The 63,448-nt window shown below is 38.7% G+C and overlaps 1 protein-coding gene across 1 annotated transcript; it reads left to right on the top strand.

The window, feature by feature from the left end:
* The first annotated feature begins 24,607 nt into the window (after positions 1-24,607).
* Positions 24,608-25,612, top strand: LOC126938006 (phosducin-like protein 3). The gene has a single exon (XM_050762029.1). It carries the CDS (start codon positions 24,640-24,642, stop codon positions 25,357-25,359), a length of 720 nt encoding a protein of 239 aa, XP_050617986.1. The 5' UTR covers positions 24,608-24,639; the 3' UTR covers positions 25,360-25,612.
* The last annotated feature ends 37,836 nt before the right edge of the window (positions 25,613-63,448 follow it).

Raw genomic sequence — 63,448 nt, 5'->3', positions numbered from 1 at the left:
CAGGCTGATCTAAACATTCACACCTTAGCCACCACGTAGTGTTTCCTCCTGTATTCCTGAAACTGTGGCGTAGACCACTGATTCTCCTGTCTGACTGCATACCAGAAACCCCAAAAAGCTTATTAAAAATAGAGATTCCTGAACATTCTTTCTTCAGATATTTTGCTTTAGTAAATCTGGAGTAGAGCCCTGGAATCTGATCTATTTTTAAGTGGCTCCAGGTGATTCTGATGGATATTCAAGATCATGAACTGCTAATATTGATCAGTACAATAAGCAGGAAACTCAAATTGGTTTGCTTATTGTTTCTTTCAACAATTATTTGTTGAATTTTTACTGTAAACCAGGTGATATGGTTTGGCTCTGTGTCCCCACCCAAATCTTATCTTAAATTGTAATCCTCACATATGAGGGGAGAAGCCTGGTGGGAAGTGATTGGATCATGGGGGCAGCCGTCCCCCTTGCTGTTCTCATGATAGAGTTCTCACAAGATCTGGTGGTTTAAAAGTGTGGCACTTCCCCCTTCACTCTCTCTCTCTCCTGCTGCCATGTAAGACATGCCTTGCTTCCCCTTGCCCTTCTGCCATGCCTGTAAGTTTCCTGAGGCTTCCCTAGCCAGGCAGGACTGTGAGTCAATTAAACCTCTTTTCTTCACAAATTACTCAATCTCGGGTAGTTCTTGATAGCAGTGTGCAAACAGACTAATACAGAAAATTGGTACTGAGAGAAGTGGGCATTGCTATAAAGATACCTGAAAATGTGGAAGTGACTTTGGAATTGGGTAACAGGCAGTGGTTGGAACAGTTTGGAAGGCCCAGAAGAAGACAGAAAGATGTGGGAGAGTTTGGAACCTCCTAGAGACTTGTTGAATGCTTTTGATCAAAATGCTGATAGTGGTATGGACAATGAAGTCCAGGCTGATGTGGTCTCAGATGGAGATGAGGAACTTATTGGGAACTGGAGCAAAGGTCACTCTTGCTATGCTTCAGCAAAGAGACTGGTGGCATTTTGCCCTTGCCCTAGAGATCTGTGAAACTTTGAAGATAAGAGATGATTTAGGGTATCTGGCAGAAGAAATTTCTAAACAGCAAAACATTCAAGATGTGACCTGGCTTTTTCTAAAAGAGTACACTTATATGCATGAAGAAAGAGATGGTCTGAAATTGGAACTTATGTTTAAAAGGGAAGCAGAGCATAAAAGTTTGGAAAATTTACAGCCTGATCATGCAGTAGAAAAGAAAAACCCATTTTCTGGGGAGAAATTCAAGCCAGCAGCAGAAATTTACACAAGTGAGGAGGAACTGAATGTTAATAGCCAAGACAATGGGGAAAATGTCTCTAGGGTATGTTAGAGATCTCCAAGGCAGCTGCTCCCATCACAGGCCCGGAGGCCTAGGAGAAAAAAAGTGGTTTTCTTGGCCAGGCCCAGGGCCCTGCTGCTTTGTGCAGCCTGAGGACATGGCACCCTGAGTCTCAGCCTTCTAGCTCTAGCCATGGCTAAAGGGGCCAAGGTACAGCCTGGGCTGTGGCTTCACAGAGAGTGAAAGCTCCAAGGCTTCCACATGGTGTTGGGCCTGCGGGTATGCAGAAGGCAAGAGTTGAGTTTTGGGACCCTCTGCCTAGATTTCAGAGGATGTATGGAGATGCCTGAATATCCAGGCAGAAGTCTACTGCAGTGGCAGAGCCCTCATGGAAAACCTCTGCTAGGGCAGTGCAGTAGGAAAATGTGGGCTTGGAGTCCCCACACAGAGTTCCTACTGGGGCATTGCTTAGTGGAGCTATGAAAGGAGGGCCACCATCCTCCACATCCCAGAATGGTAGATCCACTGACAGCTTGCACTGGGCACCTGGAAAAGCAATAGGTACTCAATACCAGCCTGTGAAAGCAGCTGCAGGGGCTGTTTCCTGCCAAACCACAGGGGTGGACCAGCCCAAGGCCTTGGGAGCCCACCCCTTGCATCAGTGTCGCCTGGCTATAAGACATGGAGTCAAAGGAGATTTTGGAACTTTAAGATTTAATGGCTGCCCTGCTGGGTTTTCGACTTGCATAGGGCCGATAGCCTCTTTGTTTTTGCCAATTTCTCCCATTTGGAATCAGTGCATTTATCCAATGCCTGTACGCCCATTGTATCTTAGAAGTGACTAACTTGTTTTTACAGGCTGATAGGTAGAAGAGATTTGCCTTGTCTCAGATGAGACTTTGGACTTGGACTTTTGAGTTACTGCTGAAATGAATTAAAACTTTGTGGAACTGCTGGGAAGGGATGATTGCGTTTTGCAATGTGAGAAGAACATGAGATTTGGGAGGGGTCAGAAGTGTAATCATATGGTTTGGTTCTGTGTCCCCACCTAAATATCATTTCAAATTGTAATCCCTATGTGTCAGGGGAGGGCCTGGTGGGAATGATCAGATCATAGGGGAGACCTTCTGCCTTGCTGTTCTTGTCATAGAGTTCTCACAAGATCTGATGGTTTAAAAGTGTGGCACTTCCCCCTTCACTCGTCTTCTCTCCTGCCACCATGTAAGACATGCCTTGCTTCCCTTTCATTTTCCACCATGATTATAAGTTTCCTGAGGCCTTTCTAGCCTTGTGGAACTGTGAGTCAATTAACCCACTTTTCTTCATAAATAACCCAGTTTCAGTTAGTTCTTTATAGCAGTGTGAAAATGGTCTAATATACCAGGTATAGTTCTAGGTGCTTGAGTTACAGCTGGAAATAAATAAAATTCCTGCTCTCATGAAAGTTATATTCTAGTTAGAGGAGTCAGACAGTGAAAAAACTGGTGACACATGCTATGCAGAAAAAGAAAACATGGGAAATAGAGAAGGATGAGGCAGTGTGTATGGAATTTCAGGTGGGATGGTCAGTGAAGGCTTCTTCATGATGTCACATTTCAGCAAAAGCCTGGATAAGGTGAGAGAGTAATTCACAGGGTACCTGAGCACCTTTCCAGAGAGAACCACAAGGGCAACAATCCTGAGGTGGGAGCACACTGGCATCTATAGGTGATATTAACAATGTGGCCATAATCAGGTGAGCAAGACTGGAGGAAAAACGATGAGAAATTAATCTGGAAAGGAGAAAGAATGTCCTCTCTGACTGAAGAAGTCAGTAGATTCATAGACAGATTCCAAAGAAGTTGCTACAAAAACCCCTTCTGGAAGTGAAACAAGGCTGTTCTATTTTTTTCCCTCTAGCTGTTGTGGTGACTATAAGATGACAATGCAATCTGCCCTTTTTCTGCAAGTAGGCATCCTGAAATGTGGAATTCCAGAGCCCACTGGCTCATCTATGCCTGTTTGGGCTGCAAGAGTGAATTAGCTCAGCAGTACTGATAAAGGAACACCCCCTAGAATCATAGATAATGTTTATTGCCCAACTAAAGATTCTGAGGGTGCTTAAAATACCATTGTAAATACCATTTGATTCTAGGTAGTGCTGAGAATCTTTGAGGGTTCTACGCAGCAGTGAAAGAACATCAACAGAGCAATTCACAAATAGATCCTGGGGGGTGCTCTTCTTCCTCAGGGCAATATCTATAGCCACATACACCCAGTCAGCATCTTCTGTCAGCTAGGACCCCCCCTCCCCGAGTTCAAGTTTAATGCTTCCACATGGCGTCTGCTAGGGGTGTACCCACAGTGAGCTTGATGCTTTAAATTTCCACTCAAATTCTTTCAGACATCTTGGGGACTTTAATCACCACATATTACTAGAAGGATTTTGTAAAGTGTGCTTCCTCAAAACAATACAGGTTGAGATAAAAAATAAACAGATTATTTTAGTCCATGCTTATTCAAGGCTGTGGTAGGTACAAAGGCAGCTTCTCAGAGGTACTCTCAGAATTTAAGGGAAGGCTCAGGAAAAGTTAGCCTTGAAGAGTGGGATAGCATGCATGAGAGTGCATTTTTACTCACAAAAGTGCCTCACCCTTACAGGATTTCTATCTATTTTGCTGAGGAGACTCTACAGATTAAGATGGCCACACCTTGTCCTGGGACTAAGTTGGAATTCCAGAAGGAATTTACCTAAGTACTAACATTACTCTCTGCCTGCTTGAAGAGGCAATGCTTTGGTGGCTACAGGATGGTAGAATTCATGAAAGCTGGAAAAAGGGAAGAGGACAGGAAGAATAAATCTCTGTGTATCCAGTCCTGTCCAGAGAAAAGGTATCTAGCCAACTAGCATGAGTGCTCACTTATTCTTTACCTATCTAGAATGGAAATGAGTGTGTCCAGCCTTCAGGTCTTGAAAAGACTTTAAAATCATCCCACTCCGTCGACTCTGGCTCTCAGCCAAGCATGCAACAAATTCACAGAGGTTGGATATCACTGAGAATACACTGAGCAGTTAACCTTGATATTTCAGACTTTTTGAGGGTTTTCTTATTTTTAATTTTTGTGTGTACATAATAGATGTATATATTTACAGGGTACATGAAATACTTTGATATAGGCATGAATTGGAATAATCACATCATGGTAAATGGGGTATATCCATCTTCTCAAGCATTCATCCTTTGTATTACACACCATCCAGTTATACTCGTTTAGTTATTTAAAAATGTACACTGAAATTATAATTGACTGTAGTCACCATGTTGTGTAATCAAATACTAGATCTTATTTATTCTATTTTTGTTTGTACCCATTAACTATCCCCCTTTCTCACCCACTCCCGCCTGCCTTCCCAGCATCTGGTAGCCATCCTTTTGCGTGCTCTCTCCATCAACTCAACTGCTTTGATTTTTAGCTTCCAGAAATAAGTGAGAAAATGCAAAGTTGTCTTTCTGTGCTTGTCTTATTTCACTTAACATAGTGGCCTCCGGTTCCATCCATGTTGCTGCAGATGGCATGATCTCATTCTTTGTTATGGCTGAAAGTACTCCATTGTGTAGATGTACCACATTTTCTTCATCCATTCATCTGTTGTCAAACACTTAGGTTGCGTCCAAATCTTGGCTATTGTGAATAGTGCTGAAATAAACATGGGAGTGTGGATATCTCTTCAATATACAAATTTCCTTTCTTTTGGGTATATACCCAGCAGTGGGATTTCTGGATTGTATGGTAGCTCTACTTTTCATTTTTTGAGGAAGCTTCAAACTGTTCTCCACAGTGGTTGTATCAATTTACATTCTGATCAACAATGTATAAGGATTCTCTTTACTCCATGTTCTTGCCAGTTTTTTTTGTTTGTTTTTTTGTTTTTGTTTTTGTTTTGAGACGGAGTTTTGCTCTTGTTGCCCAGGCTGGAGTGCAATGGCTCAATCTCGACTCACTGCAACCTCTGCCTCCCAGGTTCAAGCAATTCTTCTGCCTCAGCCTCTCAAGTAGCTGAGATTACAGGCATGCGCCACCACGCCCAGCTAATTTTGTATTTTTAGTAAAGATGGAGTTTCACCATGTCACTCAGGCTAGCTGGTCTTGAACTCCTGACCTCGGGTGATCCACCCACCTTGGCCTCCCACAGTGCTGGGATTACAGGCATGGGCCACTGTGCACGGTCTCTCTCCAGTATTTGTTACTGCCTGTCTTTTGAATAAAAGCCACTTTAACTTGGGTGAGATGATATCTCATTGTAGTTTTGATTTGCATTTCTCTGATGATCAATGATGTTGAGGACATTTTCATATGCCTGTTTGCCATTTGTATGTCTTCTTTTGAGAAATATCTGTTGAAATCTTTTGCTTGTTTTTTTTCCCTTACATACTCTCCCATCCAATCTTTTGCCCATTTTAAAATAAGATTATTAGACTTTTTTTTCTTATAGAGTTGTTTGAACTTCTTATATATTGTGCCTATTAATCCTTTGGCAGATGGGTAGTTTGTAAATATTTTCTCTCATTCTGTGTGTTGTCTCTTCACTTTGTTGATTGCCTCCTTTGCTGTGCAGAAGTTTTTAAACATGATGCAATCTCATTTTTGCATTTTTGCTTTCAATGCCTGTGCTTGTACAGTATTACTTAAGAAACTTTTGCCTAAATCATTGTCTTAGAGAATTTTCCCAATATTTTCTTGTAGTGGTTTCATAGGTCAAGGTGTCAGGTTTAAGTCTTTAATCCATTTTGATTTGATTTTTGTATATGGTGAGAGATAGGGGTCAAGTTTCATTTTTCTGCATGCGGATATCCAGTTTTCCCAGCACCATTTATTGAAGAGACTGTCTTTTCCTGAAGGTATGTTCTTCATACCTTTGTTGAAAATGAGTTCACTATAGGTGTATGGATTTGTTTCTGGATTCTCTATTCTGTTCCATTTTTCTGTGTGTCTGTTTTTTATGCCAGTACTGTGTTGTTTTGGTTATTATAGCTCTGTAGTATAAATTGAAGAAATGTAATGTGATTCCTCCAGTTTTGTTCATTTTGCCAATGATAGTTTTGGTTATTCCAGGTCTTTTATGGTTCCATATAAATTTGAGGATTGTGTTTTCTGTTTCTGTGAAGAATGTCATTGGTATTTTCATAGGTATTGCATTGAACCTGTAGATTGCTTTCAGTAGTGTGGGCATTTTAACAATATTGATTCTTTCAATCCATGAATGTGGAATATCTTTCTATTTTTTGGTGTCCTTTTCAATGTCTTTCATCAGTGCTCTATAGTTTTCATTGTAGAGATCTTTCAATTCTTTGGTTAATTCCTAAGTATTTACTTTCATTTGTGGCTATTGTAAATGGGATTACTTTTAAAATTTCATTTTCAGATTCTTCTCTGTTGGCATATAGAAATGCTACTTATTTTTGTATGTTGATTTTGTGTACTGCAACTTAACTGAATTTGTTTATCACTTATAATAGTTTCTCTAGATTTCATTTTCTCTAGATTTTCCGATTTATTGGCATACAGTAGCTCATAGTAGCAACTAATGATTCTTTGAATTTCTGCAGTATTAGTTGTGGTGTCTAATTTTCATCTCTGATATTATTTATTTAGATATTCTTTCTTACTGTCTTAGTCTGTGTGAAGATTTGCCCATTATTTTATCTTTTAAAAAAATCAAATTTTTATTTCATTATTCTTTTCTATTATTCATTTCAATTTCATTTATTTCTGCTCTGATATTTATTCTTTTCCTCTACTAATTTTGGATTTGGTTTGCTGTTGCTTTTATAGTTCTTTAAGATGCATCATTAGATTCTTTATTTGTAGTTTTTCTTCTTTGACGTGGGCATGTATAGCTATATATTTCCCTTTTAGTACTGCTTTCGCTATATCCCATAGATTTTGGTATGTTGTGTTTCCATTATCTTTTGTTTCAAGAAATTTTTAAATTTTCTTCTTAATTTCTTCATTGTCCCACTAATTATTCAGGAGCCTATTTTTAAATTTTCATGTGTTTGTATAGTTTCCAAAATTCCTCTTGTTATGGATTTTTAGTTTTATTCCATTGTGGTCAGAAAAGATGTTTGATTTATTTCAATTTTTGTGAATGTTTTAAGACTCGTTTTGTGACCTAACATATGGCCTATCCTTGAGATGATCCATATGCTGAGGAGAAAAGTGTGTGCACTGTAGTCATTGGATAAAATGTTCTGTGCATATCTATCGGGTTCATTTTTTCTATAGGGCAGATTAAGTCCAATGTTTTTTTGTTGATTTTCTGCCTGGAAGATTTCTCCAATGCTGAGAGTGGGATGTGGTAGTCTTTAGCTATTATTGTATTGTCTCCCTCCTTAGCTCTAATAATATTTGTTTTGTATATCTGGATGCTCCACTGTTGGGTGCATATATATTTACAATTTTTATATCCTCTTGCTAAATTGACCCATTTATCATTATATAATTAGACTTTTTGTCCGTTTTTACAGTTTTTGTCTTGAAATCTATTTTGTTTGATGATGTAAGTATAGCTACCCCCACTCTTTTGTGGTTTCCATTAGCATGGCATACTTTTTCTATCCCTTTGTTTTCCTCTGTGTGTGTCTTTATAGGTGAAGTGTGTTTCTGATAGGCAACAGATCACTGGGTACTTTTTCTTTTTTTTTTTAAATCAGTTCAGCCACTCTATCTTTTCTGTTTCTGTGAAGAATGTCATTGGTATTTTGATAGGTATTGCATTGAGCCTGCAGATTGCTTTGGGTAGTGTGGGCATTTTAACAATATTGGTTCTTCCAATCCATAAATATGGAATGTCTTTCCATTTTTTGGTGTCCTTTTCAATGTCTTTCATCAGAGAGTTTAGTCTATTTATACTCATTGTTATTATTAATAAGTCAGGATTTACTCCTGCCATTTTGTTATTTGTTTTCTGGTTATTTTGTGGTCTTCTCTTCCTTCTTTCCTCCCTTTCTGTCTTCCATTTAGTGAAGATGGTTTTTTCTGGTGGTATAATTTAATTTCTTGGTTTTTGTGTGTGTGTATCCACTGAATGTTTTTCAATTTGAGGTTACCATGAGGCTTGCCAAATACTATTCTATAACCCATTATTTTAAGCTGATGACAACTTAACACTTGTTTGCATAAACAAAGAAGCAAAAATAAAATTAATAAAAACTCTACACTTTAACTTCATCCCCCCTTTAACTTTTTATTGTTTCTCTTTATGACTTATTGTACTATCTATGTTGTGAACAGTTATTGTTATTTTTGATTGGTTCATTGCGTAATCTTTTTACTTAAAATAAGAGTAGTGGCTGGGTGCTGTGGCTCACGCCTGTAATCCCACCACTTTGGGAGGCTGAGGCAGGTGGATCACAAAGTCAGGAGTTCGAGACCAGCCTGGGTAAGATGATGAAACCCTGTCTCTACTAAAAAAAAAAAAAAAAATACAAAAATTAGCTGGGTGTGGTGACAGGTGCCTGTAATCCCAGCTACACAGGATGCTGAGGCAGAAGAATCGCTTGAACCTGGGAGGTGGAGGTTGCAGTGAGCTGAGATCATGCCACTGCACTCTAGCCTGGGTGACAGAGCAAGACTCAAGACTCTGTCAAAAAAAAAAGTAGTTTACACACCACAATTACAATGTTATAATATTATATGTGCTATTACCAGTGAGTTTTGTTACTTCAGCTAATTTTTTATTGCTCATTAATGTCCTTTTGTTTCAGATTGAAGAACTCCCTTAGCACTTACTATAGAACAGGTCTAATGTTGATGAAATCCCTCAGCTTTTGTTTGTCTGAGAAGGTCTTTCTTTCTCCTTCATGCTTGAAGGATATATTCACTGGATATACTATTCTAAGGTAAACGTTTTTTCCTTCAGCACTTTAAATATGTTATGCCACTCTCTCCTGGCCTGTAAGGTTTCCACTGAAAAGTCTGCCACAAAATGTATTGAAGCAGCATTTTATGTTATTTGTTTCTTTTCCCTTGCTCCTTTTAGGATCCTTTCTTTATCCTTGACCTTGGGAAGTTTGATATTAAAAGACTTCAGGTAGTCTTCTTTGGGTTAAATCTGCTTGGTGTTCTATAACCTTCTTGTAATTGGATATTGATATCTCTCTCTAGGTTTAGGAAGTTCTCTTATATTATTGCTTTGGATATATATTCTATCCTTATCTCTTTATCTACCTCCTCTTTAAGGTCAATAACTCTTAGATTTGCCTTTCAAGGCTAGTTCCTAGATCTTGTAGGCATGCTTCATGGTTTTTTATTATTTATTCCTTTGTCTCCTCTGACTGTGTATTTTCAAATAACCCTTCTTCAAGCTCACAAATTCTTTCTTCTGCTTGATAAATTCTGCTATTAAGAGAATCTGATGCATTCTTCATTGCCTATTGAATTTTTCAACTCTAGAATTTTTGTTTGATTTTTTTTTTTTTTGAAATGAAGTCTCGCTATGTCGCCCAGGCTGTAGTGCAGTGGCACCATCTTGGCTCACTGCAAGCTCCGCCTCCTGGGTTCATGCCATTTTCCTGCCTCAGCCTCCTGAGTAGCTGGGACTCCAGGCAACCACCACCATGCCCTGCTAACTTTTTTTGGTACTTTTAGTAGAGACGGGGTTTCACCATGTTAGCCAGGATGGTCTTGATCTCCTGACCTTGTGATCCGCCCACCTCGGCCTCCCAAAGTGCTGGGATTACAGGTGTAAGCCACCGTGCCTGACCTTGATTATTTTTAATTATTTCAATCTCTTGGTTTAATTTATTTAATAGAATTCTGAATTCCTTATCTGCGTTATTTTGTCTTTCTTTGAGTTTCCTCAAAATAACTATTTTGAATTCTCTGTCTGAAAGTACCTATTTTTTTCTCTAGGATTGGTCCCTGGTGCCTCATTTAGTTAATATGCTGAGGTTATATTTTCTTGGATAGTCTTAATGCTTGTCAGTGTTTGTCAGTGTTTGGCCTTGAAGAGTTAGGCATTTATTGTAGTCTTTGCAGTCTGGGCTTATTTGTGCTCATCCTTCTCAGGAATGCTTTCTAGGTATTAGAAGGGACTTCTGTCCCGAGACCAATAATGCTGTGACTCTTGGAGACTCACAGAGGTACCACCTTGGTAGTCTTGGACAAGATCTGGAAGAACTCTCTGGATTACCAGGCAGAGACTCTTGTTCTTTTTCCTTACTTTCTCCCTGCAAAATGAAGTCATTCTCTGTGTTGAGCTGCCTGGAACTCGGGGTAAGGGGACATGAGCACCCCTGTGGCCACTATCATTGGGACTATGCTGGTTCTTACCTGAACCAGTACAGCACTGGGTCTTGCCGAAGGCCCGCGGTAACTAATACCTAGCTATCACCCATGTTCCCTCAAGGCCCTAGGTCTCTATAATCAGCAAGTGACAAAGCCAGCCAGGTTTTGTCCCTCTTTTCAGGGCACTGTGTTCCCCCAGGCCCCAGGTGGGTCCAGAAATGCTGTCCGTGAGCCAGGGATTGGAGTATAAAGCCATAGAAATTTACCTGATGTTGTATTCTACTGAATCTAAGCTGACACTCAAACCACAAGGCAAAAGTTTGTCCTGCTCTTCCATCTCCTTTCCACAGGCAGAGAGGAGCCTCTCCCTGTTGCCACCACTACCACCAGCCCATGAAGGGTTCTGCCAGGCCACCACCAATGTTCACTTAAATTCCAATGGCTCTTCAGTCAACTTGTGGTGAATGCTGTCAGGACTGGGACTCACTCTTCAGGGGGGTGGGCTCCCCTCCAATCCAGGACAGTTTCAGAAATACTGTCCAAGAGCCCAGACCTGAACTTGAGAAACCCGAGTTTGCTTGGTGCTTTACCTTCTGTGACTGAGCTGGTACCTCAGGTGCAAGAAAAAGTCCCCTTTACTTTCCCTCTGCTTTTCTCAAACAGAAGGTATCTTTCACCATAGCCACCATAGCTGGGAGTGTGCTGAGTCACACCTGAAGCCAGCATGACTCAGAGCCCAAGGCCCACAGTGTACTACCTGGATGTTGCTATTGGTTATTTAGGACCCAAGAGTTCTGTAGTCAGCAGGTAATATATCCTGCCAGGACTGAGTCCTTCCCTTCAAGGCAGTGGGTTCTCTTTTGGCTGAGGGTATGTCTAGAAATGTCCTTAAGCTATGGCCTAGAATGGGGGCTTCACAACTCTGCCTGGTGCCCTATTTTACCATGTCTGAGCTGGTCTCCAAGATGTAAGGCAAAGTCCTCTTTACTCTTTGCTCTCTTCTTCTCAAGCAGAAGGAACGGGTCATTTTCATTGCTCTGGGCTGCACTGACTGGGATTGGGGAGGGATGGTGTACATACTCCCTTTGCCACTGCATCTGATGTCTCATTAGGTCACGTGCCCCAACCTAAGTCCACTGGCTCTAAGCCCAGACCAGTACTAAGTAGGACTTGCCTAAGAATTGCAGTCCTTGTGTTCTAGACCACCTGTCAAGTTTACCAAAACCTCAGATCACTTTGGCCAGCAGGGAAACTCGAGTTCCACCTGCTGGGATGGGCAATTCCCCTCTGACTAGATCTGATTTAAATGCTTCTTCTGTGCAAAGGTACTGACTGAGACCAGCATAGCTTTGCTCTCCTCTGTGACAGAGTAGTCCTGAGTTCAATGTAATGTCTCCCAGTGGCTGCATTCCCCCACCTGGAAGTGCACAGGCTCTCCATCCTACACTGCTGCTGCTTGGGGGGTAGAGGAGGAGAGGTAGTGTCAATGATTCAAGACTGTCTCTCCTAGCCTCTTCAGTGCTTCTTTCAGTGATACAAAGTTGAGGCCAGGTACTGTGATTGCTTGCCTGATTTTTGGTTCTTGTGAAAGGGCTTTGTTGTGTCTAGGAGTTAAAATTTTGTCATAGTTAAAATTTGGTGTTACTGCTGGGGGAAATATAGCATATGCTTCTATTAAGCCATCTTGCTCTGCCTGCCTGAGAGGTTTTGTTTTGTTTTTAAACTTAATTTTTTGTGTGAATTAGTCACTCTGATTAACATCAGTTGATCTCAAAAGTCTTGGACTGATAAAATTGAGTTGCTGTACCCCAAGGGGGTGATTCTGTTGGAGGGCAGCTGGTCTGTCTCTTTAATATCTTTCTTCCAAAGTTAACCTTGGTAAATAGGTATGACCTACCCCAAGGAAATTTTAGACTCAGTTAGAGCGAGAGAGAGAGAGAGATTGAGAATGAATGTGTTCATAATAGTAACCTGAAGAAAAGTCAACCTCACATTAGAAACTGAAGGAACCACTGATGTAGTCAGGGCTAAAACAACTGATTCCTTGATTACCAATAGCTGTTATCCAAAGCATAGTAAGCACAAAACATATTTATAAGGATGGATATTCTTTTGCAATGTTTATGTCTCTATGTAATTAAAAATCAGAGCTCCTTTATTGGAAGAGACCTCAAGAGATAATCTGGTCTAGCTCCAGTCCTGAAGCAGGTAAGGGTAGAACTGTGTATTTGTCCGTTTCCATGCTGCTGATGAAGACATACTTGAGAGACTGGGTAGTTTATAAAAGAAAAGAGGTTTAATGGACTCACAGTTCCATATGGCTGGGGAGGCCTCACAATCATGATGGAAGGTGAAAGGCATGTCTTACATGGCAGCAGACAAGAAAGAATGAGAAACAAGTGAAAGGGATTTCCCCTTATAAAACCATAAGATCTTGTGAGACTTATTCACTACCATGAGGACAGTATGGGGGAAACCATCCCCATGATTCAATTATCTCCCACCAGCTCCCTGCCACAACACATGGGAATTGTGGGAGCTACAATTCAAGATGAGATTTGGGTGGTGTGACAGCCAGACCATATCAAGCTGAAGTAATTCTTAGGATTATCTGGTTTAATATCGTGGTTTTATCAGTGAGGAAACCAAGATCCTCAGCCAGCATATGACTTGCCCATTTCAGTACAATTAACTAATGGCAAAATTGGCGTTACAATCTAGTTCTCTGGTCATCTGGTTAAGTATCCTTTCCATTACTGCTACCTTATTGTTGCTACCGTATCATTCACTTTTACGGATAAGCCCAGTGAGTAAATAGACTCACCCAGAGAGCTATATGCTGCCTTATTACTCTCAGTAATGTAATCTGAAAGTCAGCTATAGTGCAGATTCTATACACTGAACAAAAAAGATTAATAAAGACTCATGAGATAAAGAAAATGACCACTTTTATTTTTATCTTTAGTTCAGTCTTTCTATTTTGCAGTGATTTCTTTATTTTTTTCCCTCTAATAAGCTGACTTGCCAGTCCTATCTTTTGGACAAGTTGTTTCTGCAATCTCTGCTTTTATAAGTTCTCTCAAATGTTTATTACCCTTTAGTGCAGAATTATTTGTCCCCAGATTCTTTTGGTTATGTATCTAAGTACTTGGGCTATTTTAATGACTTTCCTCTCAGTAAGTCTGTTTGGATTTATGTTAGCTGCATCTCTTTCCCAATTAAACTAAGTCACCCGAAGGTTTCTAAGACCATAAGCTCAAACTTATTGATGACTTCAATTCTTAGGAGTCAATCTTCTCTTATAGCATACAGAGCCTTAGCAAGTAACAAGGTCTTATTACAAAGGGAAAGCACAAAATGTTCATTATAATGGATATCATTGTGATAGGTTATTATTATCCACTGAGAGAACTGCAAGTGCAAAAGTTTGCTTGGAGTTCTGCCATCACTACTTTGCCTTAGAGAAGCAACTGATTTACTTGGAATCAAAATATCCAGTACATGGAAGTCACAGTGAGTTGCCCCACAAGAAATTGAAACTAAGAGTATGCCTTAAGAGTTCAATAATAAAGTCAAAACAATGAATAAGGACAAAGATGTCAGACATCACTTTGAAGCTGTGGGGTGATTTCCATGATGGAGAAAGTATTCTTATTGATAGTGTTAACACCTCTGAATAACGAATGAGTCGAAGCAAAGGGGCTTATTTAACCATAAGTGTGCAGGGAAGGGAGTGCTCAAAGACAGCAGTGCCTAGGAAGAAGTGCAGGGGTGCCTCAGGGAGTAAATGTCAAGTATAAGAGACAATATCCTGAGACCTTCAATAATCCCCAAATATCGTAGAATTCTGCCATTTTTTCATCTCTAATAGAGATTAAAACTATCAACTTCATAAAGCTGTTGTAAAGTTTAAATGAAATCCTGTGTTAAAATGAGAACAAGACCACGTGATCTGAATAATGGGATAATGGGTATAAACCAATTTCCTCGTCTGTAAAACGAGGAAAAAGTGTCAGCTTCATTAGCTGTTGTAAAGTTTAAATAAGGTCTTGTATTAAAGTATTAAAGTGAGAAACCACATGGTTTGAATAATGGGATACTGAGTGTACGTTCAGTCTTCATGTCAGCACTTTTCCATAAGTCAGTTGCAAACTTATGTTATAGTTTTTGAAATTTAAAGTACACCTGTCATACTTACTTAATATTTATCTTGAAAACAACTCACTTTTTTAAAATAAAATGGAGTTAGATGGAAATAATGCTGTTACTCTAGGTATGCCTATGTCGCTTAGATAAATAGAATGTAACTATAAAATTAAATACCATAGAAGTTTCTATCTCCAGTTCACCTGGAGGCCATTTCCACTTTGGTGGAGTGAAAGATTCTAGAACCTTCCTTGCTACCCAAGGCATGGCATTTGGATCAGTTCAATATCATCTGGAAGCTTGTTAGAAATACAGACCCTCAGCCCATCCTACATCTGCTGAATGAGAAAGTGCATTTTAACAAAACCCTCAGGTAATTTGTAAGCTTTGTTCCAAAAATCTCCTTTCCTGCTCCTAGGGCCGACCCCTTTCCACATTAACCCCTTCAAATGTAACCCTCAACTTCTTCCCTCCTTTATCCTTGATACATATTTTGCTTTCAATCCTTTTGTTTTATATAAGCTGAAAGATTGTATTTATAATTTAAATGCAGGGGTGATTTAAATCTTAAATTGGGTCACTTATGTACACATGGATTTTTATGTTTTACAAGCATTCTGCATACCACAAGTGGTGCACATATTATGTTCGGAAAAACAGTGCCTTGCTTCTGTGTCTGTGTTCACCATGCCTCCAGTCATTTATAAGTCCTTGGGGTCAGTCATAAATAGTCAAGACCAGAAGTATTAAGTCTATAAGTACCAAGGAGTATTTGTCATATTCCCATTGACTGGGCTATTCCTATGCCAGAAAAGAGTTTCTAAAGTTTCTTTTAGTTGATGAACTCTTCTTGCATTTACTCCTCTATTATGATTCTTTGCTCCAAATGAATCCCAACTAGTAATTTGGTGGAAAATAATGTACCAGTCATGCTACCTGCATGGCCAGAATATATAAATTCCTATAACTTAATAAAATTGACATCCAGGTCTACACAGTAATCACTGGGAACTAGTTAATATTCATATGTGAACTTAGATATATTAAAGATTTGTTGCCAAATGACATTTTTGAGCCTACAATGCAGGTTTTACTGTGGACCATAGTAAATGAACCAAGAAAATTCTATCTGGTAAAAACATGCTCTAGAAAGATTGGCAGCCAATGTCGCTTGGTGCCACCCTTACCCCAAATGTGCTTTTCTTACAAATATAAACACCAAATTGAGTTGGTTCCAATATATGCCTACTGCAAATAATAAATAATTCATCAGTTCAGTCTCACAAAGAAGTATTAACTTTCTTGAATTTTCAGTGCCTAGCCAACCCTAAGGTGCTCTGAGGCTTCAACTCACCATGGGGCAGACTATCTAAAAATCTTATAACAGCTCATCTCAATTTTGGTCACTTAAAATCATAGGTCTTCATTAATTCCTGACTCCTAAGCAAGCTTCCTCTATCAGGTGATAAATTCTGGGGGCTGGCAGATATTAGAAATCTATCTGGGCTGTTCCTGTGATAGACAGATACTAAAGAATGTAAATTAGGGTGGAAAAAAGACTTTGAGGTCAAGAATCAAAGAATCAGAGACCTTGAGAACCAGAAAGGACTCTAGAGATCAGCCAACCTAACCCCTTGGAAAGGTGAGGTACAGAGAGATGAGAATATTGGCTAAGGTCACAGACCTGGTAATTAAGTAGCAGAAGTAGAAGCATAATCGGGCCTGATGAGAGTGCTTTTACTACAGTGCATTCTTCATCACAGAAGTGCTTTGGACTGATTGCTATTAAATAAAGCACGGTGGTTAGAGAAACAAAGCAGGAAAGAGAAAAAGAGGATAAAATTTCTGAACTTGGTTTTCCCTGAAAAAATCTTCAGAGATTGCCCTCACTTTGATAGATAATATATTCCTCCAGCAATACTCACAGCCTTGCTTTTCCTTTCTCAGCTGCATGTGGTTAAGCTGAAGGCTTTCAGACTTTTCTACCATAATCATGGAACTATTTTCTAATTACTACTCAGCATTTGTTTTCCATTTATCAGGTAGTTTCACCATGCATTGTCTGCTTGACACTTACTGATTTCTTTATCAGCATTTAACCTTATTGCCACCTACCTTTTACCATGTCTGACTGCACCATTGCAGTGTTTCTTATGGTTCTATTGACAGTCCTCGGGTGTTCATGTTTCCCACCCCATGACATCCCTGTCCCAATCCCTGGTAGGGTGTTACTAGGGACTGGGAAGAGAGAAAAGCACGTAAATGAGAAAAAAAAATCACTGTAGGTTTTACGGGAAAATTATAAGTTTCTCTAAGATTTTTGTGTTGTATAGGAATAAAGAGTTCATTCCTTCTGCTCATTTTTTTTTTATCATGATCTAAAATTTTTCAACATCTAGAACTCACCTTTGCAAGGCTTAGATGTATAGATGTTAAAACCCAGTTTCCACTGGGCACAGACTATTCTAAATTCATTTCCATTTAAGGGAGTAAAAAGGCAAAAAGAAAACATTAAGTGCTCTAGAGGAATTTAAATCTTCCTTCTCTGAGGATTTAATGCTCAGAGTTCCGTTTCTAAATGTTATAGTCTTCAGTGTAATTCAGGAAATCCAGGACCTATTATGTTTAGCTTTTCCAACCTCAAATGACTCCCATTAGGGCTCTGTGGTCCGAAAGAAGTAGAGGAAGCCAACCCTCAGAATGGGTTCTATTCTTAAAAAAACCTCTTAATTTATACTTCATCAACTGAAAATAGATGATTTAATTGTTTTTTTTTTTTTTTAAATGACAGACACATTTTTAGGTTTAGGGAAGAAAGATGTAATCACTGTTATTTCCCATAAAGACTCACCAAAACCCCAGTGGTTAATGTTGCTCAATATATTAATGGAAAAGCCACATCTGGAATATTGGGCTCCATGTCATTCTGATCATGGGTCCTCAGGAGAGATCTAATGGCACTGGAAATAGTTTAGAGAAATGGCAAGGAAAAATGCCTAAGAAGAAGAAAAATCAAGAAAAAGAGGGCAGACTAAAAAGAAAATAAAACAAAAACAAATTAATACACTTTCCTCAAAAGATGGGTAAGTGTATTTATGTCTAAAACATTATGATGTATACAGAGCACAAATACAGATTTGAAAAAATGTCTTACCTGTCTGCTTGGCATAAGGCTGCATGTTGAGTGCTATGGGGAAAATAGAGATGAGTAAGACAAGATTCATATCACAGGGTTATTTGAATGTTAGCATTTTATGTTTAGAAATATAACTTAAATATCAGTGATACAAGTAGAACACGGCACATGTCTAAGAGATACGAAGATAAAACATTAGAGTATTTCAGAGGAAGACCAGTGTCCATTGGAAGGACCATGGAAGGCGTAATGGCTAAAGTTGTATCTCAAAGGGTGGGTGCAACTGGACAAGCACATATTAGAGACAAGGACATATGATATAGTGGAGCTACAGAAAACCAAAGATACAGCATCAGTATATCAGTTGAGATAAAGTTTTCTGGTATAATAGATAAATCCCCAAATCTCAGTGATTTAACAGAATAGAAGTTTAATTCTTGTTCCCATAAAGTCCAAAATGAACATTTTTGTTTAGTTCTGACTATCTGAGAAGTGGTGATTGAAGGACCATCTTTTGGCTTCCTCATCTTTAATACCTCCAAGGCCACTGTGCTCACCTACATTAAGCTGGTAAAAGGAGAAAGAGTACGGAAAAAAACAGTTTAGGAAATGTCTGTGGACCAGGCCTGGAAGGTGTACAAATCACTTCTGCTTATACTCTGTTAACCAAAACTTAAGCACATGTCCACAGCCAAGTGCAAGAAATGCTGGAAAATGTAGCCTAGTGGGAAGGGAAATGTGTGTACCCAGGAAGAAGAGAAAATGGGCTTGATGAATGAATATCCAGCCTGTCTCTTCGACACGTAGGGAGGTCTATATGGAGAAGTAATTCAATTTAATTGAAATAGAGGATGGGAGATGAGGACTTGTTCGAGATACACACAAAGAAGTGGGTTGAGAACAGTTTTATTTTTGATTGATTGATTAATTCATTTATTTAACAAAGTGTATTTAGCCCCTACTACAAGCCAGATACTATCCTAGGTGTTGAGGATTCAATACAGAATATGTTTAGTGGAAAAGACGGTTATGAGAGCAAATATTGTAGGCACTATAATAGAGGTATGTGCCAAATGCCTTAAAACACAAAGGAGAGGCAGTAACTCTGATGGGAGAGTGCAGGACTGGCACTGAATCAGAATGACAGTCTTTATATATATATGAGGAGGGTAGATACTAGGGATATGGAGGAAACACCCATCATAGGCAAACACACAGGTATATGGAAAGACATCATGAAGCCACAAAGTTATAGGGAATATGAAAATGTTCACAGGATCCTACTTTATTAGAAACTGGGCCAAACCTATGAGCCTAAAAATGTAAATTCAGGACAAAAAGTAAACAACAACAACAGGAAATGCTACATTTCACAGTGAATCATAAACCCACAAAACATTTTTTGTTCTTTACTGTTTTACTAATAGTACAAGCTAGTGATAGTTACACTTACCACAGGGTTAAAGAGATTAAGGTTGAGAAATTCACAGTATGTCATTCAGAAAAGTAGGAAGGTTTTAGGGGTATATTTCTGGTTCTTTGCAATTAGTGGTTTTCTCAGAATATATTGTTTGAGATTGCTGTCAAAGACATGGGCTTTGAAGTCAGATAGATTTGGGTTTTAATCATAAATCCAGCCCTTGTTAGTTGTATAACCTTGGGCATTTTTTCTCTTAGTTTTGCTTGCCTGTAAAACTGGAACATGGATATTATACATTCCAGTTTATCAATTAGTCTTTGTTGACCATAGTTTAGGGGATTAAAGATAATTTAATAGCTCATGGTTCTAAGAGCTGACAATTTGGAGTTGAGTTCAGTGAGACAGTTTTTCTGCTGGCTTCACTTGAACTCATGGATGTGACTACATGCAGCTAAGGGTTAACTGGGGACTAGTTGATCTACAATGGCCATATGTCTTGTGATTTGTGCTGGCTGTTTGTTGGTACTGGTTGTTAAGGTGATGGGGATGAATATACCACATGTCTCCAATGGTCTAGTTTGGGCTTATTCATATAGCACCAATCTCAAGAATGCCAGAAGCATCAACACAGGACATCCCCCAGTGGTCAAGTTTGTTACAAGCCTTTGCCTATATCATGTTATCATTCTACTAGCCAACACAAGGCACATTGTCCCATTGGCCAAGTCCAGAGTCAGAGTGAGAGTTGACTACCTAAGGGTGTAGACACAGAGAGACAAAACCAAATTGGGACTGCAACAATCTACCACATCCAATCATAGAGTTGTGTAGATCAAATAACATAATGTACATAATATGATATGCTTATCAAATTTACTTCCATGAAGTAAACATTCAATAAAACAGAAATGATGAAGATGATGCATGGATCACTGTGAATGTGGCATATCTAATTTTCATTTATATTTGAAGTCAGTATCTCATTAGGGATAGGAGATCTGGAGGCTAGTCTAGCTTTGTGGTTATATAATCTTTAGTAGGAAACTGGGGCCAGAGAGACTACAGGTTGTTTAGTCACAACAATGAACAAGTGGAAAACACTTTTTTCTAACTGAATGTCTTCGTTCATACAATTCTGGAAGCTGGATAGTCAAAGATCAATGTGCCAGCAGTTTCGGTGACTGAGGAGGGCTCATTTTATATATGGTGCCTTTTTGCTGTGTCCACACATGACAGAAAAGGCAAACATGCACCTTCTGGTCTCTTTCATAAGGGCACTAATCCCATTCATGAGGGATTTCCTCTCATGACCTAATCACTTCCAAAGGTCCCTGATTCTTAATATTATTGCATTAGAAATTAGGTTTCAACATATAAATTTTGGGGAAACACAAACATTCAGACCATAGCACTGCTGCTCCACTAAAACTCTTCTAGATGAATTAATTAAATAACCAACTGACATAGATTAAACTCTGAGGAATTATTACCTAATTTAACAGCTCTGGGGGAAGTAGTCCCTGGGTTGATTGACTAATGCAGAGGTTCAATAAATGATGTCAGGACTCAGAGATGGCTTATCTGAGATTTTCTTTAGTTTCCCTCACTGTTATTGAAGATGGCAGCTGCATTTCCAAGCACCCTGCTCTCACAAGACAACATCTAAGGGCAAGAGAGAAAAGGCATTTCCTACTTTCCTCTGCTGGCCTTCATTCACTTTTATTTATTTATCAGGGAAGTACACTTTGCTCAGAATCTCCTGATATATTTCTCATTGACCAGAATGTAGTCACATGATAACCTCCAAACCAATCAGAGCCAAAAGAGAATAAGATTACCTTTATCAAAGTTTAGTAGATTTATCATGATTTATGTCCTAGAATTAGGAAGGTGCCTATATTTCCTGGGTATACTATTGCAGAATACATTGTTAAAGGATAATTATTTTTTAAAGGTTTAATCATGACTGTTACGCAGATATAAAATGAATGTGTGTAAAAGATTTTGTTTAATTCATTAATTAAAGAGGGAAATACAAAAAAACTTAGAACCAGTTCCAAAAAAAAACATCTAGAGAATACGAAAGTAGTCCAAGATGGCCGAATAGGAACAGCTCCAGTCTGCAGTTCCCAGCGTGATTGACACAGAAGATGGGTGATTTCTGCATTTCCATCTGAGGTACCTGATTCATCTCATTGGGACTGGATGGACAGTGGGTGCAGCCCATGGAGGGTGAGCTGAAGCAGGGCAGGGCGTTGCCTCATCTGGGAAGCGCGAGGGGTCGAGGGATGTCCCTTTCTTAGCCAACAGAAGCCACGGCAGACTACCTGGAAAAACAGGACACTCCTGCCCAAATACCGCACTTTTCGCAAGGTCTTAGCAACCGGCAGACAAGGAGATTCTCCACTGTTCTTGGCTCGCGGGTCCCACACCCACGGAGCCTTGCTCACTGCTAGCACTGCAGTCTGAGATCAAACTGCGAGGCAGCAGCCTGGCTGGGGGAGGGGTGTCTACCATTGCTGAGGCTTGAGTAGGTAAACAAAGCAGCTGGGAAGCTCAAACTGGGCGAAGCCCACTGCAGTTCAACAAGGCCCACTGCCTCTAGACTCCACCTCTGTGGGCAGGGCAAGGCGAAACAAAGGCAGCAGATAATTCTGCAGATTCAAACATCCCTGTCTGACAGCTCTGAAAAGAGCAGTGACTTTCCCAGCACGGCGTTTGAGCTCTGAGAATGGACAGACTGCCTTCTCAAATGGGTCCCTGACCCCCGTGTAGCCTAACTGGGAGATACCTCCCAGTAGGGGCAGATAGACACCTCATATAGGCGGTTCCCCCTCTGGGATGAAGTTTCCAGAGGAAGGATCAGGCAGCAATATTTGCTGTTCTGCAGCCTCTGCTGGTGATACCCAGGCAAACGGGGTCTGGAATGGACCTCCAGAAAACTCCAACAGACCTGCAGCTGAGGGACCTGACTGTTAGAAGGAAAACTAACAAACAGAAAGGAATAACATCAACATTAACAAAAAGATCATCTACACCAGAACCCCATCTGTAGGTCACCAACATCAAAGACCAAAAGTAGATAAAACCACAAAGATGGGGAGAAACAAGAGCAGAAAAGCTGAAAATTCTAAAAATCAGAGTGTCTCTTCTCCTCCAAAGGATCACAGCTCCTCACCAGCAACAGAACAAAGCTGGATGGAGAATGACTTTGATGCGTTGACAGAAGTAAGCTTCAGAAGGTTGGTAATAATAAACTTTTCCAAGTTAAAGGAATCTGTTCTAGCTCACTGCAAGGAAGCTAAAAACCTGAAAAAAGGTTAGATAAATGACTAACTAGAATAAACAGTGTAGAGAAGAACTTAAATGACCTGATGGAGCTGAAAACCATGGCACGAGAACTTCATGACGCATGCACAAGCTTCAATAGCTGATTCGATCAAGTGGAAGGAAGGGTATCAGTGATTGAAGATCAAATTAATGAAATAAAGAGAGAAGACAAGGTTAGAGAAAAAAGTAAAAAGAAATGAACAAAGCCTCCAAGAAACATGGGACTATGTGAAAAGACTAAATCTACGTTTGATTGGTGTACCTGAAAGTGATGGGGAGAATGGAACCAAGTTGGGAAACACTCTTCAGGATATTATCCAGGAGAACTTCCCCAACCTAGAAAGGCAGGCCAACATTCCAATTCAGGACATACAGAGAACGCCACAAAGATACTCTTCGAGAACAGCAACCCACAGACACATAATTGCCAGATTTACCAAGGTTGAAATGAAGGAAAAAGTGTTAAGGACGGCCAGAGAGAAAGGTCGGGTTACCCACAAAGGGAAGCCCATCATACTAACAGTGGATCTCTCAGCAGAAACCCTACAGGCCCAAAGAGAGTGGGGGCCAATATTAAACATTCTTAAAGAAAAGAATTTTCAACCCAGAATTTCATATCCAGCCAAAGCAAGCTTCATAAGTGAAGGAGAAATAAAAACCTTTACAGACAAGCAAATGCTGAGAGATTTTGTCACCACCAGGCCTGCCTTACAAGAGCTCCTGAAGGAATCCCTAAATATGGAAAGGAAAAACCAGTACCAGCCACTGCAAAAATATGCCAAATTGTAAAGACCATCGATGCTAGGAATAAACTGCATCAATTAACAGGCAAAATAACCAGCGAACATCATAATAAGATCAAATTCACACATAATTATTAACCTTAAATGTAAATGGGCTAAATGTCCCAATTAAAAGAGATAGACTGGCAAATTGGATAGAGTCAAGACCCATCAGTGTGCTGTATTCAGGAGACCCATCTTACGTGCAAAGACACACATAGGCTCAAAATAAAGGGATGGAGGAAGATTTACCAAACAAATGGAAAGAAAAAAAAAAAAAAAAAAAAAAAGCACAGGTTGCAATCCTGGTCTCTGATAAAACAGACTTTAAACCAACAAAGATCAAAAGAGACAAAGAAGGCCATTACATAATGGTAAAGGGATCAATTCAACAGGAAGAGCTAACTATCCTAAATATATATGCACCCAATACAGGAGCATCTAGTTTCATAGCAAGTCCTCAGAGACCTACAAAGAGACTTAGATTCCCACACAATAATAATGGGAGACTTTAACAAGCCACTGTCAATATTAGACAGATCAACGAGACAGAATTTTAACAAGGATATCCAGGACTTGAACTCAGTTCTGCACCAAGCAGACCTAATAAATATCTACAGAACTCTCCACCCCAAATCAACAGAATATACATCCTTCTGAGCACCACATCACACTTATTCTAAAATTGACCACCTAATTGGAAATAAAGTACTCCTCAGCAAATGTGAAAGAACAGAAATCACAACAAACTGTCTCTCAGACCACAGTGGAATGAAGTTAGAACTCAGGATTAAGAAACTCACACAAAACCGCACAACTACATGGAAACAGAACAAATTGCTCCTGAATGACTACAGGGTAAATAATTAAATGAAGGCAGAAATAAAGATGTTCTTTGAAACCAATGAGAACAAAGACATAACATACCAGAACCTCTTGGACACATTTAAAGCAATGTGTAGAGGGAAATTTATAGCACTAAATGTCCACAAGAGAAAGCAGGAAAGATCTAAAATCGACACAGTAACATCACAATTAAAAGTACTAGAGAAGCAAGAGCAAACACATTCAAAAGCTAGCAGAGGCAAGAAGTAACTAAGATCAGAGCAGAACTGAGAGATAGAGACACAAAAACCCTTCAAAAAATCAATGAATCCAGGAGCTGGTGTTTTGAAAAGATCAGCAAAATTCATAGTGTGCTAGCAAGAATAATAAGAAAAGAGGGCACAGCTGGCTTGAGCAACTGGAAACAAGATGCAGGACCCCAACGCAGACACTGAGTGGAATGACATCTTACGCAAAAAGGGTATCTTACCCCCGAAGGAAAGGCTGAAAGAACTGGAAGAGGAGTCAGATGAGGAGCAGCACATCCTCCAGCAGTCAGTGGTGAAAACATATGAAGATATGACTTTGGAAGAGCTGGAGGATCATGAAGATGAGTTTAATGAGGAGGATGAACGTGCTATTGAAATGTACAGACGGCAGAGACTGGCTGAGTGGAAAGCAACTAAACTGAAGAATAAATTTGGAGAAGTTTTAGAGATCTCAGGGAAGGATTATGTTCAAGAAGTTACCAAAGCTGGCGAGGGCTTGTGGGTCGTCTTGCACCTTTACAAACAAGGAATTCCCCTGTGTGCCCTGATAAATCAGCACCTCAGTGGACTTGCCAGGAAGTTTCCTGATGTCAAATTTATCAAAGCCATTTCAACAACCTGCATACCCAATTATCCGGATAGGAATCTGCCCACGATATTTGTTTACCTGGAAGGAGATATCAAGGCTCAGTTTATTGGTCCTCTGGTGTTTGGCGGCATGAACCTGACAAGAGATGAATTGGAATGGAAACTGTCTGAATCTGGAGCAATTATGACGGACCTGGAGGAAAACCCCAAGAAGCCGATTGAAGACGTGTTGCTGTCCTCGGTGTGGCGCTCTGTCTTCATGAGGAGGGGCAGCAGTTCCGAGGGTGACTGAGGCTACAGCTGCTATCAACATGCCGAACTTTCTTGTGACAAATTGTCTGGATTTTTTAAAAAAGGAAAAAGCAAGAATGAATCCTTCTGTTTTTTAGTTTTGTATAAATTATGTTTCAAATCTTTACATTTTAGAAATAATCATTGCTGGAAATTCTGTTAAATATTTTGGAGCTCTTTTTTTTTAATTAGAGTATTTCCTCTAAAAAAATTAAAACCAGCCATTTGTATGGCAAAAAAAAAAAAAAAAAAAAGAAGAATAAGAAAAGAGAAAAAAATCAAATAGATGTAACAAAAAATGATAAAGGGGATATCACCACTGATCCCACAGAAATACAAACTACCATCAGAGAATACTATAAACACCTCTATGCAAATAAACTAGAAAATCTAGAAGAAATGGATAAATTCCTGGATACATACACTCCCCAAGACTAAACCGGGAAGAATTTGAATCTCTGAATAGACCAATAACAGGCTCTGAAATTGAGGCAATAATTAATAGCCTACCAACCAAAAAAAGTCCAGGACCAGACGGATTCACAGCCGTATTCTACCAGAGGTACAAAGAGGAGCTGGTACCATTCCTTCTAAAACTATTCTAATCAGTAGAAAAAGAGAGAATTTTCCCTAACTCATTTTATGAGGCCAGCATCATCCTGATACCAAAGTCTGGGAGAGACACAACAAAGAAAGAGAATTTTAGACCAATATCCCTGATGAACATTGATATGAAAATCCTCAATAAAATACTGGCAAACCGAATCCAGCAGCACATCAAAAAGCTTATCCACCATGATCAAGTTGGCTTCATTGCTAGGATACAAGGCTGGTTCAACATATGCAAATCAATAAATGTAATGCATCACATAAACAGAACCAATGACAAAAACCACATGATTATCTCAATAGATGCAGAAAAGGCCTTTGACAAAATTCAACAGTCTTTCATGCTAAAAACTCTCAATCAACTAGGTGTCGATGGAACATATCTCAAAATAATAAGAACTATTTATGACAAACTCACGGCCAATATCATACTGAAGGGGCATAATCTGGAAGCATTCCCTTTGAAAATCAGCACAAGACAAGGATGCCCTCTCTCACCACTCCTATTCAACATAGTGTTGGAAGTTCTGGTCAGGGCAATCAGGCAAGAGAAAGAAATAACGGGTATTCAGTTAGGAAAAGAGGAAGTCAAATTATCTCTGTTTGCAGATGACATGATTGTATCTTTAGAAAACCCTATCTTCTCAGCCCAAAATCTCCTTAAGCTGATAAGCAACTTCAGCAAAGTCTTAGGATACAAAATCAATGTGCAAAAATCACAAGCATTCCTATACACCAAAAACAGACAAACAGCCAAATCATGAGTGAAGTCCCCAAAAATTACTGCAAAGAGAATAAAATACCTAGAAATCCAACTTACAAGGGATATGAAGGACCACTTCAAGGAGAACTACAAACCACTGCTCAAGGAAATAAAAGAGGACACAAACAAATGGAAGAACATTCCATGCTCATGGATAGGAAGAATCAATATCGTGAAAATGGCCATACTGCCCAAGGTAATTTATAGATTCACTGCCATCCCCATCAAGCTACCAATGACTTTCTTCACAGAATTGGAAAAAACTACTTTAATGTTCATATGGAACCAAAAAAGAGCCTGCGTTGCCAAGACAATCCTAAGCAAAAATAACAAATCTGGAGGCATCACACTACCTGATTTCAAACTATACTACAAGATTACAGTAACCAAAATAGCATGGTACTGGTACCAAAATAGAGATATAGACCGATGGAACAGAACAGAGGGCTCAGAAATAACACCATACATTTACAACCATCTGATCTTTGACAAATCTGACAAAAACAAGCAATGGGGAAAGGATTCCCTATTTAATAAATGGTGCTGGGAAAACTGGGTAGCCATATGTAGAAAGCTGAAACTGGATCCCTTCCTTACACCTACTACAAAAATTAATTCAAGATGAATTAAAGACTTAAATGTTAGACCTAAAGTCATAAAAACCCTAGAAGAAAACCTAGGCAATACCATTCAGGAGATAGGCATGGGCAAGGACTTCATGACTAAAACACCAAAAGCAGTGGCAACAAAAACCAAAATAGACATATGGGATCTAATTAAACTAAAGAGCTTCTGCACAGCAAAAGAAACTAACATCAGAGTGAACAGGCAACCTACAGAATGGGAGAAAATTTTTGCAATCTACCCATCTGACAAAAAGCTATTATCCAAAATCACCAAAAACTCAAACAAATTTACAAGAAAAAAGCAACCCCATCAAAAAGTGGGCAAAGGATATGAACAGCCACTTCTCAAAAGAAGACATTTATGCAGCCAACAGACACATGAAAAAATGCTCATCGTCACTGGTCATCAGAAAAATGCAAATCAAAACCACAATGAGTTACCATCTCACATCATTTAGAATGGAGATCATTAAAAAGTCAGGAAACAACAGGTGCTGGAGAGGATGTGGAGAAATAGGAACGATTTTACACTGTTGATGGGAGTGTAAATTAGCTCAACCATTGTGGGAGACAGTGTGGCAACTGCTCAAGGATCTAGAACTAGAATTACCATTTGACCCAGCAATCCCATTACTGGGTATATACCCAAAGGATTATAAATCATGCTACCATAAAGACACATGCACACATATGTTTATTATGCCACTATTCACAATAGCAAAGACTTGGAACCAACCCAAGTGCCCATCAATGATAGACTAGATAAAGAAAATGTGGCACATACACACCATGGAATACTATGCAGCCATAAACAAGGATGAGTTCGTGTCCTTTGCAGGGACATGGATGAAGCTGGAAACCATCATTCTCAGCAAACTATCACAAGGAAAGGAAACTAAACACTGCATATTCTCACCCATAGGTGGGAACTGAACAATGAGATCACTTGGACACAGGGTGGGGAATATCACACACTGGGGCCTGTCTGGGGGTTGGGGGCTGGGGGAGGGATGGCATTAGGAGAAATACCTAATGTAAATGATGAGTTTATGGGAGCAGCAAACCAACATGGCACATGTATACCTATGTATCAAACCTGCACGTTGTACCCATGTACCCTAGAACTTAAAGTGTAATAAAAAAATTAATATATATATATATATTTTTTTAAATCCAAAGAACAAACAAATACAGAAGATGATTGCTGAGGCCAGGAACCATGGCTCATGCCTGTAATCCCAGCACTTTGGGAGGCTGAGGCAGGCGGATACCTTGAGGTCAGGAGTTCAAGACCAGCCTGGCCAACATGCTGAAACCCCATCTCTACTAAAAATACAAAAATTACCCAGGCGTGGTGGGCGCACACTTGCAATCCCAGCTATCTGGGAGGCTGAGGCAGAATAATTGCTTGAACCCAGGAGGCGGAGGTAGCAGTGAGCCAAGATCACAGCACTGTACTCCAGCCTGGGCAACAGAGTGAAAAAATAAAAAAAAGAAAGAAAAAAAGATGATTGCTGTAATGAATTTATTTAATCAATGTAAAATTAGCTTCTTTTAACTGTGGGGAAAGAAAGTCAATTGAACCTCAATTGAATGGAATTTTTTTGTATATTTATAAACAAGAAATATATGTCTTTCACCCGTTTTCTACAAATTAATGTTTATCTCGGCAGGACTGTAAAATAGCTCAAAGATGATGAAAGGCACAAATAACACAAAGTAGGTATGTTGGAAGAGTAAGCGCCAAACAACATTTAGTTTTCGATAGAAGGTGCCTCATAGTCTTTTGATCCACTTAAAATTCTTTCAATTTATCCTTACAACACAAACAAAATCAGATTTTCTTAACAAGAAATAAAGGGGAAATGGCTGCGATACAGACAACCCACAGTGTCTGCCACAAACACATTGCTAGAAATTGAGAGAGAAATAAACATCCTAATTTGCAGTGAGATTTTAACACCTCCTTAGACAGATCACATTGGCAACAAATGGTAACCAAGCAATATTGGTTGAGGCAGGGAAAGCCTGGTGATTGGCCTGAGTTTAAGCCTGAGTCTGCAGTGCGTGGGGCAGCCACTTGCTATCTCTACTCCTGATGACTTGATTGAATTGCACAGTAGGAATTGTAGCCAGAGGTACTTTTGCCATGAGGGATGAGACCATTGGTGATTCCCTTTTGGAAGCTGCAGGATTTAATTTTTCTAATGTATATGACCATTCTCTATTCTAATTCCAACCCCCATCCTTGGCTCTTTATGCACTTAGTATAAATTGAATTCCAAGGAAATTATACCAGAGATCACATACTATTCATTTCAGTCTGTTGACAGGCAATTTTTCTGTAGTACCCTGCTGGGGGATTTCATAGTGAGAGGGGGTGGTATGAAAATGTGATATCTGGTATTCTTACAGCTTTTGTCCCCAATCTGGTGTTTATGGGCTGTTTCCTTCCTATGTCTTAGACAGTTTGGGATACTATATTTTTGTACCTTAGTTTCAAAATTAATAAACTACATTTTTTTTCCTTTAAAGTTCTAAGCCACACACTGTCCTTGCCAGCACTGCTTGTGGCGCTGCAAGCCTGTCACATGAAAGGAATCTAGTCAGGTTTTTGCTAAACACTACATTTCACACACGTATTTCTGATTTTTTTCTGTAAGTTGCTCCTTGAGAAAAAATTGCTCAAATTTTAGAGTAATAAAAATTCCTTTGCGCCTGTAATCCCAGCACTTTGGGAGGCCAAGACGGGCAGATCACGAGGTCAGGAGATCGAGACCATCCTGGCTAACATGGTGAAACCCCGTCTCTACTAAAAAATACAAAAAATTAGCCGGGCGAGGTGGCGGGCGCCTGTAGTCCCAGCTACTCGGGAGGCTGAGGCAGGAAAATGGCATGAACCCAGGAGGCGGAGCTTACAGTGAGCTGAGATCCGGCCACTGCACTCCAGCCTGGGCGACAGAGTGAGACTGTCTCAAAAAAAAAAAAAAAAAAAAAATTTCCTTTGCATTGTTACCTTGCAACTATATACATGCCCATTGACCATTTCCAAGATTAGGTCCAGTCCTATCTTTGAAGCACTGCTTTTTCTAAGCCAGTGACTCTAAACCTCGAGTGTGCATTAAAATCTCATGGGAAGTTCATTAAAACACAGATGGCTGGGCCCCACCACCAGTTTCTGTTGTAAAAGTCTGGATGGGCCCCAGAATTGGCATTTCTGACAAATTCCTAGGTGCTGCTGACGTTGCTGGTTTGGGGTCCAGAATTTGAGAACCACTGCTCTGGTCCATGCACCTTCAGATCTGAAAAGATTCTCTCTGTCCAGAAGACAGACACAAATCTGCCTATCAGAGAAAAAGGAATCAACTGGATTATCGCCAGGGAGTATTTTCATGCCTTCCAAAGAAAGCCTGTTTGTCATCCCTCCATTATTTCATTCAATGCAAATATTGATATGAATAGTTCGAAATGGCAGATCACTAAAAATCATCATATTGGAATCACTCTAGGGCTTCCAACTAACTGCTGATACATCATATGGACAGGAGAAATTGAGCTGAAGACCAGCAGACCCATAAACCCAGCACTGTTATTAGTGGCAGGTCGCCTTGAGCCCTAATCTTCCATGAATCTGATTCTATTCAGAGGTTCAAATGGTGTTTCAGGCCCATCTGCTGATGTAGACCTCTAGAGCAAAAGGGCCTACCAAGAAGAAGGGACCATACCTACCTCCGAGGCCATGGCTACAGTTTTGTCAACCATGACATCAAAGGATAAAAAGAAGAGCCAAGTCACATTTCAAGGGATTCAAAACTGCATGACTGGGATAGGATTAATCTGATTAGCAGGGTGTTAACCTTGTCTCCTGACAGAGCTGCTGTGGGCTTACTAATGATCTCCAGCTGCCAGACTCTGTTTTACATGCTCTCACACCTGTGCCCCCGGCATTATTTCAGCACCAAAGTTCCTCAATTGAAGGATAAATGCTGTCTCCACCTTTGCAGTGGAAACTTGGGGGGCTTTCCTAGGAAGTGTTCCATCTGGGTAACTAGGAAACCTGCCTCCGCTTAACCTTAGACGTCTGAAAAGGGTCACAGAAGAAAGGCAGAATACTTTAGGTTTCACCACAGAGTATTAGAGGCCCATGCCAAGTTTGTGGCAAGTAGACAGGACAGCAGAGACCATTTGAAGTGGAAGCTATTGCCTCCTGTTGTGGACAGTTGCATACGTGTGTATATCTGTCTCCTTTGCAAGACTGAGCTCTTAGGCTAAGGAATGCATTTCTTCCAACTTTGCCTTATTGAGTTTATCTATAATGACATTTTATCTTCATATTAACTTATAATAAGCCCAGGGATTCATAATAATCTGTTTCTTTTTGCCCTTCTGCCTCCTTTTTAGATCTTTGTAGACAGGACCTGGAACAGAAGAGGTGCTTTATAAAGGTCTTCTGAGTGGATAAATAAATGGATGGCTGAATGCTGTTTTGAGTGTTAGGGTAAATATAAAAGCTATTTTGTTGGTTTGCCTGTCTTTCTCGGAAAACTCCCTAGAATCAATAAAGTTGTTAATAAAAAGTAAATGAATGACTTTTATATGAAAACAGAAGGTTGTATGAAGGCTCAGAAACTCCATTGCCTCAATAAAGAGCCATTGAATGGATGGTAAAATAATTTCTTCTATAGAAGTTCCAGTGAAAACATAATTATTTTGTAGCTGACAAAACTAATGTGAATTTCTGAGGCCTGATAAATTTTCAGTGCATCCCCAAAGAACTATGCAATAAAAAAATAAGTAAACAGCTTCCCTGATCTTGATTTTGTGAGTTATACATGTTTATTTCTTTGTTTAATACTACAAATAATAGCTAACCTTGATTGAGCACCAAAACCCAGACCCTGTTCAAGCTGTTTAAAAATTTAATACTCAACATCAATCTGAGATGTTAAAACAATTAACCTCAGAAATAATGAAGAATTTACTGAAGGGCATATAATTGGTGATGGCTGGAGGCAGGATTTTTTTTTTTTTTTTTTTTTTTTTTTTTGAGACAGAGTCTCGCTCTGTCGCCCAGGCTGGAGTGCAGTGGCCGCATCTCAGCTCACTGCAAGCTCCGCCTCCCGGGTTCACGCCATTCTCCTGCCTCAGCCTCCCGAGTAGCTGTGACTACAGGCGCCCACCACCGCGCCTGGCTAATTTTTTGTATTTTTTAGTAGAGACGGGGTTTCACCGTGTTAACCAGGATGGTCTCGATCTCCTGACCTCGTGATCCGCCCGTCTCGGCCTCCCAAAGTGCTGGGATTACAGGCTTGAGCCACCGCGCCCGGCCTAGGATTTTTTTTTTTTTAACTGTTATTTTAAGTTCAGGAATACGCATGCAGGATGTGCAAGCTTGCTACATAGGTAAATGTGTGTCATGGGGGTTGGTAGTACAGATTATTTCATCACCCAGGTATTAAGCCTAGTATCCATTAGTTATTTTTCCTACTTCTCTCCCTCCTCCCACCCTTTATCCTCCAATAGACTTCAGTGTGTGTTATTGCCCTCTATGTGTCTGTGTGTTCTCATTATTTAGCCCCCACTTATAAGTGAGAACATGCAGTATTTCATTTTCTGTTCCTGTGTTAGTTTGCTAAGGATAATAGCCTCCATCTCCATCCATGTCCCTGCAAAGGACATAATCTTATTTTTTATGGCTGCATAGTATTCCATGGTATATATGTACTACCATATTTTCTTTATCCAGTCTATCATAGTTGGGCATTTAGGTTGATTTCATGTCTTTGTTATTGTGAATAGTGTACCAGTGAACATATGTGTGCATGTGTCTTTATAATGGAACGATTTATATTCCTTTGGGTATATACGCAGTAATGGCATTGCTAGGTTAAATGGTAGTTCTGTCTTTAGGTCTTTGAGGAATTGCCACACTGTCTTCCACAATGGTTGAACTAATTTACACTCCCACCAACAATGTAAAAGTATTCCTTTTACTCTACAACCTTGACAGCATCTTTTTTTTTTTTTTTGACTTTTTAATAATGGCCATTCTGACCGGTGTGAGATGGTATCTCATTGTGGTTTTGATTTGCATTTCTTTAATTATCAGTGATATTGAGCTTTTTCTTATATGATTGTTGGCTGCATATATGTCTTCTTTTGAGAAGTGTCTGTTCATATCCTTTGTCCACTTTTTAGTGGGGTTTGATTTTTTTCTTTTAATTTTTTTTAAGTTCTGGAGGCAGGATTTGTGTCAAGGAAGCCTGACCCCAGTGTCATGCTCCATGTTACCACATTATACCAGAAACGTTGATGGTGAGGAGCCTTTGGGGAAACAGCTTGAGGTGGGCTGAATAATGGTCCCCTAACGATGTATGTGCTAATCCCCGCAGCCTCTGGATATATTACCTTACATGGTAAAGGGGATTTAGGAGTCATGATTAATTTAAGGCTTTGAGGTAGGGAGATTATCCTAGATTATGGGGAGGGGACCTCATGTACTCCCAAGGGTCCTTATAAGAGTGGGGCAGGAGGGTCAGAGTAATCAGAGTAAGAGAAGGCCACGTAATGACAAGTAGGGGGTCAGAGTGATGTGGAACCATGAGCCAAGACATTCAGGCAGCCTCTAGAAGTTGAAAAAAGACAAGGAAGAAATGCTGTCCTAGCTGGCCAATTTTGAATTTCTAACCTCCAGGGCCATAAGATAATAAATTTGTGTTGTTTTAAGCTGCTAAATGGTGATTTATTCCAAATATTTATTTTGGGTAATATGTTACAGCAGTCATAGGAAACAAATTCACAGTTGATGTAACCTGGTGATAGTCACACTCTGCCCTTGGTATGAAGATGCTAGCACAAGGCCCCAAATCTGCTGCAAATGCTTCACAGACCTTACTCTGAAGAGAAATACCCTGTTGATTTTGAGGCTTCCCAAATTTGCCTGCTGCTTTATTTATCAGTACATAAATATATGCCATTTCAGAAAGTAGATGCCATTCCCCAGCATATTCACAGCAATCAAAATAGCAAACAGACTGAAAATTGCCATAATAGCACTTATTCTTGTCCTCACTTTGACTTATAAAATGACATGCTCAGATTTGTAAAAATCTCTGCTTTTCTTTGCTTCCTCCCTTCTTTCTGGATCTTTCTTTTTCCTCTCCACTAAGAAATTAAGCTCCTTAGCAGAAGGTTTATTCAGTGACAATACCATGAACATCATTTTTTTGTTTACCATAGAGCATAATTTTTTCCCTTTTAATTATTGTGATACATGTGTTTGATTAGAAACAAATATAACTTTGAAAGTAGCAACCATAAACATGAGGAATACAACTATAAATTAATTTTTCCTCTAATTTAGGGGTAAAATGGTTGGATCCTATTTGAGTATATCACAATTATACAGTAGAGAAAATAGGATTGGTTTAAGCTTAAAAAGAAGAGAAGAAAATTAATATATCTGGATATTATTACACATCTACTGTTTATGTATGCTATCATATTTGCTTCTCACACACTGGAAATACTAGATGTTTAAATACTACATGTAGTTAAAAATACTACATGTTTTGGATGATGAAACTCAGAAAGTAAAGTAACTTGTACAAGACCTCACAGTGCCGAAAAGAAAAGCCAGATACTCACAGATCCCTTGATTACTGAAAACCCCATCAAGAGCTGGTTTCTGTCCCATGCCACCTCCAGGATAAAGAGTCTCTTCCTCACTGGCCATCGCCAGATAATTTTCTGAGAGCTTCCTGACACTTGGGAGCAGGTGGGGCCTTTAGAACCATGGATCCTTCTTCTTCTACTTCTTCTATGCATGCCATTTTCCTCCTAGTTGGAAGTTATATGTCTGCCTTCCCCATCACTCTGCCATTTCAATATTTTCTCCTGTCCTTTAAGTTGTAGAAGGTGGCCTTGCTCATGGACTCAAACTCTTGCCTTCATTCTGTGACCCTGTGGACATGTCATGTTTGGTAGAGATAGACATTTTGTGGAGAAGGCCTTTGTGGTATTACCAGGGCAGACCTTGGTCATTCACGTTATGGTACACCCAAAAATATGGTGGTCTCTCATCTGTCGGTGAAGTCAGATTGTTCCCCTTGCTATTCCTTGCTATTCACTTGAAACATTGGTGCCCATTACAAATATATCTGGTAAGGATGATACTTTTATAATGCCACCAGATGTTGGTGTATACAAAAAGGTAGAGTATAAATTTGGTTAAGCAAGTATAGGGGGAGAGAAAAAGAGAAATAGTGGGATGAGGAGCAGGCATAACAGGGGGTTTTAGTAGGAAAAAGAAAAGCTTCATGATTTCATGTTTAGCAAAGTTAGTTAAGACTAAGCACACTTGGAAGCGTGGCAAATACTCAGTTCCACTGACAAGCATGGGGTTATATTTTCCACTGCCCTTTGCCTGTATAGACCTCAATGTTGCCTAAAACCAAAATGCAATCCTGCTGAAGAGAGGAGAAAGAACACACAGCAGACAAGTCAGGTAGACTGTCTCCTTACACTGGCTCTTCCTCTTTTATCCCACACCCCACCACCCCTAGCTACTTGATTCATTTTTTTGCCCCACTCTGAATTTCACAAGCCTGACCTATGGACTACTTTATCCAGGCTCCCTTGAACTCGTCTCACTGGGTTTAGCCAGTGAAAGGCACCAAGTGGGAGGACAGAGAAGTTGAGGCATTTCTTTTCTGCTCCCTTCCTGTTCCATGCTATGGTTCTGGCAATGTTCCTGTTCTTCAGTTAATACAGATATGAGTCCCACCCCACAGATCCATCTCTCACTGGGCTTCAGTAACACTATTTTCTTTCCTTCGTCCCTTCATGTATAGAAAAAGTAATGACTTTTCATGATTGCTAATCTCTGGGTGCTTCAACTTCCCTTGTTGGTCACACCTTAACTTGCTGACTATTCATACAAATAGCCCTCCATTAAAATTTCTTCAGCTTCTTGCTAACACCCTAACTGAAGCACAAGTAATTCTTTCTCTCGAAAAACTGTCCAGAATCTTCTGAAGAGTTTCCCAGCAACCATGATTGTTTCATTTTTCAGTTTTGTCCCAGTTTTAGAGCTAGTTATGTTTTTATAAATTTTTCCTTGACCAATCTTGTTTATTTTCCTTAGTTTCTTTGTTGCTCATGTTTTGTTGTAAATGAAAAAAATAACTTCACCTGTTCCACAGGAAAAACATAAGGCAAAATAGAACTTTGTTAAAAGTGACATGGATTTTGTTCCCCTGAAGGGTTAAAACAATGACACCCCTGGAAATAATCTGTGCCTATTCACAGCCCTGTTGTAAACAACTCTCTTGCCATAGGGCAAAATTTCTGTGACAGGAGTTTTCCTTGCCATATAACATCAGGGTCACAATGGAGTTCCACTGTGCTTGTTTTAGGTCCTACAATGTCATTTTTATGGCTTCGCAATACCCATGCCCCTAAATGTCCCAGACGTCTTTAGAGAGTTTAACATAGCCATCAGCAATAAAGTGTTATAAAGACTTGGACTCTTACCTCAACCAGGCAAAAGCTTGATTAGAAAGATCTTGTGCTAGCTCTGAAGGTCAGTATTTATGGCACTATATTATTTATAAATAATGTGAGAATTATGATAGCAATAAAAGCCGGTATTCCAAAGAATGGGCATATTAGGGATGGCTAAATTATGGTGACATTGAGATCATAGGTCACATCTGAAGCTTCATTGCAAACCAGTGGAAAATTACCACCAGCTTGACTGCAAAGCTACAGGAAAATCTTGAAAGACATAAAGAGCAGTGGGAAATTCCTAAGCACAGGAGAAACCAGGAGGACTAGGCTGATCCGAGGAGCAGAGAACATCTTATCTACAGACTTAAAGAAGTCAGAGGCCTTTCTCAATCCCAACTGGCAACATTTCTGCCTCTTTCTTCTCTGAAGCTGAGTAAAATTCTGCTCTACTCAGAATTCCAGAATCTCAAATAAAAATACACAATGGGGCCGGGTATGGTGGCTCACGCCTGTAATCCCAGCACTTTGGGAGGCTGAGGCAGGCGGATCACGAGGTCAAGAGATTGAGACCATTCTGGTTATATAGTGAAACGCCATCTCTACTAAAAATACAAAAAAAAAAAAAAAAAAAAAAAAAAAAAAATTAGCCGGTTGTGGTGGTAAGCGCCTGTAGTCCCAGCTACTCAGGAGGCTGAGGCAGGAGAATGGCGTGAACCTGGGAGGTGGAGGTTGCAGTGAGCCGAGATCGTGCCACTGCACTCCAGCCTAGGCGACAGAGCGAGACTCTGTCTCAAAAAAAAAAAAAAAAAATATATATATATATATATAAAACACACACACACACACACACACACACAATTGAAGAAACTCCTGGAAGAGAACGAGATTGGATACCCTATGTTAAATCCTGCCAAAAGAGAAATACTGGGTTAACCACCAAATTGGACCACAGCCTATAAACCCATTCTCCTCTCTTGTACAAGATCAGATAGCCCTATGGTGCCCTGTTCATACCATGGCATGGCCAAGGCTCAGACAGGTTTATAGGACTGATACAGGAAATTCTCTCTATTCTTGAAGGAAAGCTTTAGAACTACAGAATTATTAGAACACTCTCAGGCACTATCCTTGTGAAGATGGGGTCCATTTGATTGCAGGAGAACACAGTCTAATTACAAACCTATCAATTTTTTAAAGAAATACTCACTTGGAAAGATTCTATTTTACATAATGCCCCTACTTCACTCTTTCTTTGATTTACATGCCTCAAAACCCAGGATCAGTTTTCACTAAAAACAAAACAAAACAAAACAAAACCAAAAAAACACACAAAAAACTGTGTTAACAGATGTTTATTACTCTAGAAATCATACCAATTTTAAAAGTTCAATGCAACTTTTAACTTATTCTGAAATTTCTGAGATGAGAAAGAGCTCAGAAAGTGATTTCTATAACCAGTCTCCTAATTTTACTGTTTCTGGCCATGGGAAAGAAATTGATTTAGTTAAGAAACATCATTCTTGTGGCATCTGTAATCTTAGAACCACCTGGAGGGTCTCACTCTGCTGGAAGATCTCCTGCCCAAAGAGCATCAGAGATGCAAGTGAACATCTGAGAAACAAAATGAAGTAAAATAAACCTCCAATCCTTTGATAGACAGTTCATCTCTTTATTTTTTTTCTCCATGTTTTGGCTCTCTGAATGTTTATCCTCTCTTCTTGGGGTTCATTTCACACAGTGTAAAATTTTTGTAAATATTTTTTCTTTCTCTAAGAAAACTCCTTTCTTCTAACAGGTCTGTTAAAGTTCTTAAACAACTTTCAAACTACTAATTATGTAGAGATTGTACTGAGGAGGAGGTAGACTCAAGTCAAGGATGAGTACTGGGTAATCTAGAGAGCATAAATAATAATCTACTTAGTGCAGAATAGTTTGCAAAATGAGCAACCGTTTCTTGGCTATGTGTGCCTGGGGAAAGAATAAGAAACCAAATGTTTGTGATTTATGATTCATTCATCTCTGTTGAGAGTTGTCATATATATTCTTCTAATCTTTACTTTATGGAAATAAAATAATCTTCAATATTATATGTCTTCCTCTCTTGACTTTCTGCATTCTTAGGGGCAGAGTCAGGCTGCTCCATCTTGGACTTTGCAGGACAGCATGGTGGAAAAGCAGAAGCAAAGCTTCTAGACTTGGTTGGCTGAAAGAAAGTCATACCCTATGTTTCTATAATCTATATTCTAATATTATCTGTAGGATTGTTCTGCACAATTTTGCACTATGGAAATACAGAAAGCTCTGTTTTTTCAGGTTCAGGACTTAAGGTTTCATTGTTTGATTATTCACTGTGTATCTTCCTGTGGTTTCAGGTTAATTCACTCTTAAATTAATAGTGGATTGGAAGGTACTAAAGAAAGGTATTTAAAAATTAGCATTTAATTGAGACTTTTCCCCTAGTGGAATGTGAAGAACTCCAAGGCTCTGCAAAGAGGAAGCTGGCATCTCTCTCAAGTACAGACCAAATTTTTATGGATCTGATGGTCTTAATAAATCTAAATAGCCTATCCCATCTCGCTCAAGTAGGAGGGGGATAACAAATGCTTTATTACTATACTATGGTGACATTTAATTTATCACAAACATATAGATTATTTCCTCAACCACTTCATATGTTTATTAGCCACATGGGCCATATCTTTGAATATTTTTGTCTCCACCCCAGTGTGTGCACATATGCTTACATAGACAGAACTCACACAAACTGCTGAAGCCAAATTATAGTTCATTTTATTAATTCAAGAAATGCATCATCAGTCAAGATAGGCTAGGATGTGCTGCAGCAACAAATGACAGCAGCTTAGAATAACAAAGGCATATTTCTTTCTCTTGCTGCATGCCCATTTTGGAGGTCATCTGGAGCTCCCCTTCATTTGATCTTCACCCTGAATTCAGGTTAATGGAGCAGTTTCAATAAGAAATACTGCTTGTATTATGGCAGAGGAAAATGAGAGCTATTGACCCATGTGTAGGATTTTAAAGCTTCTGCTTTGAAGGAACATGCAGCACTTTTGGTCACATTTCATTGGTCAGAGAAAGTCATACAGCAACTCTAGGGTTTAACGGGGTAAGGTTATAGAATCCTCCTGCAGAGAGGGGCACTGAAATAAAAGAAAATACTAAGTAAACTATAATACAATCTTTCACGAGAGACATAGAGTTGGAAGGGAGATATACTGGGGAAGTACTAAGGCTGTATATAGCTTCCTAACCTGAGGCCAGGCGCTTAGCAGCCATTATTCACTACTTTCCTGTCTCTCCTAACCTTGGGTGTGATTAAATTAATTGGTTAAGGAAAGCTGGGTTGTATTTCATGTGATTAATGCCTTGGAAAACAATTGCAGTAGATTGCATTGATTCACTTCATTTTACATACTTGAAATTAGAGGCTTATGAAGTCTACATGCAAATTTATGCAAAGTGGGATGCAAATTCATATTGTGAACCATGCGTCCTGGCACTCCCCCCTCCCTTTAGAAAAAGAACTGCACCACTGAATATGCATGTGCTGCATATGGCGCTGCTCGTTTCAAATAGCAACTCAAAGCTGGCAGCCAAATAAATCCCAATGACATCGACTGAGCAACAAACAAAAGTTTAAAGTCATTTACAAACAAAAATTTAGCACTAAAGCATCAATATTTTCAGGGTCACCATCTTCATTCTAGACTTGAGTTAACAGTGCACTATCCCCTGGACTCCAAGCTCTGTTATGGACAAGGCTGAGGCACACTGTTGAACAAAGGAGGTACTGGCAGAACCCACCCTGGAATTTCATTCTCTTTATTACTTGCTCCTGGTGATCACTTGGCTGACTAGATCAAATAAATCTTCATTGCCACGAGCCAGTGCCCATGTGTGTTGACATATTTCTCCCTCATTTGTACCCATCAGTGGGGGATTCTGGTTCCAAGATTCAGATGGAGAGTGATTATTAGGATGGTCTCAAAGACAAGAACAAATTTTGCACCTGAGTGCTTGCAAGTCAGGCATAGGGAAAAAATTAACCACTTGTAGGAATACCAATTAGAAGCAATAATATCTTGATTGGCCTGCAGGTACTCAGATGATTCACTGAGCTCGTTTTGCTCTTTTTTTTTTTTTTTTTTTGAGACAGAGTCTTGCTCTGTCGCCCAGGCTGGGGTGCAGTGGCCGGATCTCAGCTCACTGCAAGCTCCGCCTCCTGGGTTTAGACCATTCTCCTGCCTCAGCCTCCCGAGTAGCTGGGACTACAGGCGCCCGCCACCTTGCCCGGCTAGTTTTTTGTATTTTGTAGTAGAGACGGGGTTTCACCGTGTTAGCCAGGATGGTCTCGATCTCCTGACCTCGTGATCCGCCCGTCTCGGCCTCCCAAAGTGCTGGGATTACAGGCTTGAGCCACCGCGCCCGGCCTCGTTTTGCTCTTGTGAGACCCCAATTTTGCACTGATACTAAACGCATGTAAAATATTTTTGGTGAATGTTTATAAATAAACAGATATGGGGTGCAGTCTCATGAGGGTTTTTCTAAGTTGATGCTAATTAATTTAGCATTTGGTCATTTCATTACTCATTTATTAAATATTTTTTGATTACCCTCAAAGTACTGAGCAGACATGTAGGGGTACAAAGACGAATGAAATGTATTTCCTACCCTTCAGGAGAACCAAACCACGGAGTGAACCAAAGTTTATCGCTCTGTCTCCTGATGACTCTTACAAGTAAGTGCTTATGAATCACACTGAGGGAATATACCAGGTGGACAGAGGAAGCAATGAGATAGTCTGTTGTGATGCTTATAGAAAAACCCTTCATTACAGCAACTGCTTTTATAAAAATGTACTTGGGAAACTATTTTTCGGCCATGGCTTAGGTTTCAAATAACGGTACAACAAAATTTTAGTACAACAAATATGTTTCAAATGTCCCCTGGAGTTTGTCACAATGGCATTTTATTTATGAATTTTTAGAAATACGCCTAGTGTTTTGTGTATATTTTACTTGTAAAACTCTCCTGGAGCAAAGGGAAAAGGAAATATAGACACTGTGTTGAGCCATAATGTGGCCAGAGGGTTAAAGGACCTATATATATTTCTACCTTTGGACTGTCACCTTCAGACAATCAAAACTGGCATGTCAATGACAATAGGCCAGGGATCCCCACAGATATCAAGGCAGGAGAGGAAAGTCAAGTCGACATAGAAGCTAGAAGGCAGTCTCATGAAAGCAACAATCCAATCGTCAAAAGATGGCCATTATTCAAGAAAACAGTAATAATAATGGCCACGATTCCAGAAAACAGTAATAATAAATACAACTAGGTCATATTTACCAAATATTAAAATATTCAGTAAGTACTGGAATAAGAGTGTTTAACTGTTGCATCAACCCATTATACCCATTTACAGATAAGGACACTGAGATTCAGGCAGGTATGTAAAGGAGCCTGACTAGCATTCAGTTTGACTCCAGAGCCTCCTCTTTCCCCGGGTGTTAAATCTCTGCCTGAAGAGAATCTCTCTCCTTCAGCTGAGATCCAGGGCAGCTGTCAGAGTGGGAAGGTCTACATCAGATTGACCTCAGAGAACAGCTTGTAGTAGGCTGTTCATGTTGGGTGTGTTCAATGAGCACAGCTGATCCAACTCAAGGACCTAAGAAGCCTCTTCCTCTGTTATTCCTTTAACTAGAAAAAATCTTGGATGCAGTGGAAGGAAAGGGATCTTTTAAGACTCCTAACATCTTAGCATTTTTCAAGTTTGTGGATACCACACAAAGTGGGTTGAATTGTTCAAGTCCTAACTTTGGTACCTGTGAATGTGACCTTATTTGGAAATAGAGATTTGCTGATATAATTAATTAGGATGTGGTCATAGTGGATTAGGGTGGGGCCTAAATTCAATGGTGTCTTTATAGGAGAGAGGAAAAGGAAATTTGGATACAGAGACACTGATTCGAAGGGAAGAAGGCCATGTGGAGATGGAGTCAGAAAAATGGAGTGATGCAAGCTCCAACTAAGGAATGCCAAGGACTGTTGACAACAACCAGCTGGGAGACAGCAGACCTTTCTCCAGAATGTTCAGAGGGAACATGGCTCTGCTGACACCTAGATTAGGAACTGCTACCCTCAGAACTATAAAAGAATACATTTCTGCTGTTTTAAGACAGAACTTTTGCCCACTACTCACTAGCCACTCGGTGATCATTTCTTATGGCAACCTGGAAGGTTAAAAGACCACATTTCTTGTCTCTCACCTTTACAACTGTCTTTTTGTTTGTTTGCTTGTTTTTCTTCATTTTGTTTTTGTTTTTGTTTGTTTTAGCGCAGCTACCACCCTAACTCAGGCCTTTGTCTCCATCATTTGAATTCTTGTAGTGGACTTTTCTCTGGTCTGGTTATTGTTAAGTTTAGCCTAAAGCTGCCTCCTTCCATAAGAGATTCAGCCTCACATAGAATAGTGAACTGTAACCTATTAATAAATAGCTGTGTAAACAGACTATAACCTACTCTTGTACCAATCAAGACTTCTGGCTAATCACAGCCAGTCAGCTGTTTAAACCATGTTTGAATAAGGCAAACACCAAGCTCTAGCCAATCAGTTGTTTCTGTGCCTCACTTTCCTCCTTCTGTCCCTAAACATGATCTGACCATGCGGCAGCTCTGGAGTCATCTTGAACCTCTTCTGGATCCTGGGGCAGCCTGATTCATGAATCGTTCTTTGCTCAATTAATCTCTGTTAAATTTAATTTGTCTGAAGTTTTTCTTTTAACATTATCAAAGGATTCTTCCCTTTTGCAGTACCTGTGTGATGGTTAACTTTAGGTGTCCACTTGACTGGATTAAGGAATATCCAGACAAAAGGCATAATTTCTGGGTGTGTATATGAGGATGTTTCCAGAAGAAACTGATGTTTAATCAGCGAAATGAGTAAGAAAGACCCTTCTTCACCCAATATGGGCAGGCATCACCATTAGGCTGAGGGCCTGGATAAAGCAAGAAGACAGAGGAAAGGTGAATTTGCTGTCTCTTCTGGACCTGAGACATCCATCTTCTCTTGCCCTTCGATGTCAGTATTCCAGGTTCTCCAGCCTTCAGACTCTAGGACTTGCACCAAAAGCCTCCCAGTTGTTTTATGCTTTTGGCCTCAGACTAAGAGTTCCATCATCAGCTCCCTTGTTTCCTAGGCCTTCAGACTTGGACTTAGCCATGCTACCAGCTTCCTTGAATCTCCAGCTTGTAGATGGCAAATAGTGGGAGTTCTCAGCCTTTATAATTGTATGAATCTATTTCTCTAGTAAATCCTCTCTCATCTATCTATATATACAGTTGTCCCTCAGTGTCCATGGGGGTTGGTTTCAGGACCTCCAGTGGACACCAAAATCCATGGGTACTCTAGTACCTTATAGAAAATGGTGTAGTATTTGAATTTAACCTATGTACATCCTCCTGTATACTTTAAATTATCTCTACATTATTTATAATACCTAATACAATGTAAATGCTATATAAATAGTTGCTATAATGTATTGTTTATGGAATAATGGCAAGAAAAAAGTAGTTCAATGCAGCCACAACCATCCTTTTCTTTTAAAAAAATTTTTGATTCATAGCTGGTTGATCCACAGATTTAGGACCCATGGACATAGAGGGCCATCTGTTTATATCCTATTGGCTGTGTTTCTTTGGAGAACCCTGACTAATACAGCATCTTTCCCTTCAGAATCAGAACGATTTTCCAAAATCCCAGGTCCAATTATGCTATACTTTCACTGTTTGAAGTTTTCAATATTCCCCAACATACACCACTCACAGCCTGGAACTCTATACCACTCATTGGATAGCTCTGACTTCTAACATCAGAAGAGTTGATGGTGTAACTCTCAGTCTGAGGTCAAAGGCATAAGAAACTTCTCACCATTATTGCCTCCCACTTTTCTAGAAGGCTTGCCATCATGAGCCCACAGTAAATATTTGTAATTACTGTCATCCCATCATGTTAATTTAAATAACATTTAGAATAACAAAATTCGAGCACAGCAAAATTTGAGTACTTTTGTGTATTTAAAATGCACAAGGCCATTCGGCATTCTTTGCCTATGAGCTCATTCTTTCCTCCTCATTGTTTTTGCATCTTTCCATACTCTAATCCTGCTATTCTCTCCACATCTTTTCCCTCTGAAGTCCATAGTTCTCCTTCTTCATGCTTCACGGATGCCATCTTTTCAGAATCTTTCCCAGTTGCACTAACTTAGCAATTCCTTTCCATTCTCTAAACCCCCCTAATCTTTTCTTCTATTAATATTAATTAACATTTACTGAATTCTTCCATATATCAGTCACTGTGCTGAGTGTAATTTGCATAGATTATCACATTTCATCCTCACAACAATCCTACTTGTTAATTTGACAAAAATGAGCTTTAGAACTAGAATGTATCTTGCTGAAGGTTCACAGATAAGAATGGTGAAGTTTGGCTGAAAATCGCAGTCTCATGTTCCTCACCACTCTAAAATTTCACCTCCGTGTTAGTCTCTGTGCTCCTGAATTATAGTGATGTCCTGGATCTTCTCATTGTCTCACATTTTCTACTGGATTTTGAGCTCCTCTTGGGTGGGGTCCACGTCTAACTAATCTTTGTTTCCTTTGCAGGTTTTAGTGTAGTGAGAAAGACTCTGGATTAGGAGGTGGAAGACGTGAGTTTTAGGCTTGACTTGGCTATGAAGCAATGATGTGTTTTTTGTCAATCACATTATTTCTGTAGATATCTCTGTGGGCCATTCTGACTCTAAGGTTTAACAATTCTCATAGCCTAGAGTTTGGGCTGTATTAGGAGAGCAACATCACTGGTTTCCCTGAAATTAATTAAGAGCAGGTCAAGCAGTGGCTGAGACTTTGAGACAAATTAGAAGGCCAGAGCCCTTGGATAAAATGCATATTTGACCAGTTCTTTTGTCCAGCAACGCTACTTAATACTTAAGCCAAACATTACCATGAAAGATTCCCTTAAAACAGAGACAGATTATTTGCTAAAGGCAAGTCTGCTTATTTCTTTCTATTGTCACTTTAAATCAGATGGATCTTCTATTTTTAACAAGTCTTATTTTATTAAAATAAACTCCCAACCAATGATGTAAGGCATAAGATTTAGCAGTAGATTTTAAGGCCATTTTTAAGGCAGCTAGAGCAATATCAAGATGTTTGAAGAGTATAATTAAAATAAGACATTAAAAACAAAATGATTTCACAGCTTTTCAACCATCAAAACATTTGGTGTCCCTTTCTTTGCTAGGCTCCAAATAGCCATGTGATCATCACTCTGTGTTTTACATGCATTTCTACAGCTAAGTACATCATTATTTGGACTCCACAGATTATATGGTAATCAAGGATTTACTGTAAACCCAATTTAATTTCTACAGAATTACTGACTTTAAGGTTGCAAAACAATATTGTTTACAAGGCAGTATAATAGCACTTAGGATGAACACTGATTAAATAAAGAAAGAAATGCATAGCTTTCAGGACTAAGCCTAAATAGCTATAGTGATCGATATGGTAATCAAGCTCCTTTAAGTGAGTACCTGTTGAACACCTACACTGCATTCAACAAACAATAAAATGAGGTTATCAACAAGAACCAAAGACAATTTCAGTATAAAATTCAAGGATAATCCTTATAATGAGCAACCTCATTCATTTCTTTGCCTAGTGTAACTATATCCCACATTTGGGATTTCAATTTTTAATTAATTACCAGAGTGTTGAATACTTGGATCAGTTAGCATTTGAAGTGTCTCCTCAAAATCTAAACGTTGCACATTTAATCTATCACACACTAAACTTGTTCCTGTCATACTTTTTCTTGCAATCCATTAAAAATTATTTAGATGCACATGTGTAAATATAATTAACAGATAGATACTTCTAAATTCAAAAAAATTTCAAAATATATTGGATTATAGGAAAAATACAGCTAAAAGTTAGTGGTGCTTCTTGGTCATGATCTCTGGTGATTAAATGTTAATTGCAGCACAAAGATGAAAATTAGCCTAATACACGCTGTGTCACGCTGTGCAAGTCTTGGTTAAGTGTGGGGTAGGGAATACATAGGGAGGACCCGTGCAAATCCTGCCCACCAAATAAAATAATAGCAGACTTTAAGAATACCAGATTCTAACCTAAGGAAAATAGAAAGGTGGCAGTCTAAAAAAGAAGGGAGAGGGAGCATACTCCATATTTTTTTGAATCTACTTTATGATAGAAATTATATTTGAAAGCATCAAAAACTAGAAAATTCAAGACTTTTTAAATTTAATAAGGATTGTGTATGCTAGAAGGAGTTTACAAAGTGGTCACAAGTGGAAAAGAGAGGAATTAATTACAGACATACCTTGGAGATATTGTAGGTTCTGTTCCAGACTACTGCAATAAAGCAAATATCACAATAAAGCAAATCATACAATTTTTTTTGGTTTCCCAGTGCATATAAGTTATGTTTCCACTACAGTCTACTAAGAGTGCAATAGCATTATGTTTAAAAAAATCTAGGTACATAATTTAGGCCGGGCGTGGTGGCTCACGCCTGTAATCCCAGCTCTCAGGGAGGCAGAGGCGGGAGGATAGCTTGAGCCCAGGAGTTCGAGACCTGCCTGGGTAATATAGCAAGACCCCGTTCTCCACAAAAAGGAAAAAAAAAAAAAAAAAAAAAAAAAAAAAGACACACTTTAAAAATACTTTTTTGCTAAAAAATGTTAACAATCATCTGAGACTTTACCATGTCGTAATCTTTTTGCTGGTGGAGTCTTACTTGGATGTTAATGGCTGCTGATTGATCAGGATGGTGGTTGCCAAACGTTATGGGAGATGTGGCAGTTTCTTAAAATAAGACAACAGTGAAGTTAACTGCATTAATTGACTCATACTTTCATGAAAGACTCCTCTGTAGCATGTGATGTTGTTTGATAGCATTTTAGTCACAGTAGAACTTCTTTCAAAATTGGAGTCAATCTTCTCTAATCCTGCCACTGCTTTATCAACTAAGTTTATATACAATCCTATGTTGCCGTTTCAACAATCTTCATAGCATCTTCTCCAGGAATAGATTATATCTCAAGAAACCATTTTCTTTACACATCCATAAGAAACAAGTCTTAATCTGTTAGGTTTTATAATGAGAATACAGCAATTCTGTTATATCTTCAGGCTTTACTTTTAATTCTAGATCTTTTGCTATTTCCACCAAATCTACGGTGATTTCCTCTACTGAAGTCTTGAACCCCTCAAAATCATCCACGAATGCTGGAATCAACTTCTTCCAAACTCCTGTTAATGTTGATATTTTGACCTCCTCCCATAAATCACAAATGTTTTTAATGGCATCTAGAATGGTGAATATTTTCCAGAAAGTTTTCGGTTTACTTTGCCCAGCCCAGATTCATCAGGGGAATCACTATCTATGAGAGCTACAGCCTTATGAAATGTATTTCTTTCTTTTTTTTGAGATGGAGTTTCCCTCTGTCACCCAGGCTGGAGTGCAGTGGCGTGATCTCAGCTCACTGCAACCTCTGCCTCCCAGGTTCAAGCTATTCTCCTGCCTCAACCTCCTGAGTAGCTAAGATTACAGGTGTGCGCCACCATGCCCAGCTAATTTTTGTATTTTCAGTAGACACAGGGTTTCACCATGTTGGTCAGGCTGGTCTGGAACTTCTGACCTTGTGATCCACCCACCTTGGCCTCCCAAAGTGCTGGGATTACAGGAGTGAGCCGCCGCGCCCAGCCATGAAATGTATTTCTTAAATGATAAGACTTGAAAGTTAACATTTCTCCTCAAGCTGTGCGCTGCAGAATGGATGTTGTGTTGGCAGGCATGAAATTAACCATTAATTGTACATGTCGATCAGAGGTCTTGAGTAACCAGGTAAATTGTGAATGAGCAATAACATTTTGAAAGGAATCTTTTTTTCTACATAGTAGGTCTCAACAGTGGGATTAAAATGTTTGGTAAAATCATGCTGTAAACAGATGTGCTGTCATCCAAGCTTTGTTGTTCCATTTATAGAGCACTGGCAGAGTCGATTTAGCATAATTCTCAAGGGTCCTAGGATTTTCAGAATGGGAAATTAGTACTGGTTTCAACTTAGAGTCAGCAGTTTCATTAACCCCTAACAAGAGAGTCAGCCTATCCTTTGAAGTTCTGAAACCAGGCATTTTCTCCTCTTTAAATATGAAAGGCTTAGATGGCATCTTCTTTCGATAGAAGGCTGTTTTGTCTATACCGAAAATCTGTTGTTTAGTGTAGCCACCTTCGTCAATTAGCTGGAGCTTCTAGATAACTTACTGCAACTTAGACATTAGCACTTGATGCTTTACCTTGTCCTTTTATGCTATGGAGATGGCTTCTTTCCTAAGCCGATCTGTGCTAGCTTCTAACTTTTCTTCTGCAACTTCCAAACCTCTCTCAGCTTTCAAGAATTAAATAGAGTTAGGACCTTGCCCTGGATTAGGCTTTGGCTTAGGGGAATGTTATGGCTGGTTTGATCTTCCATCTCGACCACTAAAACTTTCTCCATATTAGCAATAAGGTTATTCTGCTTTCTTATTATTCATGTGTTCACTGAAGTAACACTTATAATCTCCTTCAAGAAGTTTTCTTGTTTTTTTTTCATTCATAACTTGGCTATTTGGCACAAGTTTAGCTGAAAACCTTCGACATGCCTTTTCTCACTAAGCTTAACAATTGCTTGTTTTTGATTTAAAGCAAAAGATATGCAACTTTTCCTTTCACTTGAACACTTAGGGACCATTGTAGGTTATTAATTGGCCTAATTTTAATATTATTGTGTCTCAGGGAATAGTGAGGGTGTGGTTCAATGCAATGGTACAATAGTAACATCAAAGACCACTTACCACAGATCACCATAACAGATATAATAATAATAAAATGTTTGAAATATTGTGAGAATTACCAAAATGTGATACAAAAACACAAAGAGAGCAAGTGTTCTTGGAGAAATGGTGCCAATAAACTTGTATGCAGGGTTGCCACAACCCTTCAATTTATAAAACATGTAGTATCTGGGAAGCACAATAAAGAGACATGTCATAAAATAAGGCATGCCTGTACATCTCATTTGGAAACAAGTACACTCTAAAATCCTTTTACTTTCCAGACTAAAATATTCCTGGAAATCAATGTCAACCATCTAATTACATTCCAGATAGTTAATTCTAAGACAAAAGTTTCGTGGGTACAGGCATTCTATTTATTTTATTTTTTTCACTAATTTATTCAACCAATATTTAATGGGCTACTACTACTTGCCAAGTTTCATGTTAGATGCTGGGGATATAAGATTCAAAAGACAAATATGATCCCCTACTCCACATCCTTAGTATTCAGCCTCATAGAGAAGACAAATATCTAACAAATTATGTCCAAAAGCATGATAAATGTTGTTTTAGTCATAATTCTTTTGGGTATAAGAGACAAACTCCCCACCCCCAAAACCCTCTATTTAGCCAAATTAAAAATGGAATGATTGGTTTACAGTTCACAATGGTCCAATGTACTCATCATGACTATAAACAGGTTCACAGGAAATCTTCTGTTTCATCTTATTGTTTTTATCTTTCTTCTATAATGGTTCCATATTCAGGCATACTTTCTCCTTATGGTGACAAAATGGCAGCCAGCAGCTCCAACAATGGCTTTTAAGTTTTTAGTATCTTTATAGAAAGAAAATCTCTCTCTCCAGCAAAATTGCACAAAAATTCTGAGCCTGATTTGTATCGCTTAGCTTACCTCAGGCCACAGCCCCATGCCCACCCTGCAGCTAGGGTATGACCATCTCCAGTGAAATCACAGTAAGGGGGAAGAGAAGAAATAATTGTGTTTTTAAGAGACAGGCTTACTGCAGTGTCAGACTTCAGCCGTTGATCCTCTAGCCTCAGCCTTCCAAGTAGCTGGGACCGCAGGTGCATGCCACTTTGCTCAGATCACACGTGTAATGGAAAATACAGGGCCCTTCCCACATATACACCAGGAAGAATCTTTTCAGTGATGGTTATATTAAAGTCATCTTAAAAGGTATTTTTGAGCATCTTGTACAGTCAGAGTATTCTTTTGAGATACCAAAGAAATAAGAGTCAAGGAGATTGGGGTCTATTTTAAACACAAAATATGGTCAACTGAAACAATCTAAGAAGTTCCAATATATGTAAATTGATACATTATAATTTAAATGCTTAAGTGCTAAGTAAGGCACAAAGACTCTCTACACTCAACTATAATAAAAAATTACAACTACCATTTGTCTGATATTTCCTGCTTTAAAAGCGTTTTCATGTATTTTGTTTCAGTCGTTTTTAAAATCATCCCTGTCAGGCTTCAGGGGAATATACTTTCATTTCCTGCATTTTCCACAGGAGACAACTGAGGCAGAAGGGGTACAGAAGTCCAACAGGGAGGCGACAGATGAGGGGGCATGGCTATCCTGGCTGCTACTGTTCCCCTGCTCTGTAAAGGGTCTTCTCTGAGATGCTTCCTACAGTGAACGTTTTGGGGTAAAGTACAGCCTAAGTAGACTGCCATGAGCAAGGCTGTTCTTTTCTTTCAAATGTTCATGTTTTAGCTTTAAAGTGTCTGTGAAGTTATCTTCCATTCCACAATATGTCTATACTTCTTTTAGTTCAAAAACGGTTTGCATCAATGTTTGAGCACCTCTGTGCTAGTTTATTCTGTGTGTCCCCACTGCATTTTTGACATTGGACCTGTCACCCAAATTCAAAAAACACAGAACAAGGGCACAGGGACATGGAGAAGTGTGTTGTGTCTCCTGAGAGGACGGGAGCTGTCATCTTCAGTCTTGAGGAATGTGTTTGATAGAAACATAATATGGAGTCACAAAGTAGCACCCTTTCTTTGTGTACAACAGTGACAAGAGAATAATTCAAAGAAACACAGGTCCAGTGAGAAAAATCTGTACCTGACAAGTTCCCGCTATTATACACCAAAAAGTTGTGCACTTTGGTTTCCTATAATCACATTGACTCCCTTTCACAAAGAGATAAATCAAATAGTAGTTTCCACAGGTTTCAAGTTTGCTAAAAACAAACACAATTTCCAGGGTATTTGATTGCTTTGCATCTTCCAGCACTTTGTATTCACTAAGTGCCTTATAGTTATCCTTAATCATCATGGAATCCTTGAAATAGTTTGCCTGATATATGCCATCTCTGTTTTATGAATGGGGAAACGAAAACAAAGTGATGTTCAAAGTCACACACAAGGACCAAAGTTAAAACCCGTAAGTCTTAATTACAAGTAGTCAGCCTTCCATATCCATGGTTTCCACATTCATGGATTCAACCAAGGATCCAAAATATTCGGAAAAAAAATTCCACAGAATCTCAAAATGTAAAATTTGAATTTCTGTTGTTTTGAGTACTACACTGACACAAATGAAATGATGCATAGGCATTGTATTCGGTATTATCAGCAATCTACAGATGATTTAAAATGTACAAGAGGATATACATGGATTATATTTTAAAAGACTCCATTTTACACGAGACACGAGAACCCACAGGCTTTGGTATCCACGAGAGTCCGGGAAGCAATACCATATGAATACTGAGGGAGACTGTATATTCCATTGAATTTGGCTTTTATTTATTTATTTATTTTTTTTTTCTGTTCTTAACTTTGGCTTTTCTGTAATCTCTTCAAGTCAAGTCAAAAGGAAAAATCTCTACTTGACTTTGCCCAACCTTCATTCTGACTTTGTCATGGCTGACCATGATTTGATAACGTTTCCAGCCTTTCCAAACCTGAGATTTTGATTACTTGTACAAGACTTCCACTTCTCTTTGACAACAGTGTTTTGTAAACTTTTCACAGAAGGATAGCCCACAGAAAGGAAAATTGCACCTCTATCTCTGTGTTTCCTGATAGCCTTTACCAAAATGATTCCCTTGCAAAGAAAGCAGTTACTTAAAATCCCCATACTGCCTTTTAAAGTCATGCTATTTTGTCAGACATATTTGTAAATGTAGTCATGCACTCCCTGGCACATACTACTTAATTGTGGGGAGGCCAGTTTAAGAAGTAAGATAACTACCTGGGGAATGTCCATATCTGTAGGACAAATTGGTGGCATCCACTAAAATTCCATCTTTAACTCTTTAAATCTAATTAGATTTAGAATGCTTATGAGTGGGACCAGTCTGCTCTGGGTCCCAAGGATGAGGTTTTAGAGTTCTGATTATTTTCCCCTTGTCCATATTCTCAATTCATTATTGTGACTTGTTCTTCTTTATTATTGTCCTGAATGAATGAAGTATCTCAAATCCAGACCACTTACATTTCACTGACCAAATCTTGCCATTTCATGAACACCAATTTCTTGCCTACCTTACCCCGTCGTTAGTGTCATCTGCATTCACTTCTAGCAGTCTAGTTTCAAGGCCATCATCATTAGATAAATTTTGGGCACCTAAAATATGAAAAGAAAACCTTTTTTTTTTTTTTTTTTACAGTTTTATGTTCTGTATGGACAAAAGAACATAATTTTGGAATCAGGCAGACATAGGATTAGATTCTGGTTTTGTTACTGTCTTAGTCAGCTTGGGCTACTGTAATGAATTAGAATGGGTGGTTTAGACAACAAACATTTATATCTCACAGTTCTGGAGGCTGGAAGTGCAAGGTGGGGATGCCAGTATGACTAGGTTCTGCTGAGGGCCTTCTTCTTGGCTTGTGTATGGCCATTTTCTTGTATCCTCACATGTTGGAAAGAGAGAGAGGAAACAAGCCCTCTATGCCTTTTCTTATATCAACGCTATATGAACCAATTACTTGCTAAAGGGCTGGATATACACCCTGGGAAGTTTAGTTATTTTCTAAACTTTAGTTTGCTTAATAATACCAAGATGCTTGGATTATTCTAAAAATTAAACAAAATAATGTAAGTGAAAGGCCTAACATAATGCTTGCCTCATCATGGCAAATTTTTAAAAGCTTGCATTTGGGAGGTAAACTAAAATATGATATCAAATTCTTTCCCTTTTACTTAGTAGTCTCAGAACCAAATCATTTCATTTAACTTGAACAAACCTCAGTTGTCTGAGGTTTAACTTGAACATACCTCAGTTCTCTCACTTATAAAAGGGAGAAGTAAAGCCAATGTTTTAGGTGGTCTTTGCCTATAACAAATGCAACAAATGTTAAATGTTGCTACTAAGAATCTTTGTGCCATTCATTCAACTGTTTTTAGTCAATATAAACTTCTCATATTTTCTTATTTTACTCTATCTTGTGGTAGATCATAAATCCCTCAAGGACACAAGCTTCCACTTACAAACTGCTGTATAACAGTGGTTCTGAACCTCAACTGCACCTTAGAATCAGCTGGGCAGCCTTGCAAAATTATCCACCCCTTTCTTTCACTCCAGACCAATTAATTAAGAATAAATAAGAGGTGGGTTTCAAGCATAATACTTTAAAAATCTCCCTGGATGATTCTATGCAGCTAGATTTGAAAATCTCGGATTTATAGAGATATCTGCCATTCCTACCAGACAAGCGCTTATAATGCCATAGCTTGATCTCTCTCTCTCTCTGTATATGTCTTTTAAATACATTCAACTTTTATTTTAGATTCAGGGGGTACATTTGTAGGGTTTTTGCATGGTTATATTGTGTGATGCTAAGGTTTGGAGTATGAAAGTTCCTGTTGCTCATGTCGTGAGCATAGTACCCGATAGGTAGTTTTTCATCCCTTGCCTTCCTCCCTTTCTCCCTCATTTACAAGTGCCCAAGGTTTATTGTTTCCATATTTGTGTCCACGTGTACCCAATGTTTAGTCTCCGCTTATAAGTGAGAACACACAGTATTTGTTTTTCTGTTCCTGGGTCAATTTGCTTAGGATAATGGCCTCCAGCTGCATCCATGTTGCTGCAAAGGACATGATTTCATTCTTTTTATGGCTGCATGGTGTTCCACAGTGTAGATGTACCACATGTATCCAGTCCTCCATTGATGAACACCTGTGTTGATTTTACGTCTTTGCCTTGTGAGTAGTGCTGCAACAAATATATGAGTGCATGTGTCTTTTTGGTAGAATGACTTATTTTCCTTTGGGTATATACCCAGTAATGAGATTGCTGAGTCAAATGGTGATTCTGTTTTAAGTTCTTTGAGAAACTTTTAAACTCCTTTCCAAAGTGGTTAAACTAATATACATTCCCACCAACAGTATATAAATGTTCCTTTTCTCCACAGCATTGCCAGCATCTATTTTTTGAACATTAATTGTTATTCTGGCTGGAATGAGATGGTATTACATTGTGGTTTTGATTTGAATTTCTCTGATGATTGGTGATTTTTGACCATATTTTCATGTTCATTGGCCTTTTATATGCCTTCTTTTGAGAGGTGTCTCGTCATGTTCTTTGGCCACTTTTTAATGGGGTTATTTGGTTTTCACTTGCTGAATTCAGTTCCTTATAGATTCTGGATATTAGACATTTGTCAGATGCATAGTTTGTGAATATTTTCTCCCATTGTATATGGTGTCTGTTTACTTTGTTGATAATTTCTTTTGAGGTACAGAAGCTCTTTAGTTTAATCAGCTCCTACTTGTAAATTTTTGCTTTTTTGGCAAGGTGCAGTGGCTCACACCTGTAATCCTACCACTTTAGGAAGCTGAGGCAGGTGGATCACTTGAGCTCAGGAGTTGCAGACCAGTCTGGGCAACATGGCAAAACTTTGTCTCTACAAAAATATAAAACTTAGCCAGGCGTGGTGGTAGGCACCTATAGTCCCAGCTACTTGGGAGGCTAAGTTGGGAGGTTGGCTTGAGCCTGGGCGGTGGAGGTTGCAGTGAGGTACGATCACACCACTCTGCTCCAGCCTGGGCAACAGAGCCAGACCCTCTCTCACAAAAACAAAAACAAAAACAAAAAACAAAAAACAACAAAACTAAATAATTGTTTTTGTTGCAATTGCTTTTGAGGTCTTAGACATAAATTATTTGTCAAGGCCTGAAGGGAATTTCCTAGGTTTTCTTCTAGGATTTCTATAGTTTGAGGTATTACATTTAGATCTTTAATCCACCTTGAGTTAATTTTTGTGTATGGTTAAAGGTAGAGGTCCAGTTTCATTCTCCTACATATAGCTAGTCAGTTATCCCAGCATCATCTATTAAATAAGAATTCCTTTCCCCATTGCTTACTATTGTTTATTTTGTCAAAGATCAGATGATTATAGATGTATGACTTTTTTTCTGGATTTTCTATTCTGTTCCATTGGTCTATGTGTAGCAGTACCATGCTGTTTTGGTTACTATTGCCTTATAGTATAGTTGGAAGTTAGGTAATGGGAGGCCTCTGGCTTTGTTCTTTTAACTTAGCATTGTTTTAGCTATTCAGGCTATTTTTTGGTTCCATATGAATTTTAGAATAGTTTTTTTAAACTCTGTGGGAGAAAATGATGTTGGTAGTTTGCTAGGAATAGCATTGAATCCATTGATTGCTTTGGGCAGTGTGAACGTTTTAATATTGATTATTTCAATCCTTAAGAATGGTATGCTTTTCAATTTGTTTGTCTCATCTATGACTACTTTCAGCAGTATTTTATAGTTCTCCTTGTAGAGATCTTTCACCTTTCTGATTAGATGTATTCCTAGGTTTGTGTGTGTTTGTGTGTGTGTGTGTCATAGTGTCATAACTGTTTTTTAATTCAGCAAGCAAATCTTCACCAGTTTGGGGCTTAATTAAAAATAAATACATAAATCAAGACATACATAATAAGTAACTCATATAAAAGATTGCAACTGGTATCTGCCTATATAATCATGTCAGACCCCCCTGGGATCCTATAGAGAATCAGGAGAACTGGAAGCTACTCTGGACTTGCTCAAGCTGAATCTTTTTCACATGGATTCCTCTAGATGTCTAGATTTCCTTATTTACAATGCTTTCCCATGAGATAAGATTTCACCATTAAGAAGTTCATTTAAATTAACAACAAAAAAACTGTCAAGAAAAATATATTTGAAAGAATTAAAATGGGCTGGTGAGAGGAACAAAAAGTAATCTTTTGTGGGGGTGAGTTCACCCACAACCTGGGGCACTTGACTTCTGCTGTTGAGGAAGCTGGACCACCAGTGGGTTCTGGGGATAGGACTGCTGCCCCAGTGAGTTCAGAAGGCAGAACATGAAGCCAAACAGGATTGTTTTCAACCTCTAAGTGCTCATGCAGCTTGTCTTTCTAGGTTATGAATTTGCTTAGGACTTGTTGCCTCCTCTTTTCTGTTTTTCCCTCTTGAAATGGGAATGTCTATTATATATGTCTCACTGTTGTATTTTGGAAGAATAGAACTTTGGTTTCACAAGTTCACAGCCAGAGAAGAATTATGCCTCAGGACAAAACATACCTAAGTCTCATCCATATCTCACTTAGAGGAGATTTTGAACTTTAAACTTTCAAATTGATGTTGGAACAAGTTCAGGTTTTTGGGGTTCCTGGGATGAAATCAGAATATTTTGCATGCAAGGACATAAGTTTGGTGGTGGGTAAGGCAGAGGTGAAATGCTATGGACTGAATGTTTGTGTACCCCCAGGATTCATATGTTAAAATCCTAATATCCAATGTGATTGTATCAGGAAGTGAGGCATTTGGAGATAATTAGATGATGAGGATGGAAGCTTCATGAGTGAGATTAGTGCCCTTATGAGGTACAGGAGTTTGCTCATGCTGTTTATTCTCTGCCATGTGAAGAAACAAGAAGACAGCCATCTGAAAACCAACAAGAGTGCCTTCACCAGACACCAGATCTGCCAGCACCTTGATCTTGATTTCCCAGCCTCTAGAACTGTGAGAAAAGGATTTCTATTGCTTAAGCCAAAGAAAAAAAAAAGGAAATACTAAACACTTAGGGGAGGAATGCTCGTGGTGGGACTTGGGAAGCCTGCAAATAAAACTTCAGTCTCTACCATTACCCATGTTTCCTTCCTGGCACTGGTCACGATTTAAATTTATAATGCAAAAGTATCTTATATTTACTTGTGCCTTTTTTCTCTCATCACTGGATGCTCAATGTTTTGCACAGTGCCTGACACAAATTAGGCACTAAATATACACTTACTGAATGAGTGAGTGAATGTACAAATGAATGATGCCAATGAGCCTGAAAGGGTCAATGAATCAGAAGACTCATTTATCTTCTGTTAAGATCTCTCTTACTTCTGAACATATTGAGAAGGGAAACATCATCAATTGCTTCTCTAGTACCAGTGAGGATGTTTCCTTTGAGCGTCAGACCTTTGAGGCTGGGGAGCAGTTTTCTTCAAGTTCAGAAATATCCTAATCACCAGCCACATGTAAGGCATTTTTATCAGTCATAATGAGAGAACAAGACCGAATAAGTCAGGATACCTGTTTAAACTCTTTAAAACATATTTTAAGATTCAAGAAAGAAACTCACATTAACTCACACCTAAGGCATAATATGAAATATGCCGTGAAAATGTTGCATATGATATGCTTTGGGAACATAGAACAGGATATCGAGAAATGCCCTTTAGAGGTTGCTTTAGTTTTGGTGATTGCTTATTAATTTTTATTTCTAAGGTAATCTCTTCTCATGAATAAGACTGATACTTATGGTATCTGGTGAAAAGCCTCACTCGCGTTTCTTTTCTCCATCATTTCCAGCCCTACCAACCCAAACAGGAAAGTCCCTTATGTCCTTTCAGAGTTCCTTTCTACAAATCTAAGCCAAAAAAGAAAATGCTGATACAGGTATTCTTATTTTTCTCCATTTTTTACTTTTTACTAAAAATGTAGTATATTATACATACTTTTCTGCACATGCTATTTGCACTTAACAGTATATGTTGGAGATCTTTGCATGTCAGTACCCATAGAACTGTGGAGTTTGCTTTCAAGCTGGCTCTTGAAGAGGAGCAATCTTATTTAAAAAAAAAAAAAAACAGGGGGAGGTAATTTCAGAGGAATGACTTGGAAAGTTTGGAAAAGCAAGGTTATCCTATTTATCTGGCATACAGAGGAGGAGAAAGGAGCCACTTGAAATAAAGCAGGTGGAGACAACTTACGGGTGATATAAATACCTTTGAAGGACATTGTTGGATGAACAAGGATGTGGTGGAACATCAAAGTGCTCTAGGAAAATCAGTATACAGCATGGAGACAAAATATAGAGATAAGAAACAGGGAGATCACCTAGGAAGGCAACTAATCTAAATCTAAACCAGGCATGGTGGTGAAAAAAAATGGCAAGAAAAGGATATAAACCTTACAGACATTGGGGAGATGTATTCCACAGCAGCAGTTGTCTACTCTTTTTGTCCAGCTGTCATACATGATGAAGTTCATTTGCACTATTCAATTCTGTGGGCCCATTTAGTGATATGTACATTTTCCAGCTTGCTAGCCTCACTTCTCCATTCGTCTAGAAGAAAAAGAATCAGACTTCATATGAGTGAGAATGATGACTTATAGAGTTGATTTTGACTCCCCTGTGTTTGATACACTTGTCAAAAAGTAAATCATTTATAACTTTGGCATTTTATTATTAGCAATAGTAAATTATTTTGTAGCTGATTGACAAGGTAGTCTAACATGCCAACTTGGAACCACTGATTCCCAGAACTTGGTAACTAATCCCAAATGGGGTTTTAAAGAGGACAGTGTGGGAGGAAGGAGCTGATGCAAATCGGAGTGCCTGGATTCTTGGGATGTGATTAATAAAGATGGAAAATGAAGCAGGAACATAGTTTTGTAACAGTGAAGGCAGAGAACAGCAGGCATAATCAAATATGTGCCTTAAATTATATTTAGAAATCTAAACCTTAAAATGTTCAGAGTAAATATATGAATAAGCGCATGACCTGAGCCTCTTCATTTATTCGATTCCAGTAGACAACAGTGATTTAGGGGATGAGTCTAAAATCAGACAGCCTAGATTTGAGTGCTGTCCCTGCCACTTCTTAGATTTATGACATTAGGCAAGTTACTTGACATTTCTGTGCCTCAATTATCATGTCTGTTAAGTGGGAAAATTATAATACCTGATTCCTAAGTTAGCAGGAGGGAAAAAAGAACTACTTCATAAAAAATGCTGAGACCAGTCCCTGGCATATAATAAGAACTCCATTAATATTGTCACTATTTACTTATTAGATAAATATTTGTTTAGTGTTTACCATTGACTGTACAATGCGTTAGGCTCAGTGCTGAGCAAAGCACATTTGTTTCCACTCTCCCAGAGTGCAGAGAGGAATGATGAGCTTTAAGACAGGAAACACTGGCAGTAGTCATGATTGCTCCTGAAGAGAAAGAAATGGGAGACATCTACGTTACTGCACAGGAAGCTCTCTCATAAGTTAATGTATGCAAAGATGAGTAAAGAGTTAAAACTTATAAAGATGCATGTGTAGAGGAGGGAAGAAGTGCATATCATAAAGACAGGTATAGAAACAATACTTCAGGACACTAAAGTCCAGAATGAGATGAGAATTGCAAAACTTGCAAACACCTTAAAGAGCCTTCCCTGGTGTTTTCAGAGAAAAAAAAAACCCAAAAAACAAAAAACAAAAAAACCTGATCAGGTAGAAAACAGACACCAAAGCCAGACAAGCTGCCGCAAGAAAAGAACTACAGATCAATACCCTTAACGAATACAGATGCAAAAATCCCCAACAAAACACTAGCAAATTAAACCTAGCAGCACATTAAAAGAATGTTTTACTCCATGACCAAGTGGGATCTAACCCTGGAATGCAAGGGTGGTTCTACATAAAGTCAATCAATGTAATACAAAATGAGGGGGAAAAAACCTCTTGCATCTCAATAGATGTGGAGAAAGCATTTGACAAAATTCAACACTCTTTTGTGGAAAAAAAATCTCTTAGCAAACTAAGTACAAAAGAGAATTTCTATAGCATTTATGAAAAATCCATAGCTAACATACTTGATAGTAAAAGACTAAAATATTTTTCTCTAAGATCAGGAACAAGACAAGAATGTTCATTTTTACCACTACTCCTCAATATTTTACTGAAAGTTCTAGCCAGGGCAATTAGGCAGGAAAAGAAATAAAAACCATCCAAACTGGGAAGGAAGAAGTAAACTATGTATTTTTAGATGACATGATTCTATAAATAGAAAATCTCAAAGAATTCACAAAATAACTACTAGAGGTAATGAATTCAGCAAAGTTGCAGGATATAAGAATAACACATAAAAATCAGTTGTGTTTCTGTATACCAGCAATGAACAGTCCAAAAAGGAAATTATGAAAACAATTCCATTTATAATAACATCCAAAAGAATAAAATACCTAGAAATGGGAGGTAAAAATCTTCATAAAAACTATAAAGCATTGCTGAAAGAATTAAAGACCTAATTAAATAGAAAGACATTCCATGTGCATGAACTAGAGGACTTAGTATTGTTAAAATGGCCATATTCCCCAAAGAAATCTACAGGTTCAATGCAACCCCTACCAAAATTCCAATGGCCTTTTCGCAGATATGGAAAAGTCAAACTTCAAATGCATGCAAAATTCCAAGGGGCCCTGAATAGCCAAAAGAATAGTTTAAAAGAAAAATAAAGTTGAACAACTTACACTTCACAATATCAAAACTTACTACAGAGCTACGGTAATCAAAATAGTATGGTACTGGCATAACAAAAGACATATAGACAAATGAAATATACTTGCGAATCCAGAAATAAACCTAAATATCTATAGTCAATTCATTTTTAACAATGATGCCAAGAACATTCAACAGGGAGAGAGTAGTCTGTTCAACAAAAGGTGTTGGGACAACCGGATAAGCACATGCCAAAGAATGAATTTAGACTCTTTCTTACTCCATTACAAAAACTAACCCAAATGGGATAAATGGCTTAAATGTAAGAATGAAAACAATAAAGCTACTAGAAAAAAACATACAGGTAAATCTTCATGACCTTGGATATGACAATGGATTCTTAGATTTGGCACCAAAAACACAAGCAACTCACAACAAAGAAGAGAAATAGATACATTAGGCTTTATAAAAGTTAAAACTTTTGTGCATCAAAGGACATTATCAAAAACATGAAAAGAAAACCTACGAGACAGGAGAAAATATTAGCAAATCATATATGTAAGAAGGGCTTAATGCCCAAATATAAATGAATATCTACAGCTCTCAACAACAGTAGATGAACAACCCAATTTAAAAAATGGGCAAAGGATCTGAAGAGGCATTTCTCTAAGGAAGATATACAAATGGTAAATGACCATATGAAAAAATGTCCAACATAATTGATAATTAAGGAAGTAAAAATCAAAACCACAAAGTTTGAGATCAATCTGGGTAATATGGTGAAACCCCATCCCTACAAAAAGTACAAAAAGTAGCCAGGTGTGGTGGCCTGTGCCTATAGTCCCAGCTTCTCAGGAGGCTGGGGTGAGAGGATCACTTGAGTCCTGAAGGTCGAGGCTGCAGTAAGCCATGATTAAGCCACTGTATTTCAGCCTGGGTGACAGAGTGAGACTCTGTCTCAAAAAACAAAAAGGAAAATAAATCCCTTAAACCACAATGAGATACCACTTTATACCTGCTAGAAAGGCTAAAAATAGTCATACTGTTAATAAATATGTAAATAATTTAAAATATTAACAAAAATGAAAAACTAAAATATAATTTTAAAAAACAAAAAAGGAAATAATTGTTGGTGTAGATATGGAGAAACAGAAATGTTTTACATTGCTAGCAAGGATGTAAAATCATGCAACCACTTTGAGAAAAAGTTTGAAAATTCCTCAAAAAGTTAAACATACAATTACCATATGACCCAGCAACTCCACTCCTACGTATATATGTAAGAGACATGAAAACATATGCCCACGCACCAACTTGTATATAAATGTCTATATTAGGGTTATTCATTAATAGGACAGAGATGAAAACAACTCAGGTGTTCACAAAAGAATGACTGGATAAATAAATTGTGTTATATACATAAAATGGAATATGATTCAGGCATACAAATAATGAAATATTAAAACATTACATTGTAAGCCATAAATATATATAATTTGTCATTTGTCAATTTAAAAATAAAATAACTTTTAAAAATGATATATTGACATATGGCACAACTTGGATGAATCTTCCCGTTTGCCCCGAGAATACTTGCAGAAGGCACTGGCAGCCACAGCATTTACCCCAAGATAACTTTGCCATGAACTATCCTGCTTTTATTATTATTTTTGCATTGCTCTAGTATATCAACTTTGGAAACGAAAGACATCATCCTACTTGTAGCATTCTGTTTATAGTAATGGTATTTCCATTTACGAAATATAGTAGTGCTTGATGGCTGAAAATGTCAAATCCTAGAAAATGTAGCATTCCTATGCATGAAGTTAACATCATTTTCCAACAGTTAGCCAAAGATTCATTTGATGAATCCAATTTTTCAGAAATAGGCGATTCTGATGATTCAGACGATTCTGATGTTATTTCT

This window comes from Macaca thibetana, chromosome 15 (genome assembly GCF_024542745.1).
Source record: "Macaca thibetana thibetana isolate TM-01 chromosome 15, ASM2454274v1, whole genome shotgun sequence".
Lineage (NCBI taxonomy): Eukaryota > Metazoa > Chordata > Mammalia > Primates > Cercopithecidae > Macaca > Macaca thibetana.
Note: the sequence above shows the minus strand (reverse complement) of the source record. Positions and strands in the feature narration are given on the sequence as shown.

Bases quoted from the DNA above. Each gene is read 5' to 3' on its own strand.
- LOC126938006 (XM_050762029.1), top strand. From the start codon at position 24,640: ATGCAGGACCCCAACGCAGACACTGAGTGGAATGACATCTTACGCAAA.